Source organism: Leishmania major, chromosome 20 (genome assembly GCF_000002725.2).
Source record: "Leishmania major strain Friedlin complete genome, chromosome 20".
Lineage (NCBI taxonomy): Eukaryota > Euglenozoa > Kinetoplastea > Trypanosomatida > Trypanosomatidae > Leishmania > Leishmania major.
Genome location: NC_007261.2, coordinates 561,161 through 628,603, shown reverse-complemented (window position 1 = coordinate 628,603; position 67,443 = coordinate 561,161). Strand labels below are relative to the sequence as shown.

The following is a 67,443-nucleotide window of genomic DNA, read 5'->3' as shown; positions in this document are numbered from 1 at the left end:
CGGAGGAACAACAAAAAAAAAGAAAAACGTGTAGACGTGGAATAAACGTCATCATGTGCAATAACGGTACCCATGACGGTGGAAAAAAAGGGGGAAACGAGGAGGAGGGAAAGTCGGGGGGAGTGGGAGAGGTGGGGGTCGAACCGTTTCGAGCGATACTTAAACGGGCAGTGAGGATGTCTAACGCACCAAACAGCAAAAAAATGAAAACATAAGAAGAGCGACAAGGACTAAAGAAAACCATGGTAGTAAGACAGAGATGGATAAAGAAAAAATGTCACACACACACACACACATATATATATATATATATTGCATGTGTGTGCATATCCATGTATGTATATGTGTATATCCATTTATTCCTACCCAGATATGCATATACATATATATATATACATACACATATGCATAGACCATTCTCTCTCTTTTTTCTCGTGTCTGTTATCCCTTCCTTCTTTCGCTTCCCTGCTCCGCCACGCATAGACGCGCGTGCACACCCGCGCAGAGATGCACACATGCACACGTGCGTATGACCGGAACCACGGCGTGGTGGCGCAGGGAAGGCCAAACAACTTTCAGCACACAGCATACCAATATGAAAAAAAAAAGAAGGGATAAGGTGGTGGAGGATAAGGAGTCATAAACTTCGGAAGAAAACTCCAAGGATGGGAGGAGTAAGCGAAGAAACAGAGACAGACAGAGATGGACTTCTGTCTACCACGTGGTGTCGCGCCAAGGCGCAGCTACTTTGAGAGCGGCTGCCGCTGGAGCTGCTGCTGCATGTAGCGGCGCGCAGCAGACGGGTGGCCGTACAAAACGCCGCCTGCGCTCTTGCCCACCGAGTCGAAGGGCACGGTGACGAACCGAGGTGGTTCATACGGGAAGTGGCGGAAATGCTTCGCCGCCGTTGAAGTCGATGTCTCGCCCGTTGATGCGGTTGAAGCGCGTGCGGACGCGCACGCCTTGTCGTACGCCTCGCGAGGCTCTGCATCCTGGTAGACACGGCATGGTACGGTACGCGGCTCCCCTTGCTGGCGCGACTGCGGGTAGGAATGATGGTGCACCGCACCGCCCGCGTGGGGCGGGACTGGACGCTTCGCCTTGATTTTCCCCTCGATCTTCGCCGCGAACTGGCACCCCACCAGTGCGGGGCGCAGGCGGTCCTCCACACGCTTGAACTCCATCGGGTTCGTCACAACGCCGATCAGCGCCTGCACCACAAAGTTCCCGTACAGGTCGCCCACCACCTCCTTCAGGGCGGCCGGGTTGAAAACCAGCTCGTCCAGAAAAAGGCGCCGCACCGCCGGGACCTCGCCACAGCACCGCAGGACAACCTCCAGCACGTTGCTGGAGTGCTTGTTGCAGCTCATCTGCAATATGTTGCCGGTGAAGTGGGCCACCACGTACTGCGCGGCCGTCGCGCGATCGCTGTGCTCGATCGCGCACTGCACCATGTAGTTCGCAAACGCATCCATCGACAGCGCAGCCAACTTCGGCAGCAGCTCACGCACCAGCTCCGCCTTCTGCGCCGCGTCGCACAGTTCGAACACGCGCATCAGCGAGATGCACCCCTGCTGCGTCGCCGCAAGGTACCCCGCGTTGTCCGCAAGCACGTGCACAAGCGCAGACAGGTCCACCTCGCGCCGCTCGAACAGCGACTGCAGTGTGCGCCGCGTGTACTGCGACGCAGTGCACATGTTCAGCACAACCGACGCGTGCATCGCGCCAATCAGCGCATCCGTCTGCTCCGCGGTGCACGCCTCCACCAGCGTCCGCAGCACGTGGCACCCGTGCACGTCCACCGCCACGTCGCGCAGCCGTGGGCACAGCTCCGTCACCACAGAGTCCAGCACCTCCGACCGCTGCGTCCGCAGCGCCGCCTGCAGCAGTGCCTTGCCCTGCGGCGTGCACGCAACGTCCGCCACGTGCCCCTCGCACGTCGCCCTGAACGCCTCCACCAGCGCGGCAGCAGGCATCGCCGAAAGCCTGCGCGGCCCGCACACCGGCGCCGCCACGTGCACCGCCGGCGCCATCGTGGTGGCCACCGTCGCAGGCGCCACGTCAGAGCAGCCGCGCTCCGCCTCGCAGTCCAGCGACGGCACCGGCACCGCGCTCTCCGTCGGCAGTCCAGCACCACGCGCGCACGGCACGGCAGCAGCAGCAGGGGAGGCCTGCTCCAGCGGCCCCGCAGTGCCGCAGCTCGCGGGCGCGGGCACAGCAGCCGGCAAGGCGCGCGGCGGCCGCACAAACGTCGCAGCGGCAGCAGACCGGCCAGCGTTGCGGTGCAGCGGCGGTGCCACATCTGTCGACATCGCCATGGAGCGACGCTCAGTGACGGCCGGAAAGTACCTCGGATGGAACCGCTCGGCGGACGAAGACATGACGTGGTACGACAAGGGAGACGAGGGAAATACGTGAGCCTCAAGCAGGCGGGGCGATCGTCAACTGCGATGAGAAGAGACACCAAGCAAAAGAGAACGCACGCAGGTGATGCGGTGGTTGGCGACGGCTACCGGGAAAAGGAAGAGAGGAGCGTGCGGTACAGAGTTCCCGTCGATGAAGACGGCAGTGATACTGGCGAAGGGGTACAGAGGATGGGGAGAGGGGGGAAGCTGGAAGAGCGGTATTTAAGCGATCTAGAAGGTTAACAAGAAAGGGTAGAAGTAAGCGAAGAAATATACAAAGCAAGTGGAGCTGTCGGGGGGGGGGGGGGGGGCAGTGCTGCAGCGGAGGCGGCAGGATCGTGGAGATGAAGCGAGGCCCACGAACTGACGACCGCCTGCCTGCGAGAGAGCGTGCGCTGGAGCGGCAACCTCCGTGCGTACAGGAGAAAGGGAGAAGAAGTATAAAAGAAAAATAAGAAGGCATGCACCAGTGTGCCTGTGCGTGCGGGACAGTTTATGTTGGAAAGGTGGAGACAGAGACGGACAGAGAGGCGGTGGGTGAGGATGAAGGGGAATCTCTCAAGCGAAAAGAATACAGCCGAAGAGAGCGATTACTTCTAAAAGGGGCCACAACAACAAGAGACTCGCACACGTCGTGGGTAGAGATTGGGAAAGTGGAGGGAAGAGATGTGCGCACACGCACTCATACACACATAGCGAAGCTGAAGAAGGGGGTGAAACGGTACAATGCCCAAACAACGAGAGAGAAAGAGAGGGGGGCGGTGGCACATAAGGGGGATAGGGGGAAAAGAGAGGCCTCGATTGGTATGATGAGGATGGGAGAGAGGATTATGGAGATGGCGCGCTTCGATCTCGCGGAGAGATTACGGTGCGGTGTGGGCAGGGTGGGATGACAAAAAAAAAAGAGGAGAGCGAGAGAGTTTCGCATGTCGTGTTTCGGTGTTTAGTTGGCAGTCATGCCATACATGAGTGTGCGGGTGTGCAGTAAATTCGTTGGTTTTGTGAGAGGGTGAGACGAGGGACACAAGGTCGTGGAGTAAGAGGTATGCAAGTGGCATGGAGAGGAAGGGAGAGAGGCGGGAGTGGCGATGGCATGATGGAGAGAGAGAGACGCAGGAGTCACGGCTACCATTAGAGACACATCACCGTGGACGACTCTTGTCGTGCGCAGTGACGCGTCTCACGACCGTCAATGACGGTGCGCGGAGCACACAGCTGCATGCATGCACAAGCGTGAGCGTGAGCACCACTGTGCGCCTGTGTAAACGCCGGTCTTCTTTGTTTCTCGCCTTCCCGAGGCGTGCAGGGGCGCAGGCAGCACCGCCAGCCGTCGCACGCCGCTGAAGGTCTTGTAGGGGTCCAGGACAAGCAGCAAGGGGGATGACGGCTGGGGAGGGGCTGCAGCGCCTTCCATGGCGAGCCCTGCTGGAAGCATACTGGTCATGGCGCTGCACATGCCAAGTACACCAGCAACGGGAGGCGGGGAAGTACGCAGTGGTGCCCCACATCGCGCCACTTTTCTCGCAGCTCACAGCTCAGTGCAGTGACTGAGAATCGATGCGCGGAGGCTAACTCGCTCACAAACACGCACCAGCTGCTCGCCGCCGCAGCCTTCGTTGATCTTCTCTTTGTGCGCAAAGCCGAACCCGTCAAGCACATCCCGCCTCTCATGCGCGCAGTGGGTCGCCTGCGTGCGCCCCCTTCCCACTCACACCCACCCACCCACCGATTTGGGTGCCAAGAAGGCGAGGCAAAGCCGCCTAGCGTGCATATCGGTGAGTACGTGTTCATGCGCAGGGGATGGATGGAAGGACGGCACTCCCCAACTCACCTGCGCGTTGCACCGACACACACACACACACGCATGCATGCACATATATATATATATATGCATGCGCACAAACGCACTGGCCAACATCCAAGCCAGTCGCGCGCCGTAGTGATAGAAGTGAAACAGCAGGCGGGAAGATGCTTACGTTTGGCGGACCGCCGAGCAGCGGGTAGTCTGCCCGAGCAGACGCATGAATAGAAAAACCCGGTGCAAGTGAGAAAGAGACATGAGAGGAGGAGGGATGCGGAAGGAGGCGAGCGCTTCCGAGCACGCACACACACAGACACACTAGGCTGACGCTGAGGGGAAGTGGAGAAAGCAGGAAACTCTCTCGAGGAGAGAGGGGCGGCTGAGGTGAAAAAGCAGCTCGTTCAAGCACGGAAAACGGCGTACCGGTGGCACGCCGTCACTGCAGCTCAGAACGGCCTCCAGCACCTTGCTGGGGTGCTTCCTGCACTTCAACTCAAGAAATCCTTCCAGCAGGGTGCACCACAGAACACGTTGACCGCGCGCCGTGGGATACGCTGGCCGCCCCACTGAACCCCTGCCTGTTCCTCTTTGGTCTTGTGTGGCTGGTCACCTGTCCCCCACACCCCTCTTTCCAAGTCGCCAAGGCGAACAGTCCTGTCACCCCCTCCCTTTCCACCTCATCCTTCTCTCCCAGTAGCTACCGCACATCTGCGCAGCGTCAGGGTGGGAACAGGGAGAGAAAGAGACCCTCCGAACCTTGTCCACAGCGGAAGGCGGCACAGATACGAGGACCCTGCATGCAAGCATACGCGAAAAAAATGAGTGAAACGCTGATCACCCATCGGTCGCGTACCCTATTCGCACACGTGCGCATGGAGGCCGCGCCTCCGCCTCCACTTGCTGCCGCTCTTTCACCGGGGTCTCGTCGCGGGAGAGTGAGGAAGAACACCGGAGGGGGCGAGGGGATGCGCACAGAAGAAATGGGCGAGAGGCGGGGTGCGTGGTGCAACGAGTGACGGGGAAAACCACGGACCGAAGCAAGCAGGTGCGGGATGATCGGTGCCGTGTCCGTCCTCCCCTTCCTCAAGAGAGCCAGCAGCAGCTTTGCCAAACTCCCCGTCTCCCCCGCACAGCAAGTGAAAAGAGCGGCCTCCCGGGGGCATCCGCGGGGGAGGGGGAGGCAAGGTGTTGCTTGGCTTGTGCATCCATGTGGGTGTATGAGGAAGATCACAGTGACGGTGTGCTGATGGGCATGCGGCACGACGAAGTGCATAGCACAGGGGCCTGTGCGTTGAACCAGTGACGGGCGAGGGCGTTGCCTCGGCAACCTGCACCGGTGTCGTCGCCTGCGAACATGGAGGCGCCCATGCGCGTCTCTGAGCCAGGGCGTGCGTGAGGTGAAGAGTCCACAGATGCGCGGGTGCAGAGGAGGTGGGCACCAAACAGAGAACAAGTGAATGCGCTCCCGGGGCGGGTCCGCTGCTCGCCCTCGCCCCCTCTCCGGGATCACTTTCCCCGATCCTTCTATTCCAGCGGCACTGGCTGCTGAGCATCATTTGGGTGGAGAACGAGGAGAAAGAGAGAGAATCAAGGAGTTGGATAGAACATTGGAAGACTCAAGACGGCCGCCTCCCTCTCCTCTGCACAGGCACACACACACACACACACACACACACGCAGACGCTTGTTACACGTTGTGCCTGTCTGATGCTAACGCAGCGCGGAAGAGGGTACGCCTTGAAGCATGGCAGAGAAGGGAAGAGGGAGGAAGACAGGGGGGAGCTGCTGCCGGCTTCCGCATCCGACCCCAACCCCCTTCTCTCCGTTCTCCTTGCTGTCACTCATCCGGGTTGGAGAACCGAACAAGGACAGGAGGAGGGAACACACCAATGTGCGTGTGTGCCACTTACGCCACCTTTCCTGCCTCTCTGCCCGCCGCTCGCCATTGCCCTCCTCACTTGTTCCTGTGCGGCGAACACTTCGAGCGGGTGCGGTGCGGACTGGGGCACAGCGCCCCACCCACCCCCGGCGTCTCTTCTTGACCGCCTGCTGACATGCTGTCTCCTCTTTCCTTGGGTGTGTGTGGATGGGTTGGAGGGGAGGGGGGGGGGCCTTCTCGGCTCTGCTTCTCTACTTTGCGATTCCAACGCCTGCGTTGCTTCGTTCACATTCACCGTTTAAAGCACAAGACAAAAGAAAAAGAAAACGAGCGCGCAGACACACACACGCACACACACACGCGCAGACAGGGGCAGGCAGAGGGAGAGTGAAGAGCTCCCCCTACAGAGAATGGGGGAGGGTGGGGCACGGAACAACAACAAGAAAGGATCTAAAAGTGTCCCCTCCCCTCTAACCAACCAGCACACACCGGCCACACACACACATAGTCGAGGAGGCGTGTCACACACAAAATACGAGAGGGGAGAAAAAAAAAAAAAACATAAGCGAAAGGATGCATGCGCGCGTGAGAGGGGCGGAACATGCGAAGAGACGGTCACGGAGGAGGCGTGGGTGAGGGAGGCGGCCACGGGGGATGTCTTCCTGCGTACGCAACGACAGAAAGATACACAGACGCCCGCGCGCGACCCCTGCTCCCCTTTTACGTCCAATGAGGGAGCCGTACAGGTTGTGCGTGTGTGTTGGTCGACTGGTGTGCCTGGCCGTGTGTGCACCCGCTGCGGGTGGTACGGTGCCTCTTCCTGAGCTTGCATTCTCTGCGCCTTCGCCTTTGTTACTCCCTCCCTTACTTTTTTCGAGTCCTTTTAGACACCCTGTGCAGTCTCCGCGTACACAACCGAGGTGAGCCTCCATCACGCGCGCACCAACGACATGCGTCACAACGAAAGGTAGCAAACCACACACAACTCAGCAGGTGAAAGCAAGAGAACGACCATCTAGTCATGATGCGACGGCGCTCTCTGGATAGAGGAGAGCGGTGAGGGCGCGGACGGAGGCACAAGGGTGGCTCGGACCATCTCGCGTGCCACCGCCCCCTCCCCACCCTCCCCCGACCGCCGCTCACGCTCTACCCTCCTCTCGCAACGCCCGTACACACCAGCAGAGGAGAGCGCATGACAACACAAGCAAACACCACAGCATGCGCGCCCACAAGGGGACGGGATCGGCGTGGGATGGTGGGGCATGGAAGCAGTGGTAACACTATCGTCGGTGAAGCGAAGCCTTACCGCGATGGTAACGACCGGCTGCCCCGGCACTCCGACCACCTTCGCCACTACCCTCTGCGCGCAGCTCTTGGCGGACGTCTCCTCAGCCAAAACTCAGCACATGATGTTGAATGGCGGACGAAACGCCTGTTGCTGCTGCTGCTGAAGGTGACGGCGTGCCGCCGGCGAGGGACCGTACACGGGTCCGCTGTCCTCCCCGTCCGTTACGGGGACGGCGCCGGCGGCGCGAGCAGCTGTACGCTCTTTGAGAATTGGAAACTGGAAGTGATCAACAGGGTAAACATGCCCAGATGGCGCTTGCACCACGTTCTGCGGTTGCTGCTGCTCAGCTGCGAGCGGTGCGCAGCATAGCGGATTGCAGTCATAGGGGCGGTGACAGTAACCTTGAGTCGGAACGCGCGCTTCACCGAGAGACATCACCGGCGCCTGTGGAAGCGCAATAGTGGCTCTGACGCTAGGCGCGCAGGGGCCAACATGGTCAGGCATGGTGCACGGCACCGAAAGAGGCCGCTGCTGGCGCGACTGCGGGTAGGAATGATGGTGCACCGCACCGCCCGCGTGGGGCGGGACTGGACGCTTCGCCTTGATTTTCCCCTCGATCTTCGCCGCGAACTGGCACCCCACCAGTGCGGGGCGCAGGCGGTCCTCCACACGCTTGAACTCCATCGGGTTCGTCACAACGCCGATCAGCGCCTGCACCACAAAGTTCCCGTACAGGTCGCCCACCACCTCCTTCAGGGCGGCCGGGTTGAAAACCAGCTCGTCCAGAAAAAGGCGCCGCACCGCCGGGACCTCGCCACAGCACCGCAGGACAACCTCCAGCACGTTGCTGGAGTGCTTGTTGCAGCTCATCTGCAATATGTTGCCGGTGAAGTGGGCCACCACGTACTGCGCGGCCGTCGCGCGATCGCTGTGCTCGATCGCGCACTGCACCATGTAGTTCGCAAACGCATCCATCGACAGCGCAGCCAACTTCGGCAGCAGCTCACGCACCAGCTCCGCCTTCTGCGCCGCGTCGCACAGTTCGAACACGCGCATCAGCGAGATGCACCCCTGCTGCGTCGCCGCAAGGTACCCCGCGTTGTCCGCAAGCACGTGCACAAGCGCAGACAGGTCCACCTCGCGCCGCTCGAACAGCGACTGCAGTGTGCGCCGCGTGTACTGCGACGCAGTGCACATGTTCAGCACAACCGACGCGTGCATCGCGCCAATCAGCGCATCCGTCTGCTCCGCGGTGCACGCCTCCACCAGCGTCCGCAGCACGTGGCACCCGTGCACGTCCACCGCCACGTCGCGCAGCCGTGGGCACAGCTCCGTCACCACAGAGTCCAGCACCTCCGACCGCTGCGTCCGCAGCGCCGCCTGCAGCAGTGCCTTGCCCTGCGGCGTGCACGCAACGTCCGCCACGTGCCCCTCGCACGTCGCCCTGAACGCCTCCACCAGCGCGGCAGCAGGCATCGCCGAAAGCCTGCGCGGCCCGCACACCGGCGCCGCCACGTGCACCGCCGGCGCCATCGTGGTGGCCACCGTCGCAGGCGCCACGTCAGAGCAGCCGCGCTCCGCCTCGCAGTCCAGCGACGGCACCGGCACCGCGCTCTCCGTCGGCAGTCCAGCACCACGCGCGCACGGCACGGCAGCAGCAGCAGGGGAGGCCTGCTCCAGCGGCCCCGCAGTGCCGCAGCTCGCGGGCGCGGGCACAGCAGCCGGCAAGGCGCGCGGCGGCCGCACAAACGTCGCAGCGGCAGCAGACCGGCCAGCGTTGCGGTGCAGCGGCGGTGCAGCGCCCTTTCGAGCCACCATGGCGCGCTGCGCCGTAGTCTGATTGCGGCCTAGGTCGCGAAGTCCAGCAGAAGACGGCATGCCCGCGATTGGCGAGGAAGGGAGACGAGGGAGATACGTGAGCCGCAAGCAGGTGCCACAGCAGCAATGGTGCAAAGAAAGCGGAGGAGGGTGGCGGCGAGGGTACGAAGAGCTGCTGGCGTGTGTGTGTGTGTGTGTGTGTCCAGGGTGTGTGTGGGGATGGGGCAGAAACGGCGATGAGGCAACAAGCGAAGAGTCTAGTGAGGAGCGAGGAGTAAAGACGACAAGTAAGAATAAGGAAAAGGCGAAGGACAGGAAAACAAGCTCGCACGATGAAAGCGAAGGCGAAGGTCGAGAGAGGGAAAGACAGGGAGATGTGGTGGTGCTCGTGAGGAAGGAGGGGTTGGGTATCTAGTCTATGGAAGACACAAGTAAAAGAGGATGAAGAGGGTGAAGCTAAGAAAAGAGAGCGAGAGCGGCGGGAGGGCAGCGGTGCTGGTGGTGCGAAACCGCAATAGTAGTGTTGACGGTTGCTTCGCTCTCTTTCTCTCTCTCTGTGGGTGCGTGTGTAGATTCTCGCCTGTCTACTGAGAATGTCGTAGAAAGAGGTAGGTAAAAAGATGACGAAGATGGTTGGGAAAAAGAGGCGGGGAGGGGCGGAGGCTTACCTGACGCTGACTGTACTACTCGTGTGTCTGTGTATGTGTCTGTCTGTGTGCTGGCTACCTTGCTGGACTCTCTTAATTCGATGGCCTCGCGCGTAGCCACGCACACACACACACACACACAAAGACCCACGTAGCAGCACGGCAGTGAAAACAAAAAGACAGAACAGAACAAGAGAGGGGAGGGGACGAATGAGAAGCGAAGAGAGTGTGGCACGCGTGTGCGTCTACAACGGAAACAGGCAGAGGCAGTCAGATGAAAGGTGTGCGGTCTAAGTGCGCACCAAAGAGAAGAAATGCAGTGAAGTCGTGAAGAGAGTGATGGAGGGAAGGGGGTCTAACGTAAACGACGAATGATGTAAGCATGCATGCACGCGTGTGTGCGTGTCTGTGTGTGCGGGGGCGATTTTAGCGAGAAAGAAAGACGCGGTATGCGTGCTTCAACACGTTTGTGTGCGGCTGCGGGGGCGCGTCTTCAATGAGGGCGTGCTGTCGATCATGCAGGTGCATGCGCACGTAAAACGTATGGGTAAAGCAAAGAGAGGGCGGTGGTCAATACCGTTGTGCGGAGAGAAGAGAAAAGTGGAGATGTGAGAAAGAGCGACGATGCCGTGCGAAGTACGTGGTCGCAGTGTCATATCGTCGCAGCACGGAACGTGAGGCGCGGCACCTTTAGCAGTTTGCGGTTTCGGGGGTGAGAGGTCGACACGCACGACACTTCTCACGCACACATACTGCGTGCGGACGGATACGGTGTTTGTCGACACGGTCGCCTGGCCTCCCTGCGACCGGTACGCTGTCGTTTCGCCATGCAGAGAGCCACGTATGTGTGTGTGTGGGTGGGTGGGTGTGTGTGTGTGTGTCGATGCGTGCACGCATGCTCGTTCACCCCCTTCACCCACCCACCCCCGTCCTCCTCGAAGCTCGCGTACCGTTTTCTCCTTCTTCACGCCTATCCCTCTTGGGAGCGTGTCACTGTCTGTGCGCACGGTTATGCGATGTTACTTTACCTACCGGAGGGCAACAGAAAAAAGAAAACGCCTGCACGGTGGTAACGGGCTGAGCAGCACGTCCGCATGCGCGCCAATACGCCTGATGTCCCTTCTTCAGCTATTACGCGCCCTCGCCGTGGGTCAGAGCCTCCTCGCAGTCGTGCAACATTGCCTGACAGATGTGCACCGCATCGCACAAAATAGACCAGCAATCGTTTACGCTCAACGCGGACGGTGGTGCCACGTAGCTGGCGCACCCATCCGTGGCAGATGACAGCTCAGCAGGCCGCAGCTGATACGCGTTGCCGCGGCGCGAAGGAAGCTGCTGATATCGGAAGTACATCACCTGGCCATTCGCGCCAGCCGCCACATGCACCTGTTGCGGCATGGCCCACTCCTCGCGTAACGTAGGGTCCACGACGCAGTGACCAGTCGGCGATACAAGAAGCACGCACAGCAGCGGCATATGAGTCCAGCTGACAGCCTGGCGATACGGCTTCGAGCGATCCACCTCGACGGACACACCTGCACCGTCTCCTGGTGCCTTGTGCAGGGTGACGGCCGGCAGTCGAAGAGACCGGAGCACCGCGTGGATGGCGTACGCAATGGCGGTGAACAGGTTGCCACCGCTGGATTGCAGGACATGCACGTCGACGTGAATCATAAAGCCGAAGTCCTCGCCAACGTACAAGTCTGCTGCAGGGAAGCCGTTCAGCATATGGTCGCCGCTGCATCCTGCCGCTGGCGCCGCCCAAGATGCGCCAGCTGACGGACTCGACGACGACGATGCCGTGCACGCCCCGACAGTGGCTTCGCCAGCCTCCTCCTGCACTACATCCGCCTCCGCCACGCCCTGTTGCTCCTGCACCTCCACTTGCGCGGCGCCGAACACCTGCCGCATAGTAGAGGCCAAAAAGGCGAGATAGTCGCGGCGGTAGCGGCCCACGTTGCGACCGCCAACAGCGCTTGCGTACGTGTCCAGCACGTGCGGCACGGCGTCAATGGTGATGTGCAGCTTACCCCTGCCTGTGTCTGACGTGCGTTCATGCTCTGTGCCAGCGCTAGAGTTCGGGCCGGCAGTGGCGCAGCCGTCCACGACCGAAGGTGTTGCAGCCGCCAACACGACCGTGCCGCTGGCGTTCACTTCCACATAGCTGCCGTCGTAGCTCTCCTGCGCATCACCGGCAGCCGCAGTAGCCAGGGAAGAAGGGCTTGTTCGGGCCGTGATGTGTACCGGCCGGCGCTGCAGCAGCGTGCGCCCATCTTCACGTACGTCGTTTGCCACGCCATCTTGAACGGCGCGCACCTCAGCGAGGCTGATGGCTGCCGTCCCAACCGACATGAGACTAACGCCCCTCGTAATAATGCAGTTGCTTCGCTAGGTTGGCGTGCTATATGCCCACTTCATCAGACACCCACACACGCACACACGTGTGGTGAGGGCAGCGAGAGAAAAGCAGAGCAGTAGAAGAGGAGAAGACAAGGCGCCACGAGTACAAGGACAGTTCAGATGCGAGGGAAGGGAACACGGGAAGGGGGGTGGGGGCAGTGTCACGCGCATCAGTTGCCATACAGGAGACAGAGAGAGACGGAGAAGTGAAGCGATTGGGCGCAGGTATCGAAGCCAATGGGCAACGTGGAACAGCGGAGGCGGCAGCAACGACCATTCGTGAACATCACGCGAGGAACGGAGCTGCACCGCACACGGGTATCTCTGTTTTTTCGGCGCCTGATCAGTCGCCACTTCCGCCGCCGCAACACGCACACCTATCGGTAAAGGATGCTACGAGGAGAAGGGTGGGAAGGCAGAGGCATAAATAAAAGCCTTGCATGTGTTTCCGTCGCGGTGGGAAAGGGGGTTACGCATCTCTGTCTGTTACACAGCACAGCGCAGCACACCACACACATACCTTTCCTTCCGTCTCCCTCCCCGCGAATTGCCCCACCTTCTCTCGATCTAGTCGTGTTCTTGAATGAGGCTAAACAAGAGAACAGACTCATCCGCGCCCAAACACGCTCAGACACACACAGAGACACAGAGATGAGTGCGAAGCGCTCCACTAACGTCTTCGGTTCCCACACAGATGTGTCCACTTGCACAGTCCACGAAGCGCACAGACACACACACACGCACGCCAGCACCCATGAGCCACACGCTGACACTGGCGAGTACGCCCTTGCGCAGGAGGCGGGGAGTCTCGCGGACAAGAAAACAAAAACAGGATCTGCAATGACGCGTGCACGCACGCACGCGCGATCAGAAGAGTCGAGCCCACTAACAGAGGAAAACAGAAGACACACCGAGTGCTACACACGCACCTAGAGAGGGAGATGGCTGCGCGCGACAAAAATGGAGAGTCCAAAGAAAACAGGAAAAAGTCCAGCGGGCACACCACACCCGCATCACACACACACACACACACACAGCAAAAGAAACCACACAGACGTACGCAGACGTCCAAGCTCAAGCACATGTAGTAGAACACACACACACACACACACATCCTGCTCACAGCTTGCCGGACTTCTGGAGCATGTTCAGCTTTTCACCGATGCCATAGGCGATGGTCTGTGTGTTGGAGCGGATGCGAATCACGCCACTCACCAAGCCCTTCCCGTCGCTCTCCACGCTCACGTTCGCCAAGGCGTCCTCGCCAAAGGCGGTCTGGGCGTACAGGTTGCACGAGACGTACGCGCACTTCTCGTTCTCTTCCGAAGTGGGTAGAAGCTCTAGCTCCGGGTCCTGTTCCTCCTGCTGCTCCACCTCGTACGGCTCCAGCAGCTGCATGTTCAACTCCTGCACAATGAAGCGCACTAAGCTGGTCAGGTCGCGCTTCGTCGTCGACACTGCGATCTTGTTCTCCCAGTCGAAGATCCCCCACTTCTCTCGGAACTCCGCAGAGAAGCACGGGCCTGGGTGAATGTAGTTCATGATGTCCACATGGATGTCGTTCAGGATGAAGCTGCAGTGCTGATTGTTCGGCGCGTCGTACAGCACAGTGCCGTAGATGACGCCGCTCTCGGTGGCGCTCACTTTCAGTGAGGTGCGCACGGCAATGGTCTCGTGGGGGTCGAGGGTGTACGTCTGCGGCCGCTCGCACAGCTTCATGCCGCCGAGCGAGACGAGCTCGATGGTGAGGTTCGTCAGCTGCTTCGAAGTGCAGTTCACCAGCAGCCAGTCGACGGAGACGTCGAACTGATGAACCGTGATGCTGGCCTCGCAGTAGACAGGGTCGTTGAAGCCGGAGAGCGGCATCGTGTCCTCCAGCTTCTTCAAGAACAGTTGCGCCTTGCGCTCGCTGCTCTCCTCCTTCGCCGCAGCACCCGGGCCCTCGGCGGCGGCCTCGAATTCGAAGACGGCATCCTTGCCCTCACGCAGCTGCGAGAACACGACAGGCGTGTCGATGGCGTTCAGCTGTACGGCAGCGGCAGCAGAAGCGGTGGCAGCGCCGCCGCCGTCAGTCTTGCCAGACTCCCTTGCCGAACGCCGCTCTGCACGCCCTAGCGCCTCCAAGGAGGCATGCGACACGTCAACCATAAAGGGAGCCTGCGGGTTGGAGAGTAGCTCGATATTCAGGAGGAGGTGCTCGTTGGTGTCGGCACTGATGGGGTGCAATGAGTCCGCCTCCGTGCCGTAGCGCAGTACCTCGCGCAAGATGCCGAGGGCGTCGGACTGCGCCGTGTTGCACGTCGCCGCATCCACGCTCCCCTTGGCCTCCCCGGTGAACAGCTGCACGACAAGCTTGGTGAGGGTGCTGGCGAGGGCGGCGGCGAGGAAGTAGTCTCCCTTGAGCAGCGCCAAGCGCAGCCCGCTGCTGCTCACATCGTTGCTGTCGCCCTCACCATGGCCGTTCGTCGCGGTCGCCGCGGGTGCTGGGGTAGCCGTAGTGTAGGTGGTCACGTACGTGCCGTCCTCGAGGACGGTCGTCACGGCGCGCATGTTGGACTGGGAAGAGGCATTGTTGGTGGCCGCGGTGGTGCTGAGGCTGACTGCGTCGCCGAGGACAGGCTTTGGGGTCTCGAACGGCAGTGGCTCGACCGCGTCCTTGAGCATGCGCAATGTCTGCAGTACCTCGTCCGCGGACGACGCGTACGCGCCGAACATCCAGAGTGCTGTGCGCATGACGGGGCCTGACGTCATCATGGGAAAGATCTCCGACAGCTTCTTCATCGTGTCGCGACGCAGCTCCGGCTGGGAGAGCAGCACCTCCTTGATGAGAGTGATGACCTCCCTGCTAGTGCTGGTCGTGTCGCACAGGTAGTCGAGCAGGACCGGCAGCATCGACGGCGCCGACGGCGGGTGGCGCAGCAATGCCGTGTTTATGGCCTTGATGATGAGCAGTCGATACGCCATGGCGGCGTTGGCGTCTTCTACTTCAATGTCCACGCTGTTGGTGCGCAGCAGCTCCTTCCTCATTGCCTGCATGAACGTCTCGGCGTTGCGACGCGTGACCAGCTCGACCGCCAGCTCGATTACACGCTCGCGAATGGTCATGGAACCGTCCTGTAGCACGCTGAGGATGTCGAGCAGCGAGTCCTGCAGCACGTAGAGGTACGACCCGCGCATCTGGTTCAGCTGCTCGACCACAATCAGCCGCACGCTGTTGTCGGAGTGCACCTTGATGATGTCGACGTAGGTCAGCGTCGCCTGCCGGATCGCCGTGGGAGACGAGGAGAGGCTCAGCAGGGTCGTCGCACACTGGTAGCGCACCGCGGCGCTCTTACTCTGCAGGACAGAAAAGAGGACCGGGACGTAGCGTGCCTTCTCGTACGGGTTGGCGCGGATCATCTGACGGCAGAACTCCACCACGGACATCAGAAACGGCCCATCGACGGCCGACAGTGTGTGCGAGTCGCGAAAGTCACTGAGGTAGCTCGCCGCCCGCTCAGGCGCGAAGGCAGCAAGGAAATCGAGGCCGTTGCGGCACGTCGACACATCCGTCTCGGTGCGGATCGCCGACTCCACCAGCTCCGGCGCATCGGGGAGCAGCTTTGGAAACTTCTTGGAGATGTAGTGCACTGCCAGCACCGCATTGCGACGCACATAGGCGACCTTGTGTGACAGGTTCTGAACCACTGCCGACACGAGCGGCTCGATCAGCTCCACCTCATTCACCTTGCAGAGGAAGCGCAGCGTCAGGCCCCGCACGTACTCGTTGGGGTGGAGCAGGTCGCTGCGCAAGAAGCTGCAGATGAGAATGATGACAGAGAGGAGTTTGCCGTCTGCATCGCGCTTGTCAACCACCTCCCAAAAGTACAGGACGAGCTTCTTGATGAGGTGGTCATCGATGGGGGTGATGTAGCGGATGACGGTCATGATCAGGTAGTTCTGCGGCTCGCCGTTCACATGGAGGCGGATGATGGCCATGAGGGCGTTCGCGCGGGCGGTGGTGTCGCCCTTCTCCAGTGCGTTCTTGATTTCCTTCGACGACATGGCGCTGGCTGCCTTGCCCACGCCGACGAGCAGCGTGCTGCTCTCCTCCTGGCTCGACACTGCTGTCTCCGCCATGTTGCTTGATGCTTGTATGTATGTGTGGTGTGTGTGTGTGTGTATGTTCACGCGCAACCGTCAGGGGTCGTGAAGGCCGGAGAGATGGAGAGCTAGGATAGCGATAGCACTGCCAGTGCGTGAGTGCAACCTTCTGTGCGCAGTCAGCGCCCCCTCCTCACAAGCAGCGGTTTGCCTGGTCTCCCCGTTTCTTCCCTCCCTTTCCTTTTCCGTTGGCGTCACTTTTCGTTGCCGTTGAAAAGACGCCGCGCGCACGTGCCTGGCTAAGTGAATACTGCCTGCCCTCTTGTTGCGTAAAATCCGAGAGAGTGGAAGAGAGGAGCGGAAGAAAGATAAAGGCACGTATTGAGCTATGCGGGACTCCATCCACATTTTCGAACCTGCTATTGGGCGCCGTCACAGAACGAGTTGAGCGCTGACAGGGGGGGGGAGAAGCGCACTCTTGTATTCCGCTCTCGCCGAATGGCTGCGCCTTGTGTGTGTGTGTGTGTGTGTTTTGGATGCATTCTGCGAAAGTGCAGTGCCCACCTGTCCTCTCGTCCTTCATGTCCCTCACCCCTGGTGGCGGACATGATCAGAGAGGGGGGGAGGAGGACTGACTTGAACGCACAGACAAGGTAGGAAAACCAGTCGACATCCCCGCACAAGAGGGAGAGGAGGAGAGCGAGCACGCCCGACACACAGGCGCACAAACGCATAGATGTATATACACACCCGTGTCCTGCCGCCGACAGCAGCCCGAAGAAAGCATAGTGGAGACCACCACCACCACCACACCCCTTACACGAGGGCAACACACCTTTGGTGGTGAGAAGGCGAGGGAGCGAGAGGAGATCGGTGACAGTATAAAAGCCTTGTGGCTGAGGTGTGGGGAGAACACACGCCGCCGCACTCCCCCTCTATCGCTCGCCTCCCTGTAAAGGGCCGTAGAGAGATGCACAACCCCCTCCATCCCCTCCCATCTCGCCCGCCAACGCAAACACATGGAAAAGAAATCCAGTATTACCCTCGTGCAAGGCACCTCTCTGAAACACCACCCTGGCGAGGCCGACACTTACGCTCTCCCGGTAGAGGGAGGAGAGGAGAGCAGAGGGGGGCGGTTCTCACACTTGCCAGCGGCGGGAAAGGAGGATAAGAGAAGCGATATTCGCCATCATTCGCCCTTCTTAGGTACGCCCCCACGCGGTAGTATACACGTGCAGGAGCCCGATAAGACACGCTCTCTCTCTCGCGCGGGTGCTCTAGTGCGTGGGTGTCCGTGTTGTGGCGTTGATGCTAGAAGCATGCTTAGCAGCGCACAGGAAGCGGGATAAGCAGGGGTTGTTCAATGCGAACAGATGCCTTCGCACGCACATGCATGCATTCATGTGTGTGTGTGTGTACGTGTGTGTACAAAGGAAGAGAGAACAAAGTGAGAGCACAGTCGTGTGCATACTGACACACACACACACAAGCCGCGGATCCGCAGAGAGGCCATCCAGCACACCAGGTGAAACCACGTCTCTACGCGCTGCCCTTCTCAAGCGTGCACCTGTATTTGTCAGTGCCATCATCGGACTTTCCACTCACCGATCATGCGAACACACCCTCGTGGCACGGCGATGTCAGCAGCCGTTCTTCTTCCCTATTTTTGCCACATGTTCCCTCTTCTGGGGATGGTGATTGACAGCGCAGGGAGAAAAGATACGCCAGCGCACGCGCACACAAACCTACACAGGCACGCACATGCGCAGCTGTGCGGCAACCCTACTCCGTTGCACAGGCCAACGAGCGAGAAAGAAGAAAGGCAGAAAGACACGTGCCACAAGACAGTAGACCGAGAAAGAATGGAGGAGGAGGGGGGGGTGCAGGAGAAGCGGTGAGTGCGCCCGCGGGCAGCGGACCGCTGGAGAATATGCAGGGAAACAAGAGAAAAGTACACGAAAACAAACGAATAAAAGTGGCGCCGACGCAGACGCACATCTGTGCGGGGAGTGGAATAAATGCCTCACAGATCACGAACGGCCCTTGTTCCACGTGCGGAAGCGCACGAACAGAGATAACGGCCCTTTCACGCTTCTTTTTTCCCGCGGCGCTACCCCGACCCGTCGGCTGTTCCACATTGCTTACCCCTCACCGGAGGGGTCTTTGCTGCTGCTGCTGCTGCTGCTGCAATGGCACACCCCACGCAGCGGCGACGGAAACTTCTCTCGAAGCGCGCAAGCAGCCAAGCGGCCATTTTTTATGCGGCACAGGCATTCCCAGCGAATCGTCGATGTAGAGGGGAGCCGTTAACGGTGTCCGTCGCGAGCGCACTGACGGCTGTATCGACGCCGCACCGTGCGAGAGCTCCGCGCCGTGGAGCAGAGGACGCAATGGAGAGCATTGCATCCGTGCCCCCTCGCTTCCAGGACGCGTCACAACGTGCACGACGTGCTGGCCTTCGATAACGCCACGGCAGTGTCCTTCGCGCGGGTGCGCCACGCACGGCCAAAAGCCTAGCCCGGGCAGCGACGTGGCACACCTGTGCGCGCGCTGTCGCGGTGTCGACGGTACACGGTCGCGGCGCTGCTGTGGTGACGGCATTCGAGTTGGGCACCGCTCAGTCCTGTGCAGTGAGGGCACGCGCGCACAGCTTTCTTTCATCCACATATCCCACTCCCCCTTTACCAGGAAGGTGTCGCCAGCTCGGAGGTGCCACCGGACTGCCTGCCCTTCAGCGGTATGCAGAACGGCGTACACAGCAACCATCACATCCGGGCGATACGCACGCATTTGGAGGATGCGGGACGAGACGCTCGGCAGCGCCGGCTCTGGAGTCTCTCCGATGCCCTGCAGCTGCAGTAGAACGCTTGCCATAGTTGGGCGGCGGCGTGGATTCACGGCAAGCATCGATGCGGCCACAGTCACCACGGCGCGGGGCACCGCTCGACAACGCGCGGCCACGGTGATCGCAGGCGGGGAACACCCAAACGAGCCGAGGAGGCACTTGCGGGAGGCCACGACGCCGTCACATCCTGGTCAAAGACCGGGAAGACGCCAGTGGCCAATCGGAACAAGGTCACCCCGAGGCTCCACACGTCGCACGCCGCAGGCACGTCGCAGTCGCAGAGGTGCGAAAACGTCTCCGGTGCCATGTAGTGCGGTGTCCCCACGCAACGCTTCAACTCCTGCTCGACCTCCTCCACGCCGCACGCGAGCCCAAAGTCAAGTATGCGCACGAACGGTGGCCGCGCTTCACCGCAGTCACCATCACCGCCAGCACCAGCACCACCAACAGTGTCGAAAACGTTCACCACGAAGTTGTCCGGCTTCACGTCACGGTGCACAACGCCGCGCCGATGCAGATGCGCCACAGCACGCGCGCACTGCGCGCACATCGACAGCAGCGCCAGCGGCGGGAACCGAAAGCCGCAGTGCACCGCGTACTGCTCCAGGCTGAAGTCACCGGCGTCCATCGGCAGCGCGATCACGCCCTCCCGGCAGTCGAACCATGGCTTGTACATCGGCACAACGTGCGGCGACACCCCAGCGCGACGGCACAGGGCCACCTCACGCCCAGTGCACCGCACCTTCTCTAGCACGGCTGAGAGGCGCGTTTCTTTGCGCAGCGATATGCGCTTCACCGCGGTCTTGCGCCACACAGCGTCGCCCTCGTGACGGTACGCAAGCGTCACTGTACCGAACGAGCCAGCGCCGAGCCGCTGCGGTGTCCAGATGTACCCCGGGTCGTCGCCGACCCGCATCACAATGCAGGCACACCGCAGCACCCGCTCGAAAACTGTGTTGGGGCAGCATGTGTCAGCTGAAGGCACAATCATGTCTGCATTATCAGCGATCGGACTACACATCACTCACATTTTGAAAAGTGCGTTATAAAGGCGACCAAGTAACTATACACATGATGGAAAAGCATGCAAGACTGTGCAGGAGGAGGGGAGGGGAGAAGGGGAACAGGTGCGACGGACTCTCAACCTCCTGACATGCACACACAGACAGACGCACAGGTAGAGTAAGACGCGCGTGTTCAGTGATGCGGTGCGTGTGAAAGGGGTGGTGGTCTTCAAGACGTGTGTAAGAAGAGAGCGGCGCAAGAGCAAACGACAAAGAGAAGCATGAGCAGTAAGTTTTGTTGTTGTTTTCGAAGGATGAAGTACGACGCGGCGCAGCCTCGACGTCCAAACGAGAAGGGAAGCGGTGCGCACGGTCCCTCGCGGCGGCTAGAAGCACAGTCGAGAGACTACACAGCGTAATGCTGAGCTCGACGGTGCGGAGAGGAGAGCCAAGAAAGAGAAATCGGTTGGCCCCGCACATCTCTACACGGAGACGGTGTGCTTGCCCGGCTGCATAAACTAGCGCAACGCAGAGAGGATTTGGTGGATGTGGCGCGCTTCAGTGCAGCAGCGACGTCCGAACACACGTACCTATGCACTGGATGAGCTGACGATCCTCCTTTACAGAATGGTAAAGATATGAAAAGGCACCCATCGGTGGGGCATGAAGCACAGAGAGAAAGAAAGAGAGAGAGAGAGAGACGCCCATCGAGAAAAGAAACTGCCACCTGCAAAATCTTCTTTTTCGCCGCCTCCTTACATTCACGGAGGGAGCGCTCCCAGTATATTCTGTGATGCTCAGAAGGAATCGCCCCCCCACACACACACACAACTCTCTCTCGCTCTCTCTCCATACCAAGAGATCATCTCTGGGGAGGGGCATTCCATGACGTATATACTCATATAAAAGCGCTGCGAAAGGAGAGGAGGAGAAAGACAGGGCGGCGACGACGACGACGACACCGCGAGCTTGCGTTCCTTCTTCACACACCTACGCAGACATCCACAGACACGACCCGACACAAGTGAGCATTCATCCCACAGGATGGCATGAAACCAAAGTGTCGACAAGCACTATAGAAGGGGGAGGAGGGGGAGGGGGGGAGGAGGGGAAGGAGGGGGAGGAGCATGCGCGTTGAACGACACGCACGCAAACACACACATTGCACATTACGGCGCAGAAACACAGACAAAGATATAGGGGGCGTCCAACAATACACTAACTCCAGCACATACACGCACACACACACAGACACACACACCGAACAGACTTCTGAGTAGGGAGGAAGCAAGTTTAGTGAAGGGTGCACGCTTACACATTCGCGTGCTTGCTCTGCTTTGCTTCGAGCGGGAGAGCGCGTGAGAAAATACAAGAGCGTCGCATGCGTAGAGGAAAACGATGCGGAAAGACAACCGACACGACGCAGCACTCCGCTTGACGAAAGTGAAAGGATAAGAAAAAGGCGAGGCCGTCGGAGGGGGGAGGGGAGGGAAGAATAGTGGAAGGATAAGACAGAAGTAGCAAGCAAGTAACTAACCAGGCAACAATAATATATATATATATATGTGTGTGTGCATGTGCACGTCTGTATAGATATATATATATATATATGCATAGATGTATGCGCGCATGTATGAGAAGATGCGAGCCAGCGTGGATGGACAGTATCGGAAACAAAAGCGAAAAGAAGAACGATGTGAAAAGGAGCGAGAAGAAGACACGAAGGATAAAGTACAAAACCAGACGGAGGGGCGGCAGCGGCATGCGGTGATGCCAGAGAAAAAGAGAAACAACACGCCCTCACACGCATGCGCTCGCACCGTTGCTGCCCGCTCGCCCTCTTCCTCACTTATGTGTGCGTTTCAAGACACGGCAGGGTTGCGGCGCAGATCCTGGCGGCCATGACTGGATCTGGTGACTGAATGCCTCCTGAAAGCCCTGCAGCTGTAGCAGCGCAGCATCCGCGGTGGGTCGGCATCGGGGGTCCAGCACAAGCATCGACGCAGCGACTGACAGCACCGCTAGCGATTCGGCCGACAATGGCTCATGGAAGAGATTCCTCGAGGGGAGCCACAGCTTTCCGCTGTGCAGCTCGGTGAACGGCGGTTGCTGCCACGTCTTGTCCACCTCGAAGACTGGGAAGACGCCAGTGGCCAATCGGAACAAGGTCACCCCGAGGCTCCACACGTCGCACGCCGCAGGCACGTCGCAGTCGCAGAGGTGCGAAAACGTCTCCGGTGCCATGTAGTGCGGTGTCCCCACGCAACGCTTCAACTCCTGCTCGACCTCCTCCACGCCGCACGCGAGCCCAAAGTCAAGTATGCGCACGAACGGTGGCCGCGCTTCACCGCAGTCACCATCACCGCCAGCACCAGCACCACCAACAGTGTCGAAAACGTTCACCACGAAGTTGTCCGGCTTCACGTCACGGTGCACAACGCCGCGCCGATGCAGATGCGCCACAGCACGCGCGCACTGCGCGCACATCGACAGCAGCGCCAGCGGCGGGAACCGAAAGCCGCAGTGCACCGCGTACTGCTCCAGGCTGAAGTCACCGGCGTCCATCGGCAGCGCGATCACGCCCTCCCGGCAGTCGAACCATGGCTTGTACATCGGCACAACGTGCGGCGACACCCCAGCGCGACGGCACAGGGCCACCTCACGCCCAGTGCACCGCACCTTCTCTAGCACGGCTGAGAGGCGCGTTTCTTTGCGCAGCGATATGCGCTTCACCGCGGTCTTGCGCCACACAGCGTCGCCCTCGTGACGGTACGCAAGCGTCACTGTACCGAACGAGCCAGCGCCGAGCCGCTGCGGTGTCCAGATGTACCCCGGGTCGTCGCCGACCCGCATCACAATGCAGGCACACCGCAGCGCCTCTGCAAAGACAACGTTGCGGCGGTGTATTTCCGCCTCTGACGCGACTTTAGGCGCGTTCTTGACATTGGCCTCGTCACGCTCCGCCGAGTCGCTTTGCCGGTGCTGCGAGGCGACCGACATGTCTGAGGTTGTGTCGCGTGTGCTCAGGTGGTGAGGAATAGTGACCGCTGTCCACCGTCCTGTCAAGGCGTGGCAGCGTGACGGCGATCCTCTTCTCGTCGATGAGTCTCTGCGTGATGCGCAGTCGCTTCCGCGTGCACTTGTCGCTCTCTAACTGGTTGTCAACCTCCCCACCCCTCTCGTGAGGCACTTACGCCGCAACGAGCCGGGCAGGGAAAGAGAAAGAGGGGGAGAGTGGGGAGTGGGCCGCAACCGCTCTCTCCTGATGTGTTTCGTTGCTGCGCAGACGCGCCAACGCCGTCCGCCGGAGCCAACGCAAAGAAGAGGCGATGCGTTAAACGAGAGCACGCGCAACAGCAAAGACAGAGAGGAAGCGAAAAGCCGCGTCGCGCCGTCTTGCTCACAGGCGGCGGTTGTGCTCCCGCCGTGTGCGTCTCTTTGTCTTCTCGGCCCCGCTTTGTGTGGCGCGTAGGGCGTGAACCAGGAGAAGCTCACGAGATAGAGAAGAAAATTCTGCAGACCGGAAAGCGGCGATGCAGGAGGAGGGGGGGGGGGGCAAAGGGGAGGGGGGAGGGGGGGGCAAAGGGGGGGGGGAGGGGGGCGCGCGAGCCGTGCGCAACTCTTCCACCGCAAAGGCGAGAGGGGGTGGTGAGAAGGAACGAAAAAGGCAAAAAAAAAAAAACGAAAGGAGCGACGGGGCAGGGCGTAGGTGGGTTCCGTGTATCCAAGACTACAAGTAGCAACAGTGAGGTATGATAAAGAGGTACAAGAAGGAGGGAGGGAGAGAGGGAGGGAGGGGGGGGGGGGCAGTCGCTCTGTGGTTGTGCCCTGTCGCTCTTTCTGTGCCTTTTCACTTCCTCCTTTGCGCAGACGTCGTCTCCTGAGCGGACGCACTTGCCTGCGCGTCGACCTCAGCGCCGGGCTCTTCAGCCGCTGCAACGATGAGCGGGGGAGAGAACAACAAAAAGGGAGAGAGGGCGCACGCGTGGGGAGGGAGGACGTCGTCGAGACGCACGTGTTTCCCTGGAGTACACAAAAGAGGGGAAGGGGGTCTAGGTATGAATGAATTGCTTGTCAAGTAGGTATGCGTGGCGTGTACCTGTGTGAGAGGGGAGGGGGAGGCGGAGGCAAAGAGATGCAGAGAAGCGAGGAAATCCGCTCTTTGCTTCTAAGGAAGCACGCGAAGGCACCAAAATCGGTGTGTATGTGTTTGTGCACGTGTAGGGATAGGGGGGTGCGACAAGATAGGTGTTGCCTAAGGGCTCTGAGGATAGGGGGGGGGGGCAGAGCCGGTAGGTGCTGATGTTGTGAGGTTGAAGGCGGCTTCGATCCGGCACGGCGTGCCAGAGCAGCCAAGCGATGAAAACAAAATAAGAAGAGAAGCTCACAAGCCGTCCAAAGGTTGCAGACGCGGAAGCGTGGTGGAAGGAACGTGCACGGTGGTATGACGGTGATGGTGGTAGTGGGTGGAGCAGGTGTGAGGTCAAGGGGAGGGGGAGAGCGCTGAGGGGTGACTTGTCGCGGTGCTTTTTTCGAGTGCGAATGAAAACCTTGGCATAAACGACCACGACAGAGACGGGGGAAGGGGGGGAGTGTGCCGAGCGGAGGAAGAAAGGGCGGCGTTGGATGGAGGGTGCGCGAGAAGAGAGTCGGACACACACCAATGTGCACGTCTTTTGGGGGCGGTATTCGTGGGTTCCGCTCCCGTCGGAGTGATTCCGACGTCGCAGAGACGATAGGGAGAAGAAAAAAAAAGGTATTGGAAATAGGCGGGTGGCGCAGGGAGAGGAGTGCCGGAGGGATGGATGGGGAGGATGGCAGCGAGGGGAGGAGCAGAGAGAGGGAGAACGACGAGGGTCGCGGGAGGAACGAGTACGGAGCTGGGCCCTGGCAACGGCGCACACGCACGCAGATAATGAGTGCAGCTGTGCTTGCGCGGGGAGCCTGGCTCCCTCCCTCCTCTTCTCCCTGCCCTAGCCTTGCCTCCCCCTCTGTTGGCGAGTGCAGCGAGGCGGACACACGCTCAACGCAGCGTCCTCGCTTAAAGTTTGTTCCGCTCTTTGTGTGTGTGTGCGTGTGTGTGTACGTTGACCTCCTTGTCGCCATGTCAACTCTGCAGGATTGCTCTCTCATCACCGAGGACTGGGGGAGAGGAGTACACGGGGGGAGCGGTCCGGCGCCAGTGCACACACACACACTAAGAACGAAACCATGCCGGAGAACGAGAGTCGGTGATGGGCCGTCGCCTACTCGTGTATGTGCGTATGCGTGGGGGCATTGCTGTTGGGCAGGAAACGGGCGAGGAAGTTGCCAAGGAAGCTCACACAGGTAGACGAGAGAGCACACGCACAATGGACAGAGGGGGACACCAACGATGAAAAGCGGAGACACAACACGCCTACGATAGCAAAGGAAACAGGTCGGGACTGCATCATGCCGACCCCTCCTCCTGCCGGGTGCGTACGTCTTAGCCGTCTCACCAGCCTTCCGCACCTCCCTTCTTCTTCCTCGACCCTCAACCTCCGACCGACCCCATGCCATCCCTTCACATGTACATGGATTTGAGCCAGTCGCGGTACCGGTACCCACCCTCGCCGCGCCGCCACGCCTGGAAGCACGTGTCCGGGTTTGCCATGACGGCCGTTACCCCGCCACGGGTGACCTCGATTCCGCTTGTGCCGTTCACCACAATTAGGCGGGGCAGCGCAACGAAAGGGCGCAGAATCAGCCCAGCATCGCGCGACACCCACGACGCCCCGTCGCGGTGCGTGCAGTGAAAGAAGCCGAAGGAGCGCGTAATGTCCATCATCTCCTTCGCGGCGAGCGACACGGCAACGACGACGAAGTCAGGGCTGTGCCGCTTGTGAAAGCGCTGCAGATATCGCATGAAGGTGAGGGAGCGCTCCGACTCTGTGAAGAAGAGTAGCCCAACCAGGCGACCCTTGAGCACGTCGCGCTGGCACAGCGCTCCGCTTGGGCTGTGTAGCCTGTCGATGTTCTTCAGGTAGTCATTCATCACGTCGTCATGCTGAAACGGTACGACGCGCTGGTCCATCAGCTTGAGCTCCTCGCGCTGCTCCGCGAGCTTTGTAGCGCCGTCACCACCGAGCCCGCGGCTGTCCGGGTCGCGCGGCTTCAGCGTGGCGTCCAGCATGAGCTGTATCAACCGCGTGAGAGTGAGCTGCTGTCGATCTACCATGGAGAAGTCGCTTGTGCCGAAGGCGTGCTGCAACGTGGCGCGCTCGAGCGTGTCGGGGATGGCGCCACCTGCCGGACCGCCGAGCCAGTTCGTATTTGTGGTGCCGCCCTTGGGGTCACCACTGGTACTGTTCCCCCCACCCGACTCTTCGATAGGCCGCGAGGCCGTCTCTACGCGCTTTGCATTCTGGGGCAGGCTACTCTCGCCATTGCCACGCAAGCCCGACAGCGACGGCTGCATGTATGGCGGCGGGCGATTGCGCGACGGGTCGGCCTTCCAGCTGTACAGAGAAGGGTCCGGTGCACCGTCGCCCCAGCCCCCGCTCAGCGCGCCCGGGCCGTAGGGAGCATGCTGCGTAGCGTTGTCGGCGCCGTCGTAGAAGACCGAGGAGGCTCCCATGGGGGGCGTTCCCAACGGCGTCGCCCTGATGCCGCTGCCGCTTCGCCGAAAAGCCGGCGACCCACTGGGGGCAGCACCTTGGCTGCCACTGCGGGCGGTGGCACTGCTGCCAACCATTCCAGGCCCGTTGCCGACATTGCGCATGCGATGTTGGGAATAGAGCAGAGCCGGCTCTGACCAGCTACCCGGTCCTTTGCGCGAAGTACGTAACCAGAGAAAGGTGACACGCATGACTTCCCCTTTTCTCCCTTATTTTTTTCCGTCGCAACCGACCCAAGGTAGCACCCGTTGGTCTTTCAGCGCTTTGGCTCGCGACGCGTGGATGTGGATGCTGCTGTCAGTTACCCTTGCCCGCCGCACATGCCTGTATGGGTTAGGGGTGCGTGGAGGTGGGCAACGAGACGGCAAGGCAGAGAGCACCAAAGGAAACAGCTAGCAAAGACAGAGATGGAGAGAGGGTGTGGGTGAGACAGGAGTGCGTGCAGAGACGTGAGCGTAGGGCGGACGGAGCGCGGGTAGCCCCATGCTACAGTGGGTGTGTGTGAGCAGGGATGGGATCAGCGTAGAAGCGAGTGGCAGGTGGGTGAGAGGGAGGAGGATGTTTATCGTGGCAAATACATGCACACGCACACGCACACGCATGTGCACGCTCACTGGAGGAGAAGAACGTTGGCGAACGGGATGTAGATCACAGCCGGAGGAAAGTATACTGAGCCGTAACCACGTACGCCTCCGCCCGGCACAAATGCCGTGAGCTCCGCGACGACGCCACCCCTTTCCCCCTCTCCCTCAGCCTCGTCCACCTTCTCCCTCCTCCAGGACGCACTTGTGCGCGTGTGGTCATCTCTCCTCCGCGCATCTCTGCTGAGACACAGAGCAGCACGTCCACCACCCACACCCACAAACAAGCGGTGATGCAGACATGCAACGCAGAGCCACACCACCGTGGTTCAGTTTGCGTCGTGTATCGTTGTTGTTTTGTACGTGCGTATTTGCGTCATTCGTTTCTTTTCGCTTCCGCCTCCCCTCCCCTCCCCTCCCCCCTCCCCCTTGCTTGACAATCTCAGGCTACTAGGCAGAGGATTCACTGATTCGATCGCCCTTTCGCTGTCCTGCACTCTTGCCCCTCTCCCGTGCTCATTTTTCCACGCTCTCGCACGCATGCGTACATGCGTATACAAAGAGGGAGCGAAATAAGTAAACCCAGAAAGGACGGGAAAAGAGTAAGGGGCAGGATGATGCAGCAGCCTGAGTGCGTGTTTCACGTGCGAGAACTATCGTGCGATGAAGTGTTTAACACATATATATATATATATATACATATACATATATACATATATATATATATACATATACATACATATATATATATGCATATACATATATACATATACACATATACACATATATGGGAGGAGGAGGGGGGGGAGTGAGTGTGGGTGTGGGGGGTATGTTGGTCACTGTTGCGCTTTTCGCACCTCCCCCTCCCCACACGTTGTGTCTCCCGGCTTGACAGCTTCGCTTTGTGCCGTCGACTTCACTTTGCGGGAAAATGAACGCTTGTCTGATAGTTCCTCCTTTTCCTGTTCCCCGCTGTGTGCCGGCACTGTTCGCGCTGCTTCATCGACGCTTGACTGGTTTCCCACCCGCGCGTGGTGTGGCGCTACGTGTGTCTCTCGCACGCGCAATCAAGGCGTAGCTGGCCTTCAGGGGATGAAGGCAGTAACACGCGCAGGGGAGGGGGAGGGGAAACTTGCGGTGGCCTTTCGCGTAGGGCGGCACCTCTGGACCACCACCAGCACCCCTTCTTCCCTTCTGTGTGCCACTGTACCTCGGTTCTCTCGGCCTCGTCACGCTCGAAAGCTTGCCCGCTCGCCCCCTCTCCATATATACATATATATTTCTCTCTCTCTGCGTATATGTCAGAAAGAGAATGTTGGCAGTGAGAGAGGGAGAGAGCAGAGACATGAGAGGGACGTGCAGATGACAACGATGGAAGGGACCAGAGAGAGGGAGGGGGGAAGCCTGAGGGTTCCCGGGCAACAAAGACGTGAGCCGACAGCGCAAGAATGGTGCGCACACGCCACACACACACACACACACGCACACGCCACACACACGCACACACACACACACACAAGCACACATGCGCAGACAAAGATGTGGAATAAGAGAAAGGAGAAAAAGCGAGGCCGCGGTGCCAGTGGAGGGAGGCAAGGTAAGGACGGGGCATGAACGCGGAAAGAAAAAGAGGGAGAGAAGAAGATAGAGAGAGAGAGAGAGAGGGGGTCCCATAAGCGCAAGGAGAATGCGAAAAATAATAACGAGGGAAAAGGAGGGAGGGAGGGAAACTACATCGAAAAGAGGCAACCACAAAAAGGCCGTGTCAGAGGCGGGCGAACACCCTCCCCTTCCCTCCCCTCCACCGGGTCACCTTACACACACAAAGACACGCGCACGGAGAGAGAACATCAATGACGAACACAAAAAAAAAAGAGGAACAAGAAACAAAAAAAAGAGGACGAGTCCCATAGTCAAATACGCAGTAGTATTTCACGCATGTTACACACGAGAAGGCGGAGGGAGGAAAAGGGAAGAAGACATGGAGGAGAGACATCTTGTACATCACTCTACTAGTAGTGGAGGTAGGTGGAAACGGTAGAGGGCCGTCGAAAAAAAAAATGCCTATATATAAATAAATATATGTAATATATATATATTTATATGCAGACGTATACATATATATATATATACATGTAGGTTTATATCTACATGCATATAGATATAGATATATATATATATGCACCTGCACATACGTACATAGATATACATATATACATGTAAAACTAACCGAAAAAGACCTCTGATGAGCGAAAAGAGGCACAACGGAAGTAAAACCACACACACACACACACATGCACACAGGCATGAAGGTACCCGCGCGGAGACAGAGAGACAGACATGCGTGGAGAAACTTCGAAGAGGGAGAAAGGAAGAAGATGCGCATATAGAGAGAGGGAATCAGACGTACATGGATCAGTAAGAAAGCCAGTACACACACGCAATTCACGCACACACAGAGGACGCAGACACGCGGAGGGAGGGGGAAAGGACACACACACACAAGAAAAAAAACGACGCAAGAGCAAAAAGAGCAGCAAAGGCACAGCGGTCCGTGTGTGTGTGTATAATCCTGCTGACGCGCGTGCGACACACAGTTTGCCACATGATGGCTATTCCCGGCAGGCGCCTGCACACACGTCGGTGTGTTCGGGTACGCCGCTGCTCCTCGCTCTCTTCCGTCTGTCCTGCGGCACCTTTCCCTCCCTTCAACTCCTCCCGTCGCTGCAGCCGCACAGTCGCCGCTGCTTCGCACATGCTATTTTTTTTGTCTGTTACCTGCTGCGTGCCTCTTTCGTAGCTACCGTGCTGATCGCCGTCTCGGCCCTCTTGTTCCCTCTCTCCTTCGTCTTTGCGCGTGCCGGCCTCACTTGCTTGCAAGTGCGTGTGTGCGAGGACGTGCGCTGCAGTCGGAAGGTCTGAAGGTAAAAGGGAAAGGAAAGAGGAGGGGTGGAGATGGGGGTCGTTCCGGTGTACATCTATGCACCGGCCTCTGCGACCTTCCCCATCACTAGCGCTATCATCGCACTTACTCGCCTCTTTGCTTAGCGCTAGAGAGAGAGAGAGGGTGAAGATGAAGCAAAACGCATCCGCACAAACACACATACGCAAGTCTGTGCGTCTCCACCCCCGCCCTGCCGGAGCGGGAAGGCGCGCGCGCGCACACACACACACACACGCAAACAAAGGGCAGCTGTGATCAAATGGTAAAGGCGCAGGAATGGTCAGAGACGGCTGTGAGAGACATGTATGCAAGTGTGTGCGTGGCGGTGAGTGCATGAGTGAATGCCTGTGTGTCTGCCTAGAGACGGATGTAGGGGGTAGGGAAGGGGGGGAGGGGGGGGAGAAAAAGGTCTAAAAAGAAATACACAACAAAGCAAACGAACCAACGACAAGAAAGCGGAGCCCTTGAGCACTCCCTCCTCCTCCTCCTCCTCCTCCTCCCCCCCTCGGCATACCCGCGAAAAAAAAAGAAGTGAAGAGGAAGACCAAACAAACAAATGAGGGGAGAGACGAAACATCCAACAGAAAACGAAAATACCGTCAAAACAAAAAAACAAAAACAAAAAAAAAGAAAGGAGAGAACGCCGTCTGCCTCGGTTGTTCTTTCGTTTGGAGAGGGCCGGCGAGGGCGGACGCACCCGCATAAGAACAAAAAATATATATAGAGAGAGAGACGGCAAGAATAAGAAGACACGACAGACACCACCAACACCACCACCACCACGAGCGGAGGACGACGTGGTGCGGTGGCCGGGAAACAAGGAGAGAGACATCCCACCCGTTTGAAGTGGGGAGTGGGAGGAGGAGAGAGGGAGACAAACACCACCTCAACCAGACATCATCACCCCAAGCATAGACAAAGACACCTACACCGCTCATACCATCTCCAGCCCCTGCACACATAAAGGAATCCGTGTGTGTCTGTGCGTGCGTGCGTGGGTGTGGAAAGACAGGAAGGTGGAAAAGGAGGGGTGAAGAAAGAAGGGCTGAGGGTACGTGGGCAGTTGGACAGTGATCTCGAGAGAAAGAGAGATAGGGGAGCGAGAGGCTTCAAAGAGAGAGAGACCAAGAAAACCAGCGCCAAAACCTCGGCCCGTCCCTCACGCCAGCTTCTCGCTCCCGTCCTCACCCACACTCCACACACACCTTCCTCTCGGCACCCGCTTCCAAGTGTGCCTCTGCTCGACCACTGGCGTTTGCACCCCACTTCCATGGACCCGCTCCCCTCTGCATCCCCCCCCCCCTTCCCTCTCCCGCATATAAAGAAACACTCTCGTCTGCTTTCTGCGCTTTTGTGTGTGTGTGTGTGTGTGTGTGTTTGTTTGTTTGTTTGTTTGTTTCTCTGTCGGCCTTCATTTCGTTTTCCGCTCTACTTGTCCTTCTCCGCCTGATGCTGGCGGTACTCCTCCGACAGCGGCAAGGCGTCCATCTTTGACTTGAAGCCGTTCACGCGGCCTTCGATGAACATCTCCGTCTCGCACGGGTACACCACCACGGAGGCTACCCACTCACCGTTCTCCTGCTGCTCCAGCTTCGTCTTGCCAAGAGCCTTGATGTCACAGTCCTCGTTGAAGGTGACCAGCACGTGCATTTCGTACTGCGTCGTGTCGTTGTAGTACGCCCACTGCTTCTTCTTCTTGTTCACGATGCGGAAAAGCAGCCCATTGTCCTTCTCAAAGCCCTTCGTCACCTCCTCACCCACGAAGGTGGGCCTGCCGTTCACGTACGTGACGCTGCTGTTCTCAGAAGAAGCACCGCAGCCCATTTTCAAGAAACACACACGTGTGCGCTGAGGGAAGGGAAGGGGGAGAGAAGGGGATGGGGGAGAGTCGTGAATAAAGGGTATATGTAAGCCTAAGGGAAAGTTCGCGAGAAGTTAGCGCAAGAAGAAAACAAGCAGACAATGATGGGTGTATGGAAATGGGAGACACACACGCACACGGACAAGCACACAAAGACAGCGAAGGCGAAAAAGAGGGCGAATGATGGCAAAGGGAGAGAAAAGATGGCAGGCTGTGTGAGGATGGTGCCGCAGCGAAGGGCAGAGAATCGGGGGATAGGAGGGAGGCAGGAGAAGTGATGGTTCGCATACCCAGCGCAGCAAGTGTTGTATGGTATCAGTAAGGCACATGCATGGGCATGTGTATCAAGTGATGGTTAAAGGGCACAGTGACGCGGGTACGTTGTGGGAGGACGATGCAGGCAGAAAAGGGGAGGAAAGAGAAAGAGATGGACGAGACATGCAGGGTGTAGAAAAGGAGTTGAAGAGAGGGACCGAGAGCTCCTGCGCGACTGGATTGCCTCCACAGCGACCCGCTCTGCAGTTTGCAGAGCGGGGGGGAAACGACTACGAAGACATGGAGAGGCTTGCCACCGCAGGTCAGCGGATGTTTGGTGGGGGTGCTGCTGAGAGGTGAGACAGTGGTTCTCATACCACGACCCGCTGGCCGCATTGCTCAGCCCCACGCACGCATACACCCGCGTGCTCATGAATGCTCTTGCCGCACTCTTTTCTGCTTGAAGTCGCCGGCGGCGCATCTAAAACCTGCCATGGGGGTGATGGGAGGAGGTGGAGGAAATCAGAAGTGTGGATGGATGGAGGACCCAGTGACGTTGGTAAGCAACGTCGTCGTAAGAGTAATTGTGAAACAGCAGGAGGAAGCTGCGGCACACCGGTGCGTCTACCTCCCTTCTTCTCCGTGCATGCCATACATCCCCCGCGTAGCGGCAGCGAGTAGTAACACATGCACATCTCCAACGTGAAGCCGCGAATAGGAAGGGAGGAGGAGAGACGGACAGACAGAGATAGGTACGTATGGGTGTCAACCTTTCAAGCACACGCGCAAGGGCGGGGCAAGACCTAAAAAAGGGGGCGGCAAAGAAGACATGGGGAATCCGGAGAGGTGAAAGCGAGCAAGTCGGTGCTCACTAGACACAAACAACAGCGAAGCAAAAACAAAGGGGCCACGCGTGCGTATAAACGCGCTCCCTTCGCCACTCTTCCCCCTCCCTCTCCCTCCTCCCCCCACCCTACATGCGCACACGCCTCACAGCCGTAACGCTATATGCGGACATGCACCTTTGCTTCACGAGAACGCTACGCGCATAGACACACACACACACACACACACCTACACATCTACTCACATGTTAGCACAGCTGGAGACTCGAAGTGTGTGTGTGTGTGTGTGTGTTGGGGTGTGTCGGCGCGCCGGTGCGTATGCGTAAACGTGCGCGCTCTGACCCAGCGCACACGCGCAGACCGACAGGCACGATAGGGAGGAGGCAAGAGGAAGGGAGGGAGGGGAGGCAGAAGGCAAGCGGCTCGCACAAGCGGGTGGGCATACCACCTAAACGCAAAACCGAAAAGGCAGACATCAAGCTTTTCTTTGACAGAAAAAGCGAGTATATCAACTATTCATATGGACACACGTGGTCTAACGGGAATATCGGGGGTAGAGATGCGGTGGTGTCGTGGGAGGCTACAAGATAAGGTGCCGCGGCACCCCGATAGGCTTACCATCATCTGGCTCACTAGAGAACAGGAACAGCAGCATAAGCGTTCGTTTCGCACCGCCACAAGCGACGCCCCTGTACAACCCTCTGGAGTTTGTGTCTTGCGGACGTCTTTGTCTCTCTGTGGTTGCGCGCGGCACTGCCGAACGTCATGCGTGCGGTTACTTGAGCGCGCGTCTTCGAATGGAGAAAAATGCGCGCACCCCCGACCGCCAAACAGACACAGACACACACGGTCAGTTCGCTACCGCTCCCCCTGCGGCCAGACGATTGCCGTTGCCGTCGCTCATGACGGGATAGGCGTCCATATTCGATTTGAAGCCTTCGATTTTTCCCTCTACAAACATCTCCGTCTTACCGGGCATGACGACGACGGTGGCAACCCACTCGCCCCTCTCCCCTTTCACTACTTTTGTGTGCCCGAGAGCGGTGAGCTCGCAACCGGCGGCAAAGGTAACATTGATGCGCATGTTGTACTGCGTCGTGTCATTGTAGAAAGCCCACGTCTGGTGCCCTTTCTTCCTCTTGACGATGCGGAAGAGAAGACCGTTGTCCCTCTCGAAGCCCTTCACCACCTCATCCCCCTTGAAGGTGGGCCTGCCATTCTTGTATATGATCTTTCGATTGGTGGAGTTGGAGCCGCCCATCCTTCCCGTGTGTGTGTGTGTGTGTGTGTGTGTGTGTAGACTTGACGCTGGTCGTGAGAGCTTCGGTGAAGCCTGAAAATGTGCAACGCGCCTCGCCCTCACCCGTTTCGGTTGCTGTCGCGGTTGTCGAAGATGCTCCAATACCCGTCCACAAGAGCAAGGAACGCAGCGACGAGGATGGCAATACCGATGTCGGCGTTGAATCCTCCTCTGCTGTTGTGCACCGCAGAACGAAGGGAGAGCGGGGGTGAGTGAGCGAGGGAGGGATGGCAACACGGCCGGTGATGGGCGGATCGGATGGCAGAGAGCAATAGAGAGTAGGGAGGGAGTCTCTCTGTGCCCGCCCTTGTCCCTGTGAAGTTCCTTTTTTGCTGCGGCTGCTGCCGCTGCTGCTCTCCTCCGTCCGGACTGCCAAAACGCACGCACACGCGTGTGTGTGCTCGACAGCGGAGCGGGTGGGGAGAAAGAGAACCCTTCACGGGCATGATTTTCGTTTTTGTGCCGTTCCTTCGTTGCTCCCCCGCAGTCAACAGCTCAGGGTCTCCCTTGCATGCGAAATGCAGCAGAGAGACGAAGGGGGAGGGAAGGGGGAGGGGGAAGAGCGACAATGGCGCTCGAGCCATCGAGCGGCAATGTTCGCAGTCAGCCGTGCGTGCATGTGTGTTCGTGTGCGCTCCCATCTCCTTGCACGCTCCTCGCCGTCGAGCCTACTTGTCCCCCCACAGCAGCGCTCTTCTGGCTGCCGCTAGTGTTGAGTGCCTCGGGAGAGACGAGGACGGTCACCGCCGAGGTGCGGCTGCTGCACACGCTGGCCGTCGTGTTGAGGAAGAACTGAACGGAGCGGTAGCACCACTGGGACATCGACGCGGGCAACCTCGAGCTCCCGTTGGCCTCGTAACCCGCTACACTGCTCTCAAGCGAGATACGCAGCTGCATCTCACCTTTACGGAAGCTTGGCAGTAGTGCGGAGATCGACGGCAGCGGCGGCGTTGCGCCTGACACGTGCGCCGGAGTCACGCGCCACCGCCAGTTATCCACGTCAAATAAGTCGGCGCTGGAGGAGGCGATGACGGCCTCTGCGCCGTAAAAGCCCACCAGGAAGCCGCACTTGAGCCGAGCCCTCTTTCCAGCTGAGGTGGTGTAGGCCGTGGGGGCGATACCGGCGCCGCCCGACGTCGCATCGCCACACCGCTTTACAACCGCAAACTGTGAGGTGCTGGACGTGCGAACCCCCCCCCCCCCGACTTCACAGGTTTGTGTGCTGAACGCTGTGTCTGAAGGCGCGTGCCAGAGTAAACCCTCCGCCCTCTGGGCGGGAGACGATGGCACGTGAGCACGTCGCACACCCGCTGAGAATGAGGAAAATAGAAGCCAAACAAAGAGCGGCGAAGAATGCACGGCAAGACGGGGCGTGAGTTGTGGTAGATGACGACGGACACAACGAGGTGAGAAGTCGGACAGCTTCACGGGGAAGCACGAGAGGAGTTCCGTGGAGAGGGAGGTCGAGCAACCGGAGGGGGCAGAAGGAGTGGGGAAGGTGCGGGCGGACAGGAGAACGCAGTGAGAGAGGGCCGCACAACAGAAAACAAAAAACACACAAGAATACAGAGCGGGCGCAGACAGGCAGCACAGGGAAAACGAAAGCACTACGCACGCGTGTGCGCGGCGCTGTTCGTGGCGTTCGTGAATCGATCACGGCAGCAGCATCGTGACAGCAGCTAAAGCAGGCAAAACGTAGGATGGATGAGGTGGCACTTAGCAGAAATGGAGGAGGGGGAGGGGGCACACAATACTGGTGTACTGGTGTAGCTCCGTTACGTGTGGCAAAAAAAGTGAGGGGGCGGGCAGGGGCAAGCACCTCCCTTCACCCAGTGTACAGCTGGAGCTGCATGTATGTGTGTATGCTCTTTTCTTTTTGGGGGGAGAGGAGATGACGTCCTTGATGGAGAGCACGACACAAGACACGAAGACAGGGGTGAAGACAAAGACAGGGGTAGCGGTGGCGGGCAGCATTGCCTGAACAAGGCGAAGAGCTGCGTGAACGTTGAGAGGCGGATGGGAGAAACGTCACTCTGGCAGGCATAACCGCGCACACAAGACAGTGAGCGAGGACAGTGGAAGAGGAGGCAGTGGCGGTGACTTCCACCCAAAAGCTGACAGATGCTGCAGAGCCTCCCCGCCGTCTCAGATCCCCATCGGTGTGGGTGGGCTGCTCACCTCCTCACATAGCACTGCTTTGGTGTGGGCCGAGCGTTTCTCTTGTCCGTTGCTTAACTAGTGGGGCGGTAAGCGGCGTTACGGGTGTTGTGTCCGTGTGTGTGCCGGTGTGTCGGGATGATGGAAGGGGGTGGGGGTGGGGGTGGAAGGAGAGAGGGAGAGGGAGGCGGGGTGCGCTTAGTGCACACGCCTCTCCAAACACCGGCAGCCGTTAAAGATGCGCTCGCACGGTCTGCGCGTGTGCGTGTGTGTGTGTGTGTGTGTGTGTGTGTGTGCGTGTGTGTGTGTGTGTGCTGTTTTCGAGGGGGAGGCACATGCAGATGAAAGTGTGCACACACACACAGACGCTCATGACGCGTAGCTCAGGCGCTACGGAAATACACACACACACACACACACACACGCAGACCGTGTAAGCGTCACTTACAAAACAAAAAAAGAAGCGCGAGCGAGGAAAAGGGGGAGGCTATACAACAAAAGGAAGAGAACGCGAGAGCGGAGGACACGCGGCACAGCGTGTACACACGAACAGAAGAGGGGGGTGCAAGCCATGCCCCTCCCCTCCTCACTCCACCTTCGCTTTCTTCGCTGTCGCCTCTTCACCGTTGCTCACGCCAGTCGTGGCAGCACCAGCGTCGCGCAGGGCGGAGACGGGGTTATAGTGAACAAACAGCTCCACCATCCTCAGCAGCATCTTGCGGTCAGCCATCTCCTCTTCCCACTCCTCAATGGCATCCGCCACAGCGTCGTCGTCCTCCTCATCCATCTCCTCATCCTCCTCCGGGTGGGGTGGCATCTCGCTGAACACCTCCAGCACACTGGGGCCCTGTGTCAAGGACGATGCGGAGGCGTCCAAGCCGCCGCTGCTCGGATGCGGGCGCTTTTTGCCTGGGGCACCGTCCTCCTCCTCCTCCTCGTCCTCGTCCAGCTGAGGACCGTGCCCGTCCTTCCACGTCACACCCGAAAAACCCCAACTCTCCTCCGCCGGCGGCATCTCGTCCTCCTCGCCAGCCTCGTGATTCATTATCTCACTCGCCTGGGCCCAGAGCTCCGTCTCCTCGAAAAACGGATTCGGCTTGAAGCGCAGTGTAATGCGGTGGCCCTTCTCCGTGTACAGCACCTCGATGTCCTCCAGGTACGTCTTGAGCAGTTCCTCATCGTACGGGCCGAGGAAGTGGGGCGTCGTCGTCGACTCGCGGTCCTTCATCTGCAGCAAGGCGATGAGGGCGAGCGCCCAGAAGTTTGCCGGCATCTCCTTCTTTGCTATCAGCTCCGCAATGACTGCGCGGCGCGCCGCGAAGATGGCGTTCTTCTCCTTGCTGTACTTCACATCACACGCCTCCACCTTGGCGTGCATCTCCTGCTGGAGGCTATCCAGCTTTGACTGGATCTCCTTCGCCTTTTCCATGCTTATAGACCTGTTGTTGTCGGTGGGCGTGTGTGTATGTGCGGTGCACAGAAAAGAGAGCTCACAGATGTCGCGAGGCTGTTTTGCAAGGTGGTGTGAAGGAGCGTGCAGGGCGATGATGATGGCGCGGACCAGTTGTGGGAGAACGGGGACGAATGCGTGGGCGCGCGCGTGTGTGTACGTCTTCTTGCCGGAGTCGCTGTACCCGAAGTTTGGTAAAGCGACGCGTGTGCATGTGTGTGTGTGTGTGTGTGTGTGTGTGTGCGGGGAGCGCAGTGGTGTTGAGGCGGAGGAGGTGGTGGCACACGAGCAGTGAAGATTCGCCCGAGTCGAATCCGCGAGCAAAAGACAGAGAGGAAGAAACAGGAACACGCAGGAGAGACAGTGAAGATGCGCATTGGTGTGGCCAAGTGTCGAAGAGCCACGAACCACAACACGTGTACCCTTTTGGAACCTGTACGTTGGCACCGATGCCTGTGGGCGATGCAGCGAGAAATCCACAGTGAGCACCTCCCCCTCTCCATGTTTCCTCCTTTCCTCTCTCGCACCAGATGAATTTCACTTGGGCGACCGGAAAGAGATGGCAACACGCTCGGCAAGGCGCCTTCTCACCTCTCCGCTCTTCGCGCGCTCTGGGCTGGGAGGAAGAAACAGGAGCAGAGATGCACACGGGCACGCTCGTCTCCACCACTACCACCACCAACGCCACGGTCAGCACAAGACGGAGTGGGTTCTCTTCTTCTGTCTAGCGAGTACGTGCATGCGTGTATCTCTGCCTATTCACGGTTCATATGATCGAAGATGAAGTCCATTGGTGGTGCAGTGTGGCCGTGCTGGAGAAAGTGGGATGGAAGGAAGGAAGAGAGGGTTGCACAGCCCAGGACAGGGCACTGCCAGAGACGCACTCGCCCCTTTTCCTTGACTATTTTCCTACTTTGGGTACCCATGTCAGATGCACAGACACACGCGCACACGCATCAGCGCTCGCTGCAGTTCACCTCTCTCCACACTCGACCACCCTCTCGTGCGCATCGGCCCCGCCTCACTGTTGCATTCTTCCTTCCGCTTCGGTTCCCCCAATGGCCACCTAGCCCGCCCAGGCGCGCGTGAGCACTGGAGAGAGAGCCGCTGAGAGAGGGGATACAAAGACGGAGGGAGGAGAACACGAGGACGAAACAAAAAAAAACGTGGAAAGGGAGAGGCGAAGACGTGAGAGTCGCGAAAAAACGCAGGTGACGTATGTATGTATGTGTGTCTGTGTGTGTGTGTGTGTGTGTTGTGCGTATTACAGAGCATCGGCACCGATCAGCGCGCGCCCTTTTCTCTCTTTTCGCCGACACCTATCCCCTCATCCCGTCATGGAAGGGGTCGGGGGTGCGATGGGATGGGGTGGGGGGAGGGGGGGTGCGGTGGGGTGGGGGGAGGGGGGGGACAGGAAAAAGAAAAAAACAAGGGAGGAACAGGAAACATTGCAAAACAAAAGACGATCCACAACAAAGAAAACACACACACACACACACAAGAACACTTACATAAGTGTGTGCGTGTGTGTGCGTGCGGCCGAGTAAAGAAAGGGCGATCACTTACGAGAGGGCATGGCCAAACGAAAAGAACGAAGGAAAGGCAGGAAAAAAAAGAAGGGGAACACTGGAAGAGAGCCAAGGTGACGGGGTGGGGAAGAAACACTTAGGGGAAGAGGGAGGGAGACAGCAAGAGCTGAACAAACACGCATCAACGCGCACAGCAACACACACACACGTATGCATGCATGTATGTGTGTGTGTGGTGTGTGTTTCTCTTTCTTCCCCCTTTAATCTTTTACGCTGCTGTGTTCGCGCTGTTTGCTTGTTGTCCCATTCTTCTTTCGTTTTTTTGTGCTTGCGTTTCCTCGTCTGTGATCCACGTTACAACCGGTGTGGAGGTGGGGAGGGAGGTGGGAGGACGCAACGAAAAAAAAACGGACGCGGAACATGTGAAACAAACTCACTGAGAAAAAAGGGAGGGAGGAGAGAAGGGAGGGCCACGGTGTAACGAGAGACGCACACACATACACACACACAAATACCGCTGCAGAGACACCGCTACACACACGCACATTCATACACAGGTTTGCACGGGGGCACACTTCCCATGAAAAAAAATACAAAGAATCGGCGATGCAGACTGCAGCACCAACGGGGAGGAAGGGGGGTACGTGATGGGACAGAAAAGAGGCGTGGGCGTGAGCGTGTTTGCGCGCACCCCTCCCTCGACCCCCCCCCCTCGCTCAGTGGACGGGCTCTTTCTTTTGTGTACGTGTGGGTGTGTGTGCGCGCGCGTTCTTTGGTTGTTTTCGAATTGGAAGCAAGATTAAATAAAAGTGGAAAAAGGTGGGGGACACAACAATGAAAGATATCGCCGTCTCGTCATCACACCATCGTAATGGCCGCAGCATCACCTGCGCGTGCGTAGAGTGTGTGAAGAGGGGGAGTGGTGGCGTTAGGAGGAGGGGGGAACGGGCGACAGGGCTACCTCTGCAATATCTATGTGTCTGTGCGGTGCTGCGTGGTGTTGGTGGTGTATGCGAAGGGGAGGGGTGTAAAAGAGGCTTTCCTTCGCGTTCCTCCTTTGGACAGTGAAGGGGTGTGGGTGGGTGGGTGGGGTCACAAGCAAAACCAAAAATGAAGAGTTCATAAGACAGAGGCAAGGAAGAGGGGGAAACAGTGGGAGGGGAAGGAGGCCAAACCAACAAACAACCAAGAGGTGTGAGGCGGCGTGTAGACGCACAGCGCACCCATACACATGCGTTATATGCAGCAGGAGGCAACAGAGGATCACCAGAAAACCAAAAACGGGGAATTAATACAAACAAAAAAAAAAGACTCGAAGGCACATCATCTTCTCTCGTCCTCCTCTTTGCAAGTCCGCTAGATGGAAAGAGAGCGGGGAGAGAAGATGATGGGCGCCTGCTGCGCAAAGGAAAACGGGGTGGGGGCGGAGGGGTTGAGAGGGAGAGAGGAAGGAAGGTTGCGTATGCTCGACGCGCATGCCACGAAAGAAGACAAAAATGAAGAGAAGGAAGAAATATTTCGACGAGTCGAGTCGCAGAAGACGCATACAGATACACGCAAGGGCACACACACACACGCGCACTTATACACAAGAGGACACTCATGGTCTACAAACGAATGAGTATACCGGTGTGTGTGTGTGTGTGTGTGCCCTTGCGTGTATCTGTATGCCTGGGTGCACTTCTCCACATGAGATCTTTTTTTCTGTCCCTTCCGCATACATCTCTTCGGGGGTGTGTCAGTTTTTACCTGCTCCCCCCCACTCGCCGCATCACATCCATCTCGCTCACTCGCTCTGGTCCCCAGGCATTTTGGCCGAACCCTCTTCGATTCCCGTGTTAGCGTTTTCGAACGTTTTTTTCTGTCTCTTGCACTTGCCTACCGCGTGCTACTGCCGAGCTCGTCGCCGTTCTCAGCCTCCTTTGCAGCCTTCTTGGCTGCCCTCTTCTCCTCCTTGCGGCGCTCCTTGTACTCCGTCGTCAGCAGCACGGCGTTCACCACCGAGTTGAAGCCGACCACTTCACCCTGGATGAAGGGCTCCGTAGTGCCCGGGTACACAATCGTCTTGGCCACCCAGCCGCCATCAGGGTCCTCGGCGAGGTACGTGTTGCCTAACGCCTGGAGGTTGCGCGAGTTGGGGCCAAACGTCACCTTCACGTGGAACTCGAACCGCTTACAGTCGTTGTAGAAGGCCCAGGAACCATTCTGGTTGTTCACAAGGCGGAAGAGAAGGCCGTTCTTCTCCTCGAACAGCGGAACCTTCTCATCGTAAGGGAAGTCATCGGTGGGCCCGCTGTAGCGGAACTCACCCACAGCGTGTGACTGCTTGTTCCCCATGACTGTGTGTGTGTGTGTGTGGGGGGGGGGGGGATGTGGCGCTGTTGTTGCTCCTCTCCTTTTCGGCAAACAAAAAAACGGAAGGTCGTAACGGGAGTGAGCAGAACACGAAGAGAGATCGCTGGCGATGCAACAACGAACCAGATCAGCGGCGACGTGGAGAGACGGAGATGCCGTTCGGATGCAGGCGCCTCACCTGGAAACAAACCAAAAGAACCAAGATGCACGAAGAATGGAGAGGGAGAGGGAGTGTGTGTGTGTGTGTGTGTGTGTGTGTGCGACAGACTACTGAGTAAGCAGAACAGCGGGAGATCGAGAGGCCAAGAAAGACAGGGGAGGCACGAACGAGGAGCAGCAGCGATAGCGGGTGGGAATGCACGGATGCAGGAAGGGAGAGGCGAAAGCGGGCAAATCCGACAACGGTTGGTCTTGCTCATTTGATATGTGTTCTTGTTCCTGGGACTGAAGCGTGAGGTGCGGTAGCTAAAGACCGACCCACACACACACGCCATCCTCTTCCCGCACACCGTGCACACGGACGAGTCTGCATGACGAAGCCTCCGACTTCGTGAGCTACAAGAGAGAGAGGAAAGGGGCTAAGGACCGAGGCCTCGACGCACAAGCATACGGCCAAAAAGGGCCCATCGTCGATGATCAGCCTCGACGGGAGGGTTGCACCCGCCAGCGGGGCTTGCCTGCGTATGTGTGTTTCTTCGCACTATGACCTTGGAGAAAGAGGCGGACTGAGGGAACAAGGCGGAGGGCGATGGGGTGAACACTGGGACAGGACGAGAAAAGAGGACAGGTAGAGAAGGGTACGGAGGGGAAGGGAGTTTCAGAGCAGCGGAGACTCTCCAGTGGGTAAAAGGACCGAGACCGAAGAAAAAAGTGGGGAGACGGCTCCCCACTTCTCTCTCCCCTTTCCTATCCACACTCATAGGCAAGCACTCAAACATGTACACAGAGAGGGTGAGAGAGAACGTATACACATATGCCTCATACTGCGCTTGAGATATGCACATCAGAGAGTACCTGTGTGCGTGTGGCGGTGCAGCTGATAGAATCGCAAGGGCTCTCCACCCCCTCGGCGTATGCACATGAAAGGAGCCGAGCGAAGTGACACGAAAACAAAGGACGGTGCGGGGGCGTGGCCACAATAACCGCTGCATGGTATGGCCAACGAAGTGGTGATCGGGGGTGACAGTCCCGTTGGTGCGGTTTGGTGACACTTCGCAAGAGAAACCGAGGGGCAAGTAAAGAGAGAGGCGAAGACGAGGTCACCCGCGCCTCTCCGCATGCGCACATGTCTCGATCCGCAACCTTGGGCGGTCACCCACCAGCTCGGTCGAAGCGGTGTACGCAAGCGACACCGAGGCGCATGTGAAGCAAAAAAAAAAGTGACGGGGGACAGGTAAAGGAGAGAGGAGAGGACGAGAGAGAGAGAGACGCCGAAGCGCAGGCAACCGCCACCGCGCACCGAAAGAGGCGTGCAAAAACATCAAGGCACGCCCACACCCGCCCTCCTTCACGCGGCGATACGTCTTCACAGAAGCCACTCACCACCCGAAGGAAAGAATACACGAGTACATGGAGTCACCCGACACGAACGGAGAAGACAAAGTCCGACATAACCGAGTCGGGTGCGGTACCACGCAAGAAAACACAGGCGAGGGCAAACAGAGAGCAAGGGGAGTAGAGAAGTTGCCAGCTGCACGCATGAGTCGTCCAGCTGCATGTGCCCTGCTGCTGCTGCTGCGTTGGGAAGACGGCACAGAACAGTCAACGATGAAAAAGACCACAGGGGCCAGAGAGAAGAAAGGGTCAAGAAACAACATCAGTTCAACGCCACTCGAAACCCCCCTCGCCCTTCGCCCGTCGCAGGCCCCACATCACGTGGCGCGAAACAGGGGGTGGACACGCGCTAGGGCAATGCGCCGACCCAGCGGTCGGAGAGCACGGCCCCCTGCCTCGAACTCGACCCACGCACCTCTCGCTCCGCAGTTCGCCTCACCGCCGCTCCCGCATCATGCCGGTCGCCGCCTGGCGCATCCTCCCCTCGCGGTGGCTCCGGCCTCCCCACACCGCTGTAGGCAGCGCGAGGGCCGGGGGGTGGGATATGCGCTCGCGTCACGCTGGCGCTCTGCCTATCATATGGATGGCGCAGACGTGTTCACTGACCCAGGTCGCTCCGATGCAACGCCATCCAGGACCTGACCGTGTCACTACCAGAGGTGGTTCTGCATCTGGCAGGGGATAGGCCTGGGGAGGGCTGCTTGGCTTCACCACCCAGTGCGTCGTTAGCGGACCCTGAGATACGACGCACTGGGCGGTGCCCACACATCACGAGGGATGGCGAAGGGGGTCGGAGAAAAAAGAGCTACAACGAGGAACAGAAGAAAGGGGCAACAGAGGTACGTGCGCGTAGGCGCAGCCCGACCGAAACTGGTACAGCGACAGGTAAAGCATACACACATGCGCACGTACGCCAATGCCTGCCAGACGTCGCCGATTACATCCGCGACCAGAGAGAAGACGGACGACAGGGGAGGGGAGCGGGAAGGATAAGCGAGCGTCGCTTTCCGCATCTGTGGGTGGCAGTGAAACGTGCGGCGCGCTACGACTGCACTCCCCTCCGCAGTGCACGTGCACCCGTCACAGCGTGAGCTGCGGGGGAGGTAAGGAAAGGTTGAGGAAGAACAGAGGGCGCAGCTCCGGCTCACTCTGCCGCTACGGCAGGCTCGAATCTGTTCGTCTTGGGGTCGAGCACCATGCACTTCCACATGTACCCCTTGATGGGGCCCTCCACAAAGGCTACGGTGGCACCTGCTGGTACAGACACCTTCGCTTTTACGCAACCGCCATCGGAGAGCTCGAGCATCACGGGACTCTCCGAGTCTTCAGTAGCCCCGTGCGCACGCGCCGGGCGTAGCGCCGCGGCACGGAAGAAGGTCGCCTCCACCGTGGCGTCGCTCTTGCTGTCGTTGAAAAGGGTCCAGCGAATCTCCTCCACCGCTGACGCCTGCTTCTCGTCGTCCTCAGCGGCGTGCTCTTCGCCATCCGGCTTCGGTTGATGGTGCGGCTTGTGGAAAGGCTCGGTGGTCAGCAGGAAGATATTCGCCGTCTTGCCGTACATGAAGGCCAGCTTTGCCTTCGCGGCCTCCTTGTGAGGGCCGAGCACCTCCGGGTCGATGGTGGCGAAGTGCGTCTTCATGTCAACGGAGAGGGCCCTCACCTCTTCATTGGTGGCCGATGTATCGGCCTTTGGCGCGCTAGAACCGCAGCCCATCTCGCCTCCCTTCGGCTGGTTTATTTGAGTCTGGCGGCGAGCAACTACGAAGAAGATAGAGCGTGAGACACGTGCGTATGTGCTCCGTGTAGGGAACTTGCCAAGTTCACCAGGAAGGGGTATGATGTGTGTTTCTGTGCTACATGAAACGCAGCCGGTGCTGCTCCGTTACTCTGCTGCCTTTCGGTTTCGTTTTTTTTTCGCCTTGTATTTGTATGTGTGTGTGTGGGGGGGGGGATGAGTGAGTGGCGTTCTTGCGGTAGTCAACTCAAGAACGGTGAGAAAGAGAGAGGCTCGAAGAGGGGGGCAGGCGAAGAGAGCGAAGTGAAGGGGCCAGGGAGGAAGAGGCGGGCCCTCAACGCGGCAGAGATGCTATCTCTGATGGGCACGCCCTACACACCAACTAAATGTGTAAAGAAGTGGCGGCCATCAGCACATGAGCGACTTACAGACCGAGAGAGAGAGAGAGACGAGTAAGTGGTGCTTGAAGGGCCTCTCCTCGACTGCAAGAGTGTGGCTATGCAACTGCGATGGGCAGTGGTAGTATTAGCCGTGAGCTGCGTTGTTGCCGATGCACGCAACCGTCTAGAAAAGAGAGTATATATAGTAATTAGCACACACACAAAAAAAAAGAGGTGCTGGAAAGGCACCAAGAAAGCATCCAAGGCAAACGCCGTGCTGCCTACCAACTGCCGATGCTCACACGGTGAACGGCTCTTCGTCCATCAACGCCTGAGCCGCTCGTTTATTCGTCAGCGCGTCCACTCTGCTACAAATACGTCAACAAGTAGATGCACACACAACCACAGTCTATCTGCTTGTGCTTCACTACGGTTTTGTCAAGGATCCGGGCTAGCCAGCACCGTTCGGGGTCGCTCAGCCCAATGCAGTGCCACTGCAATACGGCGCCGGTCAGGATCAGGATTACGCTCAACATCACTGAAACGCAGCTAAAGGAAAAAAACAGCAGGGAGAGCGCGTATACTTGTCGAGTCGCCGACAGGATTCGTAGTGAGCTGGTGCAAACGTGACCATCATGACCGCAGGTCTCTTCCGGCACAGCGGCAGCCCAGACCTGTCCGCCGACACCATGAATGGGGGTACTACACTACGATACCACGGTGAGGTGTGGCAGGCATCTTCAGGGAGTGCCGTCCTCGCAAACAACAAGGCAGCGGTAGAAGAGAGGGACCAGGGAGGGGATGGTAGGGCACAACATAAAATGTACATGAACGGTCGCAAGAAGCATGCACGCGCGAGAGGGAGAGAGAGAAACACAATGAATCCTGCAAAAGAGAGAGAAGAAGCGAACAGCCACATGAATGCAGAAGCAAGCGCGCACGTGCACGCACACGCCGAGCGCGTGCATCCCTCAAATGCAACGCGCATGCCCTCACATTCTCTGTGCGCCTACGCAAACGTGCACCCGAAGAAGAGCAGAGAGAGAGAGAGAGAGAGTCGGGCACCAAAAAGGGAGACCCCATCAAGGACAGCACAGCGCCTTACACACACCACTCCGAATCGCAGCCATGACGTAAGGGGAGGGGGAGGAGGGGGGAGGGGGGAAACAGTACATGCTTAAGAAGCGAAACGCTAACACCACCAAACGAAACGGAAACACATAAATATATAGAACTAGATCTATATGTAGAGGCATATCATCAGATCGAAAGCAGCGGGCAAGGGGGAAGGCGGGAGGGAGGAAGAGGGCCAACACACAACGCACACCGGCGCATTGGCGGGGGAGGGCCCGCATGGAAGGGTACTGGCGCAGCTGTCTTCCCTCGTATCCGCACTTGTGAAATTGATGGGCGTATGTGTTCTTGTGGATGTCTCTCGCTGGCCCTCACTTCGTGTCAGCTAGGCAAAACGGGAGAGAGAAGGGGAGAGTCGGCGAAAAAAAAACGAAAGAATAAAGGTCGAAGAGAGGAAGGGGGAGGAAGAGGTGATGGCTGCTGTGGAAGCCGCCACGTGCGCGCCAGCAACCAGCATGAGTCAACACCGATCCCAAAATCGCACTTCTTTGTTCCTTTTCCAAGAAAAGGTGGTGTGGGCAAGCACACATACACACATACACACACGCGCACAGCTGTAAGCGCGTGTACGCACGCGGTGGCAAGGAAAAGCAAGAAGGGAGAGGGTGGCTACAAGGATAGACAGAAGCACGCACGCCCACGCAGACACACGCATGCACAGAGCGTTACTCCCGCACTAAGCGCCACACGTGTATTCTCGCTTTCATCGCGAGCGAAAGGACCACACAAGCAGATGTGTGCGTCCGACATGCCTGTGGACGCCCTCCCTCCGCTGCTTCTTCCTAGAAGGCGATGTCGAGCGAGTTGGCGCCGGTGCTCTTCCACTCGCTGCCCTCCAAAGAGGCGTCACCGCGGGGTGGAGAGCCGTCCTTGTCCGAGCTAGCTGCTAAGCTCTTGATGTCCAGCGCCGGCACTCCAGCTGCGCTTCTCACACGGCCTGCAAGCGCGGCTTTCGCATCTGCTGCAGACCACGCTGGAAGAGTGGCAGCGCCACCGCCTAAGCTCGGCGACGCGGCGGCCGCCGTGCTTGGCACAATAGCCGGTGCGCCGAGGCTATAGGGATTCCCGGCCGCTTCAACGCAGTGGTTTTCACCATTCCTGCTCGCCTCCCCTTTTCTGCAATGGCTCCGAAGTGACAGACGGCGCTGCGCACCGGTCCCTCCAGCAGCAGCGGCAGCAGCGGCAGCAGCGGCAGCAGCAGCAGCAGCGGCAGCAGCTTTACCCTTCGCGGCTGTCTCAGGCGCGGGCAACGAGGATGGCGGGGGGTGCTGAGGTGGTGTAGCAGACGTCGTCGCTTCCGCGTCATCGACGCTCCTCAGGGCATCAGTCAGAGCCTCCGTTGGGGCCTCAAAGACGGTGGAATGCCCCGGGTTGGGTGGCGCAGCGTTCAGCGTGTCTGACGAAAGAGGTGGGATGGTATGAGTGTGTTTTGGTGCTCTGCTAGTAGCGGCTTTAGGCAGCGTCGCCATGGCACTGCCTGTGAGGCGAGCGACAGCGGGACCGGATCTGGGCGCATGCGCAGGCGCGGCGCCGACTGCCGGGGCTACTGCTTTCGCCAAGAATATCAACGTGTGCCGGTACCCCTTCTTACTCGCCGCTTCACTCTTCTTCTTGAGACTGCACACCATCTTCGGTGTGAGCATGCGGCCCAGTACCGCCATGCTGCGTGATGTGTCGAAGGGCACGAGGAGCGTGTCTAACCTGTAGCCAAGCACGTCACCTTCCGCCAAGTACACTGTCTCCCCTGGCGCGAGCACCACAAATACCTCCACAGCCGCCGCACTAGCGACGCTCTTCTTGAACTCCTCAAGCTGATGCTCCTCCACAGGCGTCGTTGGGGCAGGAATCGCAGCTGTGAATACCTCCACAAGAACCGGACGCACCTCCACGTAGCGGCGGCTGCTACTAGTCATGCCCTGCAGGTGCAGCTTCCCCTTCTTGGTGGGGAGAGAGGTGTGCGAGAGCGGAGTCGGGCGGCAAAGCACACGCAAGTCTCCAGGGGCCGGTGTCGATGCTGTTTCGGTCTTGCCAGACGGTTTCATCGGTGCCTTCTCCCCAGCGATGGGCTTCATCGGGCTCGCAGACCTCTCCTTCTGCGCCCGGTAGCACAGCAGCGCCGACACCTGCGCCTCGTGGGTGCCGCTATCGTTAAACAGCAGCCACTGCGTCCGTTCTGACGCACGGAGGAGTGTGATGCGTGAAAGCTTGCGGCGCATGCGCTTCGGGCTAACACCATCGACGCCACTGGCACCTCCGTTCGACAAAGCCGGCGCTACCGAGGCGCTTGCCCCGCCTTGGCCGTCCTCGGACTTTCGGAAATGGCTGTCTTTCACAAGCACGGAGCACACCGAGGGAGTGGCTAGCGACACGTCCTGCTCGTCATCCTTAGTCGTGTCACACACGACTCTAGCTGGGCCAACGCTAGACGACGGCGTTGGTGCAATGGCAAAGGTAGAGATCAGCTTCTCAGGTGCCTTTGGCAAGGCGGGCTGCGCGCCATCGTCGCCACCCTTTTTGATGCGGCTGCGCTGCTTTGGCTGCCCCTCGCTGCACTGAGGAGACGGAGGATCGGGTGGCGGTGCCGCACCTGCTGGGCGACCCACCGCGTTCACCGCGGCTGTTGCGGGCGGTAACAGCGTCGAGACTAGCTGATTTGCCGCCGCTCCGTTTTCGCCAGCTTGCGACGGTCTCTCGGCACCACTCGTGAGGGAGTCGCCACGATTGCTGGCCGCGCCTGGAAACATTGGGGTGCGCACGGGGCTGTTGGTGGCGAAAAAGTTGAACCCCTTCTTCACAAAGCTCGAGCGCGGAGACTTCAGCGGATTCCAGCGTGAGCTGCCCGGGCCGCCAGCGCCGGTGTCATTGAAGCCGACCATGGTGTCCACTGCATGCCCGTCGTTTGTCAGCAGTGGGACGAGTCGGCCTTGCTCATCCACCGCGATGTTGAGGAGGAAGCACGAGCTGAGTGATGGGAGGAGGCTAGGGTTTCTGAGGAGCGCATTCGCAGCGGCCACGACCCTTGCCTCTACCTCGTCTGCGGTGCTGTCGCCGCCGCGTTTCTTGTTCCTCTTGGCATCGGCAACAATTTTCTTGGCGTCCTTCCTCGACTTCTCCGATACAACCGGCAAACTGCGGAGCGGAATGACGCGTGCCGCGCACCCGCCTTGCGGACGGCGCAAAGATTCGCCTGGGCCACGCATCGGCAGCGTCGATGCAGGGATGAGTCGATTGTCGGGCATAAAGTTGTAGAAGAGCGGGCACGGCGGCAGGGGCGCGCTGGTGTCGCCAGCGCTTGCCCTGCTGAAACCAGAGCCCATCGCGACGACGTACCGTATGCGTTGTTGGGACTGCGTGCCCAAGACAGTGAAGGCAAGGACACTACACACGCACAGAGACACACAAGCAGCAGCAGCAGCAGCAAGGGAAGGGCGGGCACAATAGCACAGGCTGCACGTAGGCGGAGAGATCAGTGAGAATAAAGAAGAAACGAGAAAACAGGAAAGCGAGCGCACATGTGAAAGGGCGGCGCTGATGCGCCGATCAGGCGGCGGAGAAGGAACCAGGCAAGTCAAAGCGTGCACAAGACGTGGGCGGCACACACGCACCACGAGAACTACATAGACGCAGAGAGGGGGGAAAGAAGAGAAAGACGGTGCTCCGAGATAAGAAGGGAAAACACGCAGGAAATAGAAAGCAGACGGTGAGACAGAAGTGCGAGATGACGAATTCCAAGGCACACGTGTGCGCTCTTGAGGCACACACACACACACCACCTCCAGAGCCAATAACGCCGGTGGAGGCAACGGCGAAGAGCGAAGCTGAGAAGAGGGAGATCGACGTGACCAGCTGTCACCTTCTCGCTTCGCTTACGCCAGAGATCCAGACAAGAAGGAATATACGTGCGTATGTACATATAAGACGCGCTGCCACTGCAGGTGACAGCACCTTGTCTCGTGTTGCGAGCCACAAGAAAACGAGGGTGCAGAGAAGGGAGGAGGAATAAGATGGGGAGGAGAACAGCGGCAAGGGAGGGAGGAGAGGTGGGAGCTATACAGACAAGTGTGAGGAGGGTTTCTGTGGCGCATACAGAAAGAAAGCGTCCTCCAAGAGGCAGCTCACCTTCTGTGGAGGTGGGAGGCGCACGTGTATGTATATATATATGTGTGTGTGTGGGGGGGGGGGGGCGAGGGGGAGGGAGGAAGAATAGAGACAGTGCAGCGGGACAGGAGTCGGGAGTCGAAAGAGCATCGAGAGTGTGGCGTGAAGAAGGGCGGGAGGACGCACCAGTGCGCACGCATCGAAAGCGCTCCTTGGAAACCGCTCACGGCAGAAGGCATCGCAGTTGGCGACAGGCGCAGCGGCCGAGGAAGAGGGGAACTCGTGCCGTAGTGAACCGAGAGGAGCATGAAGCAACTGCCAAACGTGGTTCCTCTTCTTCAGCCTGCGCTGGGTCAGCGATACCGGTCGACGGCGTCAGTCTACCACCACGTACGCCTTTCGTTACGCATCGGTTGCCGTGTTTCGTTTTGTGCTAAGCGAAGAGGGAAGAAAGCTTTATCCCCTCCCTACTTCCACCACACACAACACTCTCCTCTCCTGATCAACAGATAGGCCGAGCTGTTCACCACCACCACCACTAGCAGCAGCAGCAGCCTCTCCCGCATAACGCGTTTGCCACATTGCTCATGGTGGAGCGGCAGTGAGAGTAGGGGGCGCTCAAGGACATATACAAGAAGAGAGGTGTGTGCAGGAGACGAGTGCACTCGCAGGGAAGAAAAGGGAGAAAGGTTAAGAGACCAGAGAAGGCGAAAAAGTCGAAGAGCATTTCGCATGCATGGACCGAACCGTGTCCGGTGGACTAGCACAACCACCAAGCACATCTACACACACATACACACAGCGAGAGTGGGAGGGGGAATGGATGTGCGCACAGACAAACAGCACAAAAAAAAAACCTGACCCATGCACACACGCGCCATCTGTGCTGAGGGCCATCAATGTCGTCGACATGCAAGGGCGCAGCCACACACCAAACAGACTCGTTCGCGTCGACAAAGAATCGCGTTTAAGGAGTGCATACGTTATTGGATGCTGCATCCTCTCTTTCCTCTGTGCTTATAGCCGTCACCCGCCTTTCTCATGATGAGAAAGTCATACATGCATCGGTGAGAACGCACACGCGTCACCGTCCACTCATTACTGCTCGCATCCATCACACTCGCCTTTGCCTCTGACCTCCTTCGACACAAGGCGCCAAGTAGTCGGTGCGCCTTATCGTAATTCCTCCCTCGCTTCCACAAAGCAAGTACGAGAGGGAGGGAGAGGTTCGATGGATACGGATATACGGGACTTGCTCTCAGAGAGAGCGAGGCTTGACGGACGCATGGGTTAGTATGGGAAGAGCAAGAGAAAGTAGGACCGCAAAGGGGAAGAAGGGAAAGGGAGGGAAGAAGTTGGAGTGTAAACAGTATAAAAGTGCTTTCACGTACCATGCACAGGTCAAGCATGACGGACGAAGACGAGAACACGCAGAGACGCATAATGAGAGGAAGCACCGGATGTCTACAAGCCTGAAAACAAAGCAGCTAACCCACTCCATCATCAGCGCACCCCACTCGCACACACACACACACACACATCGCTCTCTCCTCTACCAACGACAAGGGGAAGGGCCAGGTAGCGATGACGCCGACACCAAAGTAGACGGAGAAGCTCATTAGAGAGAGAAGAGAAAAACGAAAAGTGAGTGTGCACTTGAAAGGGGCGGGTGGCGTGGTGATGTGGTGAGCACGAGAAGGAACGAGGGGGGAACAAGACGTACACTAATAAAAAAATGGATGAAGGGCGTGGAGAGGGAGAAACAACAAAGTCTCAACACGACACCATCGCCATCCGGCACACACACACACGTGAAATTACAGCACGCATTGCTTACGTGTGTATGCGCACGAGGGTCAGGCAAGTCATCGGCCCCTCAGCATCTTGCACGAGCTGTATAGCGAAAGGAGAGAAGAGAAGGGGAAGAGAGGAGAGGCGAGAGCAGAGACACAAAAACAGGGCAGAAGAAGAACGTTTTGTTTTTTGGCGCAAAGAGAGTCCGCCCTACACGCGTGCGCATCACGCATGCGTACAACCTCGTCATACACGCACACTAAACCTCATGCGGCACCTTCTTCGCCACGTTACTCTTCGCCTTGCGATCGGTCACAGAAGCCTCCTCGACAAAGTGAGCCTTGGCGTCGTTGTGCGTCATCTTCGGCTCAGCAAGCGCCGCAGCAGGTGGCGTCATCGGAGTAACGGATTTCTTAGCAGCAGCGGCAGTCTCCGCTTCCTGCCCCGTATCCTCCGTCTTCGCCGGTGAATTCTCCTCAGCGGATGCGTCAGGGGACGGCATCCATCGGCTGCCGCAGTGTCCAGCTGCTCGGCTGTAATGCGCTTGCCAAGCTTCCCGCACGCCTCCGCCGCTGCCGCCGAGGCAGACTCGTCTATGCGTCAACGTCGGTGGCGACGTTAATCGGACTTGCGTCGTAGCACGTGTAAAAGCCGTTGTATTCGCCGCGCATGAAGTTCTGGGTCTCCCCTGGCGCCACATCCAGCATCAGCTGGCACTGACCTGTCTCCTTATCGAAGGAAACCTGGCGCGCGCTGCCGAGGGCCTTGATAGAGCTCTCGGGCCCGAAAGTGACGGAGATCCGCATCATGTACTCGGATGTGTCGTTGTAGAAGGCCCATATGTGGCGCTTGTTGTTCACCAAGCGGAACAGGAGGCCGTTCTCCACATCAAAGCAGCGGTAGACGTGATTGATGGGGAACTCCACGGCGGGGCCCGGACCAACATACGGGGAGCTTTCGTCCACCATGAAACGGGCCTGGCTCTCCTCGCGAGCAATAGAAGTAAGCTGGTGTTGCTGCCCGTTAAGAGTGATCAGCTCCTCCGCGTGCTGTTCGTCATCTCTTTGGGGGGTGTTGACAACCGACACATTCTCAGTAGTTAGAGTAGCAGCAGAAGACTCTGCCTCCGAGCCCGTGCTGCGCTCCGCCGGTCCAACAGCGGAAGCCTTGCCCGATTGAAGGGAGATCGTATTCTCCACCTCATAGTCGTCTACGGACGCAGAATATGATGACGCAGGCGTGGAGACGGTGGGAGAGGACGCAGGTGACGTCGGCACCGAGACCAGATAGCTCTCGATGGGCATCGACACATCATCCATATAAACGAATGCCGTATCAGGCGTGTTCTGGGCCTCCCTCTCGCGGGTGCTCTTGCTTCCTCTGCACCCCATCTTTGGTTTGAGGTTAGTGTCCTGCAGCAACCGATGGGCAAGAAGGAGTGATGGTGTGTGAATGGCGTCTCGACTGAGTGGATGTGCGTGTGTGCTTGCAGAGTGCGCCGAAGCGGGAGGGGTGAAGAAAGAGAGGGAGAGTTGCTGGGGCGGGAAGGCCGGGACCGTCAAACTATCAAAGCCACAGCCACGACAACGGCGACTAACAAACAAAGCAAGGGAGCCACCCCTCTCGCAAGGGAGGAGGAGGAGGAGGGGAAGAGAAAAACAGCGCAGGGCGTGAGGAAGAGGGGGGAGGAGGAAAGGGGAAAGAGAGAGGGAGGGGAGAGTGCCACAAGAACAAGAGTCTCGCAAAAAACGCGGCAAACACGTTTCTCGGTGCTGCAAGGAGAAGAGTTGCAGCAGCAGCAACAGTAGTAGTAGTACAAATAAACCGCTTATGTGCGAACACGGGTGGATGTGGGAGGGAGAGGGAAGGGGGGGGGTATGTGAGTGAGCTGCCCTTGAAGAAATGGACGGCGGGGGAAGGTCCCAACGTGCTAGGCAACGCGGGGCAGGCGTGAGAAAAGAGCAGGCACAACGAAGAAAAAAGGAAACGACGCAGATAAAACCGCCGCCGTGGATGTGCGCGCGTCCGTGTGAGTGTGAGTGTGGTGTGTGTGTGTGTGTGTGTGTGTGTGTGAGAGTGTGCGTGTGTGTGTGTGTGAGTGTGCGTGTGTGTGTATGTGTGTAAACGTTGCGGAGGGGGGCTGCGTACACGGTGCGTTCCATACACACCGGGCGAAGACAAGAGAAGAGGGAGTGGCCAGAACTAGAAAAGGAAAGGCATCAAGGGAGAGAGGAGCGGCAGATGCGGGTTCAAATGTGTGCGCATCCCTGCTGATGAAATGGCGTGCAGATGCACGACAGCAAGCGGAGGGGGGCACCGTTTGACACATGCGCACGGCATGCACCGCCTGCGGGGTCCCTACCCCTCATCCGTCTCTCTATCCTTTCTCTTGTCGCGCTTCTGCGGTGTCTCCTTCCTTTCCAGCTGCCACGCCGCCCTCCCCCCATGCGTGCGCACACGAGAGCGACAAACATACGGATGGGGGAGGGGGCGGAGGAAGACAGTGTAGCAGGCGGCGCATAAAGCCAGCAAAGCGAATAGAAAGGTCGGGGTCGACATCTCAGCCGACTCTCCCCTCGCGGACCATCGCAAAAAAAAAAATGTGCATTGTGCGGGTGCCGCACCTCCGCAGGAAATCCTTCCGCTCTCCCCCCACCCCAGACCTCAACACTTTCGCGCGCACGCGTACGTACCGCTCCCCCAGCTCAACGCTTCTCTCTGCACCCCTCCTCAGGCCAGGCCTCGTTCCAGGTACGCTGCGGCTGAAGTGAGATGCAGCGTGCCGTACAGTTGCACAGTGCTGCCGACGCCGACGCCGAGGACAGGGCTGAAGTCGTGAAAGCACGCAGCCCCGGGACCGCTGCTACCACCGCCACTGCCATCGTTGGTGTCCTCGCTGCTGCCGTTGTCTAGAGAGAACTGATGCAGAAGAGAGGTTGTCGGTCGCTTTAGCGGTCCCTCATGAGGCAAGAGGCTGCCGCCAGCACCGTCTGTGTGAGCCAAACCGGCCCGTCCGTCGCCTCTCCACGGCTGCACGAGCTGCAGCGATGACGGAGTTGTCATGAGCGTCAGAAACAGCTTGCTGCTCGGATGCGTGTCGAGCTGACGAATCATGCGAGGGGCGACAGCGGAGGCGGCGTGGCCCTCACTGGATGTGAGGTCTGTGGCATACGGGCTGTCGCGCGCCGCGCCAAACAGAATGCAAGGCTGCTTCGCATAGCGCCGATCCCAAACGGCCACTGTGCCGTCAGCGTACCCGGCCACCACCGCATTCGGGTAGCGCCGCGAGTAGCTCACCCGCAAACAAAAGGGCGAGACGAGGCCGCCCCTGATGCCACAACGGAGAGATGGCAGAGACATGCCGCGTCGAGCCGCTCCGGTGACGCCGTCGCGCAAATCGAAGACGCATACGGGCATGCCGTAGCTGCCCACAACGTACTCGTACGGCGTGCATGGGTGGGCCATGAGGGCCGACACGGCTGCGCTATCCTCCGCAGCGGAGGAGAATCGGCCAGACACGGCAAGCCGCTGCTCACTTCCCAAGTCCCAGGCGCTGACACCACCGTCCTGAGTACTCACGTACAGCAAGCCGGTAGGGGGTTGGTAGCTCGACACGCAGTGGTGCTGCTCCTCTCTCTGATCCAGCGGCATCGTTTCAAAGGTGGTCACGCGGCGGACTTCCCGGCGGTCAGCAAAGTCGGAGAACATCTCCACAGCACCGGTGCGCCGCACCGCGCACAGCAGAGGGCGGTAGGCCGCGTCGACAAGGTGCAGGTCGCCCACCCCGTGGTAGTAGTGCAGGTGGCCGTGCCGGTACGAGGACGGTAGCGCGGCAGCGGCATTGGCAGCCTCGGCGCGCTCCATCCACATACCGGGCCGACTGCCGCCACCACCGAGGCCACTTGCCTCGTCACGGCGGTAAGCTGCGGCGCTGACATCCTTGCCTGTGCCGTACACAGTGCGCGAGAGCCGACGCGCCTCCAGCTCCACCTTAGCAGCGGCAATGGCGCCGCCCGCGCGCCGAGCTGGGACCTGGCCATGTGGGTTGTATCGATCGTACATGTATCGAGGCTGCGCAACACGCGCCATGGCGGAGTTGGCGCGGCCGACAACATCGCGCAGGAAATACTGCGCGCGAGCCTCCAAGGCTCGAAGAGACGAAATAGGCCCTCTGCGTGGACCTCGAGCTGTCACAGAGCGCTCATAACCATCCTCACCCCTGTCATTGTTGGCTGCGTCCTGCGTCGCCTCCACCTCGTCCGCAGCTGCCTTGCCGGCGGGCTCGTACGACCACACGCTCAGCAAGCCGCCTGTTGTCGATGTCACCAACATCGGCTCCGAGGGGTGGAAGAGGATGACATCCACGTTACCAGCCACACGCGAGAGGGACAAGGCGGCCGCGCCGACACCACCCCCACACCGTGTCGCACTGGAGTCTGGAGAGCTAGAGGACGCTGACGCGCCGCGGCGTCCGCATCCAGGCACACCAGCCCGACCAATGTCACCTACGCCGATGCACTGGAATGGGGCATACGCACGCAAGGCCGTCGGCAAGGGTGCTGTGCTGCCGGCTGTCCTGCTCAGCTGCTCCCTATCACGCACCGCCAGCAGCGGTGCCCCGCTGCATCTGCCCCCGTCCACCACGCCGGCTGCGGCCTCCTGCGCAGATGCGCGGATGTTGCACTCTACGCGTTGACTGTACTCGTACAAGGCGTTCTCTTTTTCGAGGTTCATGGGGTGGCGCGGGTCGCTGTCGTCCGTCTCCTCCAGCATGAAACGCTCTAGGAAGCTGAGGGCGCCGTAGGCGAAATTCATCATGGCGGTGCTGTCCAGAGTCCACAACGGATGCAGCGCGAAGGCCTCCGCGTCGAGGAGCATGCTGGCCATCCCGCTGCCACCGACGACGCCTTCGCTGCCTACTTGCAGCTCAGACGCAAAGTAGTCGTCCCCATCCTGCGGCCCGACACCTCTGTCGCCGGCGCCACGACGCCGAGTAGTGGCCGTGGACGACGTACCGCCCCGAGCTCCAGTGCGCACGGCAAAGCCACCCTGGCCGACCTCCATTTCACCGCTGCAACGAAGCCCGCGGACGCCGCACCTTCTCTTTTGCCGTGTATCGCCACCGCCGCCGTCGACCTCATCGCCCTCCTTTCCTCCGACTGCGCCCGCAGCCTCAATACGGTAGTGTGAGTGCGGGCGCAGCGGTGACATCGGGGACGCAGTTGCCCCCTCTGCACTGTTGGAAGACGCGATACGCAGCAGTCGCACAATGAAACGGCGCAGCACTGCAGGATGCGGCTCAGCGACATCCTCCACGTCCCCAGCGGACGCCGCGGCCGCTGCGACGCTCCAGTGGCCAACCTCGAAGTCGCTCGACATCGGCATGGGGGAGGCGCCCATAGTACGCATTCCGAATAGCGACGTTGCAGCGGGGCCGCCGCCATGCGCCGTCTCCTCCCTCACGTGGAACAGCTGTTTGAGCGGCAAGTACGTGGCGAGGCCGCCGCCGGACACTGCAGACGACGCCTCTAGCTCTTCTCCGCCACATCCTGGCCCGCTCTCTCCACTGACACCATGGTGACGATCGATGTGGCGATAGCTCTGACGGGAGCCAGACGCGTGGCGTTGCCGACGTTGGTGGCCGGGGTAGTGGTGACGGCCTGCCCCGCTGTAGTCGTCCTCTTCCGCGACGGGGGACGGCGAGGTGCGGCGCTGAGGATCCATCACGGTGTAGTCGTCGTACCACGACTGACGAAGAAAACTGAACTCCTCCAGCACCACGCGCCGCACATATGTGCGCACGTATGGACAGGTGTCTTGGGTGTGCTCGAAAAAGAGGCGCACGAGGTTGCTAAGGGGGGGCAGGTAAGCTTGCAGTCGGCGATGATCCTGTGGCATGACGTGATGTCGAAGGCCGCCGCCCAGCACCACAGAGCCGATACCGCCCCCAGTGGCGGAGTCGCTCACCATGCCGACACGGGCGGATCGGGCAGCGGGCACCAGCACGTTGCTGCGGCAGTGAGAAGAGATGGACCCCGGTGTGACAACATGCGGACCGTGGTACGACACGGACACGGTGGGCGGTGCCCAGACGCTGTGGGCGACCTGCTGCTGGTGCTGCGGTGACGGTGCGCTACTGCCGTGCGCGCGGAGGGAAGTCTGCTGTCCGCTGCCTCTGCAGAAGTTTTTGTCGCCAAAGATGGACGGTGGGGGCGGGGGCTTACCCTTGGCGGCCAGCCTGAACCACCGATACATCCACTGGGCCACGTACTGCCCAATCTCCTCTACGGGAATGTCCTCGCGCAGCTGCGCAAACAACCAGCGATACGCGGTGTAGGCCATGCGTGTCGCCTCAAGCCTCAGATCCGTGTTCATCTCGGACAAGCGCACGGGCAGCCCGTGCAGACGATGCAGCTGTAGCTCGGCGTAGCGGGCCCGCGAGGCCTGGCTCGGCGCAGGCGAGATGAGCACCATCATGAAGCACCGCTGCGCTGCCCCGCGCAGAATAGACGTGTCAGAGTACATGAAGTGGAGCAACGCCGGCGCCGCAGCGTGCAAGCCCGCCTCGAGCACCTCGGCAGACGTCTGCGGCACGTCCTGCACAGTGCCATCCAGCGGGGGGCTCAGGGAAGGCGGGTCAGTCGGTGCCGCTCCGGGGAAGGAGGTACCGACGTCTGCGGGCGAGCTGCCGAACGACACACCCTCCTCCTCCCTCTCCGTGTTGTGGTCTTCTTCCTCCGCGGCAGGAGTAGTGACGGGCAGCTTCCAGCTGCACAGGAGCGACACGAAAAACGTCAGCAAGGTCAAGTGGTAGGTGGTGGCGATGAATACCGGCGGTGGTGCCATGTGCGGTGGCTCGTCGCCTGCCTCGCAGAGCGGCGTTGCGGGTCGTTGAAGCCGCAGCGCTGGCGGCGGCGATGAAACGTGCAGCTTCTGCGAGAAAGATAATACACGAGGGACTGGCAGTGCCGCCGTCGCACCCGGTGTGGTAGCCGGAGCCGTCGATGCCTCGGTTGCCGCTAGCCACAGCGGCGCCTCCTCTTGCGCTTGCTGTAGCAGCTGGCAGCAGAGCTGAAACACCCCGCGTTGATGGCACGCCTCGCGGCCATCATCGCTGTGCAAGGCAATGAGCGTCAGCAGCGACGCGGCCATCATACGCTGGCCGTACGGAGTGGCATAAGGGCCCAGCACGTTGCTCTGCCATGCTCCTGGCACCTCATCACCGCCAGCTGACGACGTGGACGGTGGCACCTCCACCGGGCACTGAAGTATCTCCGCGCAGGCCTTCACCGCCACCTCCCGCTGCTTCGCGGACCCGATTAGCTCGGGGTCGGCGTAGCAGCTCTTGCAGTAGATGAACAGTGTGGCCGGCATCAAGAAGCGTAGGTCGGGTCGAGTCCAGTAACGGTCCAGCACCAAGCGGTAGATATTTGCCTCGGCACACTGTAGCACCGCAGCCGGGCCACAGTCGACAAGTCGGCAGACCAGCTCTGTCGCCCTCTCACGGTGGGCAGCGACCAGCAGCGCCTGCAGCAGCGAGGGCATCCGCTCCATGAACGGGAAGGTTTGCTGTGGCGGGTGTGCCTCTGACGCTGCTGTTGCTGTCGCCGCCGTAGAGGAGCAGCTGTACAGGTTCCCCAGAGCTGCAGTACTCTCTAACGCGTCTGCGGGGCGGTACAGGTCCGCGGTGTAGTGGAAAGAGGCGGCCTGGCCAGAGGTGGTGGTGCTAGTGAAGAGGTTTGTAATGTACTCTGTTTTGCGCACCCCAACGTGAACAGGGGGGCCCTGCGTGACCGCCCTTGAGAGGGCGGTTGTGTGCAACACCGACACCTCATCGCTCGCGGCGGACGCCGCTGGCACCGCCGCCATCGCGGCGGCATTCGAAAGCCTGCTGAGATGGGCATTCGACACTCGCTGGTATCCCCCGAAGGTGACAGTGGCGCGCGATTCCGCCCGCTTTGGCACGCCAGAAGTCACCGCCACAGCACCTTCAGGCGCCGTGGGGCGCTGCTTGCGGGAGTCCTGACAGCGATTCGAGGCGCGAGGGGGGAAAGCAGCCGTCGTGCTCTGCGTGTGGCGGTCCCAGACCAGGCCGGCAGCGGCAGCGGCGCTCTCAGAACTGTTAGGCAGAGCGACAGAGGATCTGGAAGCCACCGTCAACCGCGCGAGCCCGTCAGACGGTGGCGAGATGGCGGTGCCCTGTTGTGGTTGCTGAGGCACCCGCGGATAGGAAGACTGGAGAGAGTTGACGTACTGGTCAGCGACACTGCTCAGAGGAACTCTGGCGGCCGCACCACGGCCGTTTCTGCCTTGCACACGTCCCGAAGTGGGACACACATACGGGCGGCGTTTCTCACGGCCGACCTCTCCGGCTTCATCCCGACCATCTGCACCAGGGGCAGTTGTACTAGTGCCGCCCCACGCCGCGGAGGTCGACGAGCGCGGCTGCAGCCCCCACACGCCAGCCGAGTAGGCCCGTGGCAGCTCAAATGACTGCTGCGTAATGCCGTCCAACATCGCCTGCAGCCCGAGCAGCTCCTCGGCTAGGAACGGTGGTATCACCACCGCGGCGTCGTCTGGAAGCGACGGTAGGCAACTCGTCTGCGCCTCTGCCCCCGGCGACGCGGCCGCGGCAGGCACGGCGTTGCTGACCTCCGCGGCCAGGAGGTCGGGACGGCTGTACTTCCACGACGTCACCTGCACATCCAGCCAACTGCGGAACTCCAGCACACTCGCACAGTGTGGCGGGGCGGGACGGACCGCACGGAGGAGAGAGACGCACGAGCGCTCCACGATGTTGTCCCACGTGCTCCACAGCCTGTGCGAGTGCGTCGCTGGCACAGGCGGGTAGACACTGAGGCAGCCGCCCAGTCCACCGACGATGATGCGCTCTGCCAACAGGTAGCCTCGAAAGAGCGGCGCGACGTAAACGTCCTCGCGGAAAAGCCGGGAGTACTGTGGGAGGGAGAGGGTAGACCACGCGATGCACTCGGTGATGCACTGCAGGTACCACTGCAGCTGGCCAAGCGGCGTTTTCTTGTCCGTCAAGGTGCCAGGGAAGAGGTGGAGAATGAGCGGATGCAGCGCTTGCAGCTCAGGGCGCTCCGCAACAAACCACAAAATGGCCATGCGCAGCGTGGTCGTGAGGCAGCTCGTGAGGATGTCGGAAGGGAGGCGTGGGTGGTGCCGCAGGGCCCCGGCATCACCGTCGCACACGGCACGGCCACCCCCCGCTGCACCACCGGCAGCAGCGCCGACACCCATCATGCCCGCGTCACCACGGCCAACACCCATCCTTGACCGCATGGCGCTGCTGCCACTGCCACTAGCGCCGCCATTGCCGCTGTCGGTACACCCGGTAGCGCCAATGAAGTAGAAGTCTTGCAGGATGGTACTCTGCGGCGGCGCAGCGCTGTCCATCCCGCCAGCGCCGAAGTGGCCGCCGCAGTGGAGCGAATCGGCGGGGACCGTGTCGAGGTTGCTGCCCACACGATCGTAGTTGCTGTTGATGCGGCTCGCTTGACTGTCGGCGGGCGCGTCCATCTCCACTTCGCTTACCTGGCGACTCGACATGAGCTGGTACTCGCGCGAGGAGGTGAAGTAGCGCTGCTGATGCTGCTCTTCGCACATTCGTATGTAGTAGTTCAGGATCTCGCCAGCCTCGGCGCAGTCCGCCACGAAGACCAGCGGGAACCCGACACGGCTGCGGAAGGTGTCCAGGGACAACTTGCTGTAGGGCGGTCCCGCGTACCCCGTGGCACTTGGCCCTACGTTCATCAAATACAAGTTGCCCCCACGCGGGGGTGGCACCCCTCGAGCGACGTAGTGAAAAATCACCTTCGCGTTGCCAGCGTCTTTGCGGGCGTCGCTGAGGGCCTGAATGAGATCAGAGGGGCGCGCGTTGGCGCAGCACGTCGTCGGCAGCGGTCGCGGCGCCAGCCCTTTGTATTGCTCGCTGAGCCGCTCCGACAGCTGTGCCAGGACGGCGCTGCTGTCGCCGAGGATGAAGGCGGGCGAGCGCCACATGAAGAGCGGAGACCATGCCTCCGCCTCCGGAGAGCTCATTGACGGCATCCCTGCCGCTTCGCCGCCGCCGCCTTCGCCCTTCTCGTCGCTTAGCGCCCCCTCTGCGTTCTCCACGACGGACGTCTCCACGTTCAGTGCAATGCACAACCTCTTGGAGTGCGTCATAGAGACCGTCGTGCGAGAGGCGATAGCGCGAGGGCGGTACGCCGCGCCATGCTGCAGGAGCAGCTCCTCATCCCAGCGTACGCCGTGGAGCTCTTGATGCAGCCAGCACTCCTGTACGAGCTGCGAGTCCCAGCGGTGGAGCTCCGCCTCGAGTACTTCGGTGTCTGAGATCGGCACCAGGCGCGGCAGCGCCTGAGATGCTGATGGCGACGGCGGCAGCGGTGATGCCTCGCTCCGGCACTCCACGCGGCTGTCTTGAGTGTTAGTTGGAGAGCCTAAGGTGGTGGACAGTGGCGACGTAAGCGTCGAGCTTCGCGATGCCAAAGTCGTGTTGTTCGGCTCCGCAAACATGTTGGACTTCGACAGTGGCGTATTTTGTTGGAGGGGTGACGCGACCGACGTGCGACGTCTACTACACGGGAAAGTGCTATGGAACTCCGTTGTCATGGGAGACGGCATCGGGTCTTGCGGAAGAGACACACGGCGAGAGCGGCCAGCGGCGTAGACACCGGGAGCGACAAGGGGCGGTTGTTGCGGTCGTTGCTGCTGGGCCGGCTGCCCTTCGCGTGTGTACGCTACTTCAGCGGAGTACGGGGCAACAGGGTCATCTTCCGCCAGCGCCTCCACGTCCGTCAGTCTTAAAACTCGGCCATGACTGCCGGTCGGAGAGGCCATGGCCAAGAGAAGCTCCTGCACATCCTCGTCTGTGATCTCATCCAGCGATTCCATGTCCGGCACCGAGAGCACCATCCTCAGAGGGGAATCGGCGTGGTGGCGCACTGGCCAGGTCGGTGGCGAAGCAGCCGGCATTGGCACCCTACCCAAACTTAGCAATGCGTGAGCGAATATAAGCGATGAGGCGGAAACGGATGATGATCCTGACAGCGGCAGTGAAAGCACCAAGACACGATAACGTGCGCTGCTGCCGCCCTGTTCTCCTGCCCTCACAACTCCCTGCCTGCTGCTTCCTCCCCCTTTTCCTTTTCTGTTTCGAGCCGGCGGTACTCTTCCACACCCACCCGCCAACCCACTGGAAGCGATAGAGGGAGAGGGGGAGGGGAGGTGAAGAAGGGAGTCGTCCAAAGAAGGACAGTGGCCCTGACGGGGAGGGGTCACTGGGTGTGGGAGAGGTATGGAGTGGGGGGAGGGGAGAAGACAGACCGCCTCGCTCCTCCTCGCACACACACGCCCACGGGTGAAGAGAGGAAGTTATCCAGCTGAGACGTGCTAGAAGGTGAAGAGGAGAAAACGCGAGGGAGAGAGAGAGAGAGGCTAACCCTTCATGTGCACCACCATACCATCATCGAAATGTGCAATCAGAAGCTTCTCCGCCCCAAACACCCCTCCCCCCATCCATGAAGCAGAGGGGGATACAGACACTGGCATGGAAAACAAGAAAGGTGAAGAATGAAAAGTCAGCAGCCATCTACGCCACAATACTTCGTTCTCACCTCCACGATGCTTCGCACGTTCGCAGAGCTGCTGGGGCTGCTGCTCTTGTCGTCATGCCGACAGTCTTGTGTTGTCGCTATCCCACTCGGACGTGTAACGCAGCGCACGGTCCCTCGCACACTCTATCCCCTCGGCCCTGAAGAGTGGCCATCAAAGAGCAGAGAAGAGAAAGTGGCACATGCAATGGGGAGAAACGGGGAAGTATTCAGAGAATCGAGAGTCTGAGAGGGCCGCGAACCGCACGCATGCCGCCGCTCCTTGCCAGTGCGCCAACGGCGCAGAGCGAAACACAGAGAGGAGGAAACGCAACAGCTTGCGAGAGCGTAGGAGGGACGACTCGAACGACCCGACATCGGTGACGGCCGCCACAGTAATCAGCACACACACAAGCACTGAGAGAGAGAGAGAGAGGAAGCGAGAGAGGGGTAGTTACATACACACACACACAAGCACTCCGTCACTGGTCCGAAGCTCAGAAAGAAAAAGAAGAGAGAAGCCGTGGAAAAAAGTGCATACACAAACCGCAACGCTGAGGAACAAGGAGAAAGAGAAAGAGTGAGAGACAACGTCAAAGACGCGCCTCGGAGTCCCCACTCCAACTTCCCTCTTTCCGGATCGCCCCCCCCCCTCGCATGCACGCACGCCCTTCTGCACGCTCTCACCTCTTGTCGAGTTCGATGGCGGTGTCGGTCTGAGAGAGTGCGCAGAGAAAGGAGCAAAAGAACGACAAGATGGCATACAGGCATGAACGACACACATAGGTGCGAAGATGCGCTCCAGAGAGGCACACAAGCACGCCCGCTCGCTTCATCCATCCGTCTAATTCTTTCTCTGTTGTGGCAGTGCGTTCCTGTGTGTCTCACGAGGACCCTTGTGACCCTTTCTCGCAAATCGCACGTGCAAGCTGCTACGCACTGCCTGGACTCTGTCCCTCTTCTGCCTCACTACGCCACCTCATCCCTACCCAGCCGCGCGCGTTCCCTCGGCGCCACTCGTGACCGCCCACGGAGGTCACTACACGTATCTGGCGACACGCGCACACATGCACGGCGCGCGTGGGCCTCGCGGAATCGATGAGACAGCGCAAACGTGTGCGTGTGTGCGTACATGGGAGTGTGGCGAGGGAGGAAAGCACCTTGCACCGCAGAGCGGGTGAAGGTGCCCCCCCCCCGCCATACTCCGTTTCCATGCAAAACAAGAGTAATTAGTTGCAACAGCGAAACGAAACAAAAAAATGAATGGGAGGAGAAGCGAGGAGCAGCAAGAGGGAGGGAGAGGGAGAGGGGGACGATCCCGAGTGCACTCCGCCGCCGTCTGACGAGGAGACAAAAAGTATTGTGGAAGGGTGAACAAGGAGACAAAAGGCAGTGCAGGACGCGAACCCACAAGAGGGAAGCGAAGAGACTACCAATAAAAACGAAGGCCACCCACGGCCACACGCATACACACACACGGATACACACATCTGTGCGACATACTGAAAGCACGCAGGCAGTGAGCAGGCAAGTAGGGGAGCTCGAGACTAAAAAAAAAGGGAAGCTATATGTACACACACACACACACATGCACACATGCACACATGTAGACACATATTCACACACAGGGAGCAACACAGAAAGCACATACACACATGCACGGTCATAAGAGGAAAGAGATGGTGAGATGCACGCACAAGCACCCGACTAGCCCACCCGTATTCCCGCGCATACACAAGCGCGCACACACACGCACAGAGAAACAAGCACGCGCTTGTGAAGCAATCAGACATACACCAAAGCGGAAAGGAAAAACAAGAAAGAGGTATAGTCATGCGCAGGTCACACACGTTCACCTGCACACGCACACACACACACGCATGCATGTGTGTGGATAGACAGCTACGCGAGCCTCGAAATGAAGCGAGATAGACAATGCGAGACGGACACGTATCAACAACGGCGCCGACTGCGCTCATGAGACAACAGAGACGACAAAAAAAAATAAGCTGCAGCGATGCAGAGGGAAAAAAAAGAGGAAGAGCGTGCAAGCAAGCAAAGAAGATACGGTATCACACACACACGCACACACAAAATACGCCCGCAACATCAACAACGAAAGACAGAGAAAACCCCACAGAGACCCACACGTGTAGTAGCGCACAGACACACACACACACGCATGCACAGCCTCGAGCATATGCACAAGAAAGATAGTAACGAAGAAGGAGAAAAACCATGGCTCTGGGCCTTATCAACCACGCGCATAAAGAGATCGGAGAACGAATCAAGAGAGAGAATGGTAGCGGAAGACGGTGGGAAAAAAGGGTTGAGAACGAGAGTGGAAGAAACGACGGGGACGCCGCAGGAGAGGGGAGAAAAGAGGACGCTGTATTATCCTAAACACGCGCACAATCTCTCAAATGCGCCCGTGAGCACTAAAAGCGATGTTCTCTTGTTGTTGTCGGCATCCCCACGTCCGTATCCGCACAGAACGCCATTCGTTCTGTCGCTTCGTTGCCGCCTCTCCTCCTCCTCCTCCTCCTATCGTGCGCTGCGGCACCTCTTATGGTCGCCAGCGCTGCCATCACAGGAATCGAACAACGGGAAAGGGAGAGAGGATGGAGACAGGATGGAGAAGGAGGAGGTGCACAGGCGCGGGTGCACAGTGCACACCGTAAGGGCAATTCAGGGGGAACGAGGTTCTGTCTTTGTGTGTGTGTGTGTGTCTCGATCACGCTCCGCCTACCAGTCCTCCCTTTTCTCGCCAGATAAGCATCATCTAAAGGCGGTACCCACGCTCATCTTCAGCCGTGCGGGCTTCGAGCGTGTCGACGCGCCACCCCGTCACCGACCCCTCAACGAACATCTGGGTCTCGAGCGGGCGCACATCCACCTCGCAGAGATACTTGCCAAAGTCATCTTCGTTACCCTCATCCGGGTCATCGATTCGGAAGGCGGTGGTGTCGCCCAGCGGCACTATCTGCGAGTCATAGTCGAAGAGGACGGCTACGTGAATGATAAGCTCCTTGCTATCGTTGTAGA

The 67,443-nt window shown here is 59.3% G+C and overlaps 16 protein-coding genes across 16 annotated transcripts in view; all 16 read right to left on the bottom strand.

Moving 5' to 3' along the window:
• Positions 1-743: 743 nt before the first annotated feature.
• PUF9B (putative RNA-binding regulatory protein) lies at positions 744-2,033 on the bottom strand (the record flags this gene model as incomplete). Its single annotated transcript, XM_001682838.1, has 1 exon — positions 744-2,033. The coding sequence occupies one exon, from the start codon at positions 2,031-2,033 to the stop codon at positions 744-746; it is 1,290 nt and encodes a 429-aa protein (XP_001682890.1).
• Positions 2,034-7,484: 5,451 nt separating this feature from the next.
• Positions 7,485-8,906, bottom strand: PUF9A (putative RNA-binding regulatory protein; the record flags this gene model as incomplete). Its single annotated transcript, XM_001682837.1, has 1 exon — positions 7,485-8,906. The coding sequence occupies one exon, from the start codon at positions 8,904-8,906 to the stop codon at positions 7,485-7,487; it is 1,422 nt and encodes a 473-aa protein (XP_001682889.1).
• Positions 8,907-10,969: 2,063 nt separating this feature from the next.
• Positions 10,970-12,190, bottom strand: LMJF_20_1360 (RNasePH-like protein; the record flags this gene model as incomplete). Its single annotated transcript, XM_001682836.1, has 1 exon — positions 10,970-12,190. The coding sequence occupies one exon, from the start codon at positions 12,188-12,190 to the stop codon at positions 10,970-10,972; it is 1,221 nt and encodes a 406-aa protein (XP_001682888.1).
• Positions 12,191-13,357: 1,167 nt separating this feature from the next.
• On the bottom strand, positions 13,358-16,357 carry LMJF_20_1350 (putative coatomer beta subunit; the record flags this gene model as incomplete). The annotated part of the gene is made up of 1 exon (XM_001682835.1): positions 13,358-16,357. The coding sequence occupies one exon, from the start codon at positions 16,355-16,357 to the stop codon at positions 13,358-13,360; it is 3,000 nt and encodes a 999-aa protein (XP_001682887.1).
• Positions 16,358-19,242: 2,885 nt separating this feature from the next.
• Positions 19,243-20,187, bottom strand: LMJF_20_1340 (kinase-like protein; the record flags this gene model as incomplete). The annotated part of the gene is made up of 1 exon (XM_001682834.2): positions 19,243-20,187. One exon carries the CDS (start codon positions 20,185-20,187, stop codon positions 19,243-19,245), a length of 945 nt encoding a protein of 314 aa, XP_001682886.2.
• Positions 20,188-22,015: 1,828 nt separating this feature from the next.
• On the bottom strand, positions 22,016-23,170 carry LMJF_20_1330 (kinase-like protein; the record flags this gene model as incomplete). Its single annotated transcript, XM_001682833.1, has 1 exon — positions 22,016-23,170. The coding sequence occupies one exon, from the start codon at positions 23,168-23,170 to the stop codon at positions 22,016-22,018; it is 1,155 nt and encodes a 384-aa protein (XP_001682885.1).
• A 2,545-nt stretch (positions 23,171-25,715) lies between these two features.
• On the bottom strand, positions 25,716-26,768 carry LMJF_20_1320 (conserved hypothetical protein; the record flags this gene model as incomplete). Its single annotated transcript, XM_001682832.1, has 1 exon — positions 25,716-26,768. One exon carries the CDS (start codon positions 26,766-26,768, stop codon positions 25,716-25,718), a length of 1,053 nt encoding a protein of 350 aa, XP_001682884.1.
• Positions 26,769-31,761: 4,993 nt separating this feature from the next.
• On the bottom strand, positions 31,762-32,157 carry SMP-1 (putative calpain-like cysteine peptidase; the record flags this gene model as incomplete). Its single annotated transcript, XM_001682831.1, has 1 exon — positions 31,762-32,157. The coding sequence occupies one exon, from the start codon at positions 32,155-32,157 to the stop codon at positions 31,762-31,764; it is 396 nt and encodes a 131-aa protein (XP_001682883.1).
• Positions 32,158-34,144: 1,987 nt separating this feature from the next.
• Positions 34,145-34,555, bottom strand: SMP-2 (putative calpain-like cysteine peptidase; the record flags this gene model as incomplete). The annotated part of the gene is made up of 1 exon (XM_001682830.1): positions 34,145-34,555. One exon carries the CDS (start codon positions 34,553-34,555, stop codon positions 34,145-34,147), a length of 411 nt encoding a protein of 136 aa, XP_001682882.1.
• Positions 34,556-37,337: 2,782 nt separating this feature from the next.
• Positions 37,338-38,180, bottom strand: LMJF_20_1290 (conserved hypothetical protein; the record flags this gene model as incomplete). Its single annotated transcript, XM_001682829.1, has 1 exon — positions 37,338-38,180. One exon carries the CDS (start codon positions 38,178-38,180, stop codon positions 37,338-37,340), a length of 843 nt encoding a protein of 280 aa, XP_001682881.1.
• A 3,428-nt stretch (positions 38,181-41,608) lies between these two features.
• On the bottom strand, positions 41,609-42,067 carry SMP-4 (putative small myristoylated protein 4; the record flags this gene model as incomplete). Its single annotated transcript, XM_001682828.1, has 1 exon — positions 41,609-42,067. The coding sequence occupies one exon, from the start codon at positions 42,065-42,067 to the stop codon at positions 41,609-41,611; it is 459 nt and encodes a 152-aa protein (XP_001682880.1).
• Positions 42,068-44,783: 2,716 nt separating this feature from the next.
• LMJF_20_1270 (conserved hypothetical protein) lies at positions 44,784-45,353 on the bottom strand (the record flags this gene model as incomplete). The annotated part of the gene is made up of 1 exon (XM_001682827.1): positions 44,784-45,353. The coding sequence occupies one exon, from the start codon at positions 45,351-45,353 to the stop codon at positions 44,784-44,786; it is 570 nt and encodes a 189-aa protein (XP_001682879.1).
• Positions 45,354-47,670: 2,317 nt separating this feature from the next.
• LMJF_20_1260 (hypothetical protein) lies at positions 47,671-50,205 on the bottom strand (the record flags this gene model as incomplete). The annotated part of the gene is made up of 1 exon (XM_001682826.1): positions 47,671-50,205. One exon carries the CDS (start codon positions 50,203-50,205, stop codon positions 47,671-47,673), a length of 2,535 nt encoding a protein of 844 aa, XP_001682878.1.
• A 3,168-nt stretch (positions 50,206-53,373) lies between these two features.
• Positions 53,374-54,084, bottom strand: LMJF_20_1250 (conserved hypothetical protein; the record flags this gene model as incomplete). The annotated part of the gene is made up of 1 exon (XM_001682825.1): positions 53,374-54,084. The coding sequence occupies one exon, from the start codon at positions 54,082-54,084 to the stop codon at positions 53,374-53,376; it is 711 nt and encodes a 236-aa protein (XP_001682877.1).
• A 1,426-nt stretch (positions 54,085-55,510) lies between these two features.
• On the bottom strand, positions 55,511-63,781 carry LMJF_20_1240 (conserved hypothetical protein; the record flags this gene model as incomplete). The annotated part of the gene is made up of 1 exon (XM_001682824.1): positions 55,511-63,781. One exon carries the CDS (start codon positions 63,779-63,781, stop codon positions 55,511-55,513), a length of 8,271 nt encoding a protein of 2,756 aa, XP_001682876.1.
• A 3,399-nt stretch (positions 63,782-67,180) lies between these two features.
• LMJF_20_1230 (conserved hypothetical protein) overlaps positions 67,181-67,443 on the bottom strand; it is a gene marked incomplete at both ends in the record, with an annotated part of 402 nt that continues 139 nt past the window's right edge. The window contains one exon of the mRNA XM_001682823.1: positions 67,181-67,443. This exon is cut by the window's right edge and continues 139 nt beyond it. Within this exon, the coding sequence (XP_001682875.1) occupies positions 67,181-67,443 (263 nt within the window).